This window comes from Gymnogyps californianus, unplaced genomic scaffold (genome assembly GCF_018139145.2).
Source record: "Gymnogyps californianus isolate 813 unplaced genomic scaffold, ASM1813914v2 HiC_scaffold_99, whole genome shotgun sequence".
NCBI classification, from domain to species: Eukaryota; Metazoa; Chordata; class Aves; order Accipitriformes; family Cathartidae; genus Gymnogyps; species Gymnogyps californianus.
The window spans coordinates 69,558-141,646 of NW_026114492.1; the positions used below are offsets into that span (position 1 = coordinate 69,558).

The 72,089-nt window shown below is 43.8% G+C and overlaps 1 protein-coding gene and 1 pseudogene across 1 annotated transcript in view; both read right to left on the reverse strand.

The window, feature by feature from the left end:
- The window catches only part of LOC127029298 (iron-sulfur cluster assembly 1 homolog, mitochondrial-like), a 6,430-nt gene extending 3,136 nt beyond the window's left edge, over positions 1-3,294 (reverse strand). Inside the window, exons 1-2 of the mRNA XM_050914861.1 lie at positions 3,202-3,294; positions 2,169-2,222 (exon numbers count right to left, since the gene is read on the reverse strand). Coding sequence (XP_050770818.1) covers positions 2,169-2,222; positions 3,202-3,288 — 141 coding nt within the window. The 5' untranslated portion in view covers positions 3,289-3,294. The remainder of the gene's footprint in view (positions 1-2,168; positions 2,223-3,201) is intronic.
- Positions 3,295-22,699: 19,405 nt separating this feature from the next.
- LOC127029296 (terminal uridylyltransferase 7-like) lies at positions 22,700-57,987 on the reverse strand (annotated as a pseudogene).
- Positions 57,988-72,089: the final 14,102 nt, after the last annotated feature.

Consider the following 72,089-nt stretch of genomic DNA (forward strand, 5'->3'; position numbering starts at 1 on the left):
CATCAGATGTTTGCTACTGTGGACCAAGCCCTAAAGCATGTTAAAAAAAAATAAAAATCAAAGTAATGAACTGTTGACACTCCTTGGTGCTTGATCTCATAAAAGTCAAACTTCAGAGACAGATGTTTTTGCAACTTCAAATGAAAGTTTATTCAGATGGTAATTCAGGCACTATTTTAAGATTGTTGACAATAACATAATTATGAAGTTGTGAGGCCAAGCCAAGGGCAGTTGCTAGATTTTTACGTAACTCCTATAATGACCATCAGGAATCTACTTCAATCCAAAGTTCTGAAAACACTACTTTAAGATCTTCATTATCCACATTAACATTCACACTTAAAACTTAATCCTCTCCTTTTTGCAAGTAAGTTTATTCATTTACTGTGTTAATCAATGTTAAAGCCCAGCCTAGTCAATACATTTGTGGATAATTTGCAATTATCCAACATGACCCTGTAAGTCGAACAGAGCATCTATGCAAGTAAAGAGCTGAGAAAAGGTTGTAAAGAGGTTGATACAAGTTGCTGAAAATTAACTAGAAAATTATTTGTGCACAAGGATCTTCCAAAAGTATCTGTACCACTTTCCACACACAAATGCTTCAGTACATAATTTGAAAAGTATAATAATCTATGTAACCAATGTTATGATTAAAAAGTATCAAAACGTATTGTTTTATGACAAGTGGAATCTCAGACAAACAGCACTCATTCTTTTCAGACTAAATATCCTCCTCTACAAGAAGGGCTAGAAATAATGGGTTGGAAAACATGAACACCATTTCATGAACACCATTTATAACAAGGGGGATGACTGATCAGCTAAGCTGTAGGCTTTGGGCTTCCTTAGGATGGTTTAAAACATTAGAATGAAGAGTCTAGTTAGTTGCAGATGTGCAGGAAGCAAAAGAAACAATGGATTTTATACAAAAGTTGAGGGAAATAATCTTCTTGAACTAGTACTTGCTGTAAAGAAGAAAATCTAATGCTTGCTTTTATAATGGTTAGAAAGCAAGACTGTGTGCTCTTCCCAAGAAGAAAAGATGACATTCTCAATCAGCTATTTGTTGAAATACTGATTATTTACAAAAAAAGACATTGTCTGGCAAATTTCATAAGAATTATACCTTTTCCAATGGGTATGAATCTAACATTATTATCTATTTCACAACCAGAATGCCTTCAAGAATTTAATAACATCTTAGTATTGTTGCCGTGAAAGGCTGAAATCAAAGACTCAATAGTCTAGGGACTATTAAGCAGGTATTCTTTATTGCAGCGCTGGACACACAGGGGATATCTCCTCCTATTGTGGGGGTGTCCGGTCAGGTTAATTGCATAGTTTATATGCAAGCTTATACATACATATTCATCAGATTTCCAGGAACTCATTATACATATTCACCAGATTTCCGGGAACTCATTATCATATGCAAATGTCTCTTGCGCATGTCTGTTTATGTCTCCGGGTGGTCGTCAGGGGTCTCTGGATGAAGGAGATACTCTTCCTCACTGTGTCTGCTGGCTGACCTCTGCTTTTGCGCATACTCAGTTCTGAGATCATGTATATCATGTCCTTCAAGGGTAGTCTGTTTTGGTTGAGGCGCTTGTTTTAAAATTTCTTTATCGTTATGGTTCTGCGTAACTATTTTCTCTAAGGTTGAACCGTCCTAGTGACATTATTTAGGAGCCTCTTATCTTAGAGCCTTCCTGACTTCCCCAAAACAGTAAAAATCCAATTTGGTCCAGCCACAACAATTCTAGTAAGTGGAAAATTCCACATTTACAGGCATCAGTATCAACAGCTGAAGATCTCTAGCCCTACCAGAAGTCACCACTATGCCATACTAGAATAGTTGATTAAAATACGGCTTAGAAATATTTTTCAAGCTTAAGATTACTTTTTTTTTCCCCCTTCAGTTTTACCCATCTCAAAAGTAACTGTATAGTGAAAGGTCATTACAGTCAATTATTTTCTGCATTTTACTTTATATAGAAATGAAGCTTGATAAACAAACTTATACAGTCCCATCCAAAAAAAGACACCAACATCTCCAAGTTTTTCAGTGTTTATTTCAAGCTGCTAGGTTAGCCAGAAATGCTTTGTAATAATCAGCAGTGCTAATACCTTAGTATAATCTGCAAGATAGCCCTGTTTGCACTTACATGCTCAGGTTTATCTTTAAGAAGCTGTTTTATCTTCTGAACAGCTGATGGGGTCTGAAAGACAAATATATGCATATGCTTGTATATAGTTTAAAAAAAAAAATTCAAGTATGCTACATGCTTTGTAATGCATGCAAGTCACACACTGCAAATAAAAAGTTTTTGTGCAATCAAATTTTGTCTTAGTTTACAGTTAAGTTTTGTCTCCTATCTGCAAAGTCCACCTACAGCACCAACCATCTGACACTGTCAACTAGCCTTTCTTCTACTTGAAACCAGTGCCTCAAGATACATACTGCAAAATTACTACAACTCAATTAAACAGTTCTGTTCTAGTCAAAATGTTGTCATATATGCATTACAGAAAAATCAGCCGGGCACAGAAATGTTTATTCCCTTCTCTTCCCATTAACTTATGAGGGGAACTATGACTTTACAGAAGATAAACTCATAGTTCATATAGATCTATCTAGTTGCTGCAGAAATGCAAGACTACATACACAAAATACACATGAAAGAGTTCCCCTTACATGCTTACAAGTTTCCAAGATATTGAGTAAGGTGAAGTTCTTATTACTAGCAGATTCAAACACACAAAGCAAACTTCTACTAGATTTACATTAGAATACCTTTTCTAATTAGCGCTATTAATGTTCAGTTGCTACAAGATCACTACAATACAGGAATTACCTGCCCAGACAAATGACTGAACTAGACATACTTAGTCTGCCCCCGTCAATGCAGAGGGCTGCACCTCCCTCTGGAGTAAGCCTTCCCAACTGTACGGCCTCTGCAATACTGCCACAACTAGTAAATGCACTTTCTCAATTAACACAGGGATACAGAGTCTCCTTGGGAACAACCTACTCGCCAGTTTCTGTACTGAATTTCCATTCTTCAGAATAAATATACTTCTTAGAGTGACTGTACAAAACCACCCCATGAAAGCGACCGCACCGGTCTTTCCCCCTTTTCCCACTGCCTGCCGGCCGTTAACAGGCAGGGTGAGGCCCACCACGCCTCCAGCACTGACCAGGGTGAGGGCAGCGCGAGCAGCCTGGATCTTCCTCTTACTCACGACCCGCACCGTAGCCCTCACGAGGGACGAAGCCATAACCATCTCAGCCCCTTCCTCTCCCATCTGCCATGGGCACAGCCGACATGACGCCACGACGCATAGCATACTCCCTACGCCCACCCCTATTGGGCAGCAGCCCATGATTGGCAACTAGCAACGGCCCTGCCTCCTTCCCCGGCCATTACCGAGGGGGAGCTGTGCCGTCTACTGTTATAACCCCGCTGCCAAGCGGCGTGTACGTGCTTTTTTATTTTAAACTCTTAGACGTTGTGCACCCAGGAAAGGAAGGGTGTTGCATGCAGGAGGGCTGTTCGCAGAGATAAGCAAACGGGTGGTGCTGAGACTTCACCAGGGGAGCGGGAGCAGGAGTAGGAAGCCCTTCCCTTCAGGCCTCCACTGGCAGTCCCGAGGGGAAGGCAGGGAGAGGGGAAAAAATAAAATCTCCCCTTTGATTTTTTCAGGAACAGCATCAGATACTAGTTTCTAACCCTATTCCACCCCCACCCCCCAGGCTCCCACTAAAATCGAATTAGTATATAATCCACCTCTCCATGTCTACAAAAAACATAGTAAAAAACCATAAAGATTTATTGATGATAACATAGAGAAACATTTTAAAGCAGCTTTGTTGTCCCAAAAATCAGGCTTCTTTCACCCGGTGTGCAAAAAAGCCGATTAACACACAGAGTCGAGATATTTGTTTATTTCATGTCTGCGCAGAGATGGGTGCTAGGTGGTAACTCCACAAAGCTAGCACACCCGGTTAACACACGGTAAAGCATTTTATACCTTTCAAGCAACACTTATCAGTATTTTTACAGTTTCGCTTAGTTACTCTCGTTCCTATTGGTTCTCGCAAGCCTCATCTCCACTTAAAGTCGCAGCGTCCTCCTTTTTTACTGCGCATGTTCTGTGAGGAAGGGGCTTCTGTTGGTAGGGGGCTCTCCCTACCTAAGGGCGGGTTTTCTAGTATGTGAATTAGGATAGTTCACTCGCAGTTCAAGTAGCTCTTTGATTGCCCCTGTGCTTATCTTGGTATTTCTTTACCCACTGACTTATGGTGTCATCTTGTTTCTCTTCTCAAGGTCATGCCTCGTTAACTAAGTAGCATCCTTTGTTTTTGTTTCTCGCCTATCTCCAACAGCTTGGCATAAGGCTATTCAATTTTAAACGTTGGCATCTCAGGCAAAATCTAAGCATAGAATAGTTTAGCTTTGGACAAATTATTTAAAGTATGCAAAACCAGGAAATGGTCACCTGTAGGACAGGGTAAAGTTGATGTATCACAGCTGGATAATGAATGCATACAGTATATGTATACAAGCAAATATTTTTTCCTCTGTATGTCCTTTTCCCCTTGAAACTTCCTCTTTTTTTGCTCCCCTTTCCTTCTGGATTTATGTCCAACAGCGGTTTGGTGACTGCGCTGTGGTTGCAGACTTCAGGCACTCTTCACCACTTACACGGGCCTGAGATGCATGCCTGGTTCACACTCATCATGTTATTTCTTTCAGCCCCAGAAGATGCTGAAAGAACTGTATTCTGCCACTCCCAAACTGCTCGTGGCAGCCCTGTGGAGGTACATTGGGGTAACTTTTGATACTCGGGAGAAACCTTGAGAGCCTTGGCACAGGAAGAATAATCACATTGCTTTAATTTGAATGATGGCTACACCAGAAGGAAAAAAAATGCCTATTTTCCATTTCCTTTGACAGCATCCTTAAACATGCTAGACAATACTTTAAACCTATATTTACCTTTAATTTATGAAGTTCAAACACAAGCAACACTTCTGCATCTCATTACTGGATCTAGTTTGGGTAACGGACTCATTGCATGCTTAGCCAGTTTTAAATAGCTTAATAGTAAACGTGCAGATTTTTTTCTTTTTTTAACATACATAATTATGCCACTCCTCTTTAACACTATGACTGAGGCATAGTACTTCTACCTCAAATATAAAAATCAAGCAAATGTTTAAAAAAAGCTGCATTTTCTTTAGCTACACAAAATATATGCAACTTGTGCACACGTTCTCATCTAAAACACACCTACTTGTGGGGGGGGCTTAAACCTTCTATCAGCCTGAAGTTGGTGTCAGTAATATGTATACTTATAAACTGGAAGCTTCTGTATGAATGCAACTAATACATCATTCACAGTTTACTATGCGGATATGAAGAGCTTTACCTTCTTGTATTTCCTTAGCACGCTTCCAATCATCACTCTTCAGTCACCTTTCTGTTGAATATGTCTTGGCATAAAAAGACTGAGTATGAGCTAGGAAAATAGCCTTTTTTTAAAAAATGCTTTTCATCTTCATTACATTACCAAAAGAAAAAGGCAAAAATCAATATTAAAACCTAAATGGTTCAAGTGAATAATAAGAAAGATTATTGATAACTTCATTACTATAGGAAAAAATATTTTCTTTGCTAGCAGGTACCCATTCTAAGTAAACATTTAACACCCAGAAGATTTACTAGTGAAGATTATTTTTGATGCAGCTTCTCGAGTTCTTATAAAAATTTGATCAGGTTTATAAAACAAATTCTTGTATATTGAAGACATTTAGATAACATCTTAATAGATGACAAACCTGTTTTAAATATATCTATAAAACAAATCTCACCACAACAGTTAAATTGGGAGAGTTGGATTTGTGGTCTTAAGATATGAACATGGTAACTTTTTAAAAGGAAGATGAATTAAGATAATCTAGTAGTTATCTAGCTATCTAACTAAGATTAAATAGCTAGATTAGGTAAATTAAGCTATATAGTTGACCTTGCTTGGTTTCATCTTAAATAGCAGTAGCTATTGCTGAAGCATAGTCAAAATACACCTCAAAGCTTATTTTTTATAACATAATAACAAATTAACTGTTAAATCTTCACAATTATACAAAAAAATTATTTCATGTTACTGCAAATGAGAATGCAGGTAGGTTCATCTCTTTCTTTGTCCTCCTTAGTCTCCAGATTAAAAACCAGGGAGCATAACCAAGGAGAAAGGGTAGGAGAAACTGTTGCACTGAAAACTTCATATTCCAGAATCTCAAGACCTCAGTTTCTTCTTTTCCATCTCTGCTAGTGAAAGACTGGCAAGCTTGAAGCTAGACAGACAGTTAACTGTGCTGCATATATGAAACAGAACTACTTCTTTCTCCTTTTTTCAGCACTGATAACTACTGATAGCATAAGACATATCAACTTTGGAAACAGGGACACCAAGAACACAGGGAATTACTGTGAAACAAGACAATAGTGCGCTTTTTTTTTTTTTTTTTAAGCAGCTGTCATGGTTTAACCCCAGCCAGCAGCCAAGCACCACGCAGCTGCTCCCTCACTCCCCCTACCCCACTCCCAGTGGGATGGGGAGGAGAATCGGGAAAAAAGGTAGAACTCGTGGGTTGGGATAAGAACAGTTTAATAACTAAAGTAAAATATAATACTAACAATAATAATAATGAAATATAATAATAATAATAATAGTTGTAATGAAAAGGAATATAACAAAAAAAAAGAAGAGGGAAAAAAAAAGAAAAAAACCAGTGATGCACAACACAGTTGCTCACCACCCGCTGACTGATGCCAGAGCAGCGATCCACCCCTCCTGGCCAACTCCCCCCAGTTTATATACTGGGCATGAGGTTCCATGGTATGGAATAGCCCTTTGGCTAGTTGGGGTCAGCTGCCCTGGCCATGCTCCCTCCCAGCTTCTTGCACACCTGCTTGCTGGCAGAGCATGGGAAACTGGAAAGTCCTTGGCTTAAGATAAGCGCTCCTTAGCAACAACTAAGACATCAGCGTGTTATCAACATTATTCTCGCACTAAATCCAAAACACAGCACTGTACCAGCTACTAGGAAGAAAATTAACTCTATCCCAGAGTTAAAACCAGGAGTAAGGAAAACTTAGGTAACCAAAATGCTCCTATTGGTACTTCTCAAGAATATTGTTTCATCTTTTTCTAAGGTTAACCAACTATTTAGGAATATCACCCAGGCCCCGAGGCAGTGTGGTTATGGGTGGCAAGGCATGTGGGAGAATATGGGCAGGTACCTAGAAAGGTTGCCACCTCCGATGGTCTGGGACTTCACTCCCAAACAAGTGCAGGATCCTGATGAAGTGATAGAATGTTTGAAAAAAGAATGCCTTGGCTATTTCAAAGAGGCACAAGTTATTGCACTGTGTTGGGGCCTGGCCTATGCCTACTGAGCACCTGTTCTGCAGCAGAGCAGTCACAAGAACAGGAGGGTGAAGAGACTGAAATCATAAACGAGTCAAAAGCCACCCGATCCCTATCCCTGAGTGAGCTGCGAGATATGCGGTGCCTTTGACACCATTTCCCACAGCATTCTCCTGGAGAAACTGGCTGCTCATGGCTTGGACGGGTAAAAAACTGGCTGGATGGCCGGGCCCAAAGAGTTGTGGTGAATGGAGTTAAATCCAGTTGGTGGCCGGTCACAAGTGGTGTTCCCCAGGGCTCAGCATTGGGGCCAGTTCTGTTTAATATCTTTATCAATGATCTGGATGAGGGGATCGAGTGCACCCTCAGGAAGTTTGCAGATGACACCAAGTTGGGCGGGGGTGTTGATCTGCTTGAGGGAAGAAAGGCTCTACAGAGGGATCTGGACAGGCTGGATCGATGGGCCAAGGCCAATTGTATGAGATTCAACAAGGCCAAGTGCCGGGTCCTGCACTTGGGTCACAACAACCCCATGCAACGCTACAGGCTTGGGGAAGAGTGGCTGGAAAGCTTCCTGGTGGAAAAGGACCTGGGGGTGTTGGTCGACAGCTGGCTGAATCTGAGCCAGCAGTGTGCCCAGGTGGCCAAGAAGGCCAAGAGCATCCTGGCTTGTATCAGAAATAACATGGCCAGCAGGACTAGGGAAGTGATTGTCCCTTTGTACTCGGCACTGGTGAGGCCGCACCTCGAATGCTGTGTTCAGGTTTGGGCCCCTCACTACAAGAAAGACATTGAGGTGCTGGAGTGTGTCCAAAGAAGGGCAACGAAGCTGGTGAAGGGTCTGGAGAACAAGTCTTATGAGGAGCAGCTGAGGGAACTGGGCTTGTTTAGCCTGGAGAAAAGGAGGCTGAGGGGAGACCTTATTGCTCTCTACAACTACCTGAAAGGAGGTTGTAGTGAGGTGGGTGTTGGTCTCTTCTTCCAAGTAACAAGCGATAGGACAAGAGGAAATGGCCTCAAGTTGCACCACAGGAGGTTTAGACTGGAAAAATTTCTTCACCAAAAGAGTTATCAAGCATTGGAACAGGCTGCCCAGGGAAGTGGTTGAGTCACCATCCCTGGAGGTATTTAAAAGACATGTAGCCATGGTGCTTAGGGGCATGGTTTAATGGTAGACTTGGTAGTGTTAGGTTAACGGTTGAACTCGATGATCTTAAGGGTCTTTTCCAACCTAAATGATTCTATGATTCTATATGCAAAAAGATTTCAGCCGTCATCCAGGTGAGCAAATTATCAGCTGGTTGCTCCAATGCTGGAGCCAATGTTTTGGCTACTGTTGAGCAGTGCTCACACAGCGTCAAGGCTGTCTCTCCAACATTCCCCCCTCACCCCCAAAGGCCAGTAGGCTGAGGGTGGGCAAGAGCTTGGGAGGGGACACAGCCAGGACAGCTGACCCCAACTGACCAAAGAGATATTCCATACCATATGATGTCGTGCTCAGCAATAAAAGCTGGGGGAAGAAGGAGGAAGGGGGAACGTTTGGAGTTATGGTGTTTGTCTTCCAGAGCAACCGCTATGCATACTGAGGCTCTACTTCCCAGGAAGTGGCTGGACATTGCCTGCTGATGGGAAGTGGAGAATAAATCTTTTGTTTTCCTTTGCTTCCACGCACAGCCTTTGCTTCTCTTTATTAAACTGCCCTTATCTTGACCCACGAGTTCTTTTTCATCTTATTTTCTCCCCTCCCTGTCCTGCTGAGGAGGGGAGTGATAGAGTAGCTTGGTGGGCACCTGGCATCCAGCCAAGGACACAGAATCGCAGTCCTTTTTGGTTTTCAACGTGGGACACAAGACAAGGGCAGTTTTGTTTTAAGTGTGCTATAGTTATAGCAGTTATTAAATGGCAAGCTTCTGTGTGGGTCACGGAGTTTGCTGGCTGCGCTGCTTATCTCTTTATTTTGCTGAGCTTGGGAACATGTTAATAGAAATAATGGCTCTGTGCTTTGCCCTGGCATTGATGGCCTTGCTGTGCTGGGGGAGCTATTTTGTGGAGAGGATGAGGGAATACATCTCCCTCTTCCTAACCGGGACTGATGTGGGCGGTTTTATTATGCAGGCTCCCGAGGTCCTTGTTCACCCTTATGTGAGCTGTTTAATACTACTAATTAATACTGTTGGCATATTGTGGGGTTTTGTGGAATCTGGTCTCGCCCTGGTGTAAGAGAAGACAGCTTTTGGGTGAGGCTGTGGTGGGTTGACCCTGGCTGGATGCCAGGTGCCCACCAAAGCCGCTCTATCACTCCCCTCCTCAACTGGACAGGGGGAGAGAAAATCTAACAAAAGGCTCGTGGGTCGAGATAAGGACAGGGAGATCACTCAGCAATTACCGTCACGGGCAAAACAGACTCGACTTGGGGAAATTAATTTAATTTATTACCAATCAAGTCAGAGTAGGATAATGAGAAATAAAACCAAATCTTAAAAACACCTTCCCCCCACCCCTCCCTTCTTCCCAGGCTTAACTTTACTCCTGATTTTCTCTACCTCCTCCCCCCGAGCGGCGCAGGGGGACGGGGAATGGGGGTTTGGGTCAGTTCATCACATGTTGTTTCTGCCGCTCCTTCCTCCTCAGGGGGAGGACTCCTCACACTCTTCCCCTGCTCCAGTGTGGGGTCCCTCCCACGGGAGACAGTCCTTCATGAACTTCTCCAACGGGAGTCCTTCCCATGGGCTACAGTTCTTCACGAACTGCTCCAGCGTGGGTCCTTCCACAGGGTGCAGTCCTTCAGGAACAGACTGCTCCAGCGTGGGTCCCCCGTGGGGTCACAAGTCCTGCCAGCAAACATGTTCTAGCGTGGGCTCCTTTCTCTCCACGGGTCCACAGGTCCTGCCAGGAGCCTGCTCCAGCACAGGCTTCCCATGGGGTCACAGTCTCCTTCAGGCATCCACCTGCTCCGGCGTGGAGATCCTCCACGGGCTGCAGGTGGATATCTGCTCCACCGTTAACCTGCATGGGTGCAGGGGGACAGCCTGCCTCACCATGGTCTTCACCACGATCTGCAGGGGAATCTCTGCTCTAGCTCCTGGAGCACCTCCTCCCCCTCCTTCTTCACTGACCTTGGTGTCTGCAGGGTTGTTTATCTGACATATTCTCACTCCTCTCTCCAGCTGAAGTTGCCGGGGTTTTTTCCTCCCTTCTTAAATATGTTATCCTAGAGGCGCTACCACCGTCGCTGATTGGCTCGGCCTTGGCCAGTGGTGGATCCATCTTGGAGCCGGCTGGCACTGGTTCTATCAGACATAGGGGAAGCTTCTGGCATCTTCTTTACAGAAGCCACCCCTGTAGCCCCCCTGCTACCAAAACCTTGCCACGCAAACCCAATACAGAGGCAATACTGAAATGTGCCCTGAGGCGGCCGGTCCCTGGGTGGCAGGGTGTGTGGAAGGATTTTGGCAGGTGCCTAGGGCAGTTATCACCTCCCATAGCCTGGGACTTTACAACTGAACATGCAAATAACCCTGGTAAACTGATGCGCCACCTGATAGAAGTGTGCCTTGCCTACCCCAATGAAAACCAAAAGCTTCTAGCACTGTACTGGGGCTTGGTCTGTGCCTATCGAGCCACAGTTCAGTACTCTCAGAGGATTGTGGTTAAGGCAGGGACCAAAACCACCTCTGAGAATGCCTTGACCGAGACCGGGGTGCAAACTACATCTGAGGACATGATAGTAGAGATAGGGACCCAAACAACACCAACAACTACAGTAATTGCCCCAGTAGTGAAAAAGAAACAGTGGACAAGGAGAACAATGGGTCCATACCCTCGATTAGTAAGGGAGGAGAAAGAAGAGGAAAGGTTTGCTCAAGAAGCTGGTCCTTCAGCAAAGAAACGGGAGGAAGGAATGAGAGAACTTAGCCAGGAAGCAGAAACTACCCGGTCTCTGACCTCATCAGAACTCTGAGAAATGCAGAAAGATTGCAACCGCCAGCCAGGCGAGCGGATTGCTGCCTGGCTGCTCCGATGCTGGGATAGCGGGGCCGACAGTCAGCAATTGGAAGGTAAGGAAGCCCAACAGCTGGGATCTCTTGCTAGAAACCGGGGGATTGAGAGAGGAATTGGAAAAGAGGCAGCAATTTGCAGTCTCTGGAGACGGCTCCTCTCAAGTGTGAGGGCAAGATATCCATTCAAGGAAGATCTTGTGAACTCCCCAGGAAAGTGGACTACTGCAGATGAAGGCATCCAGTACCTGAGAGAATTAGCAGTGCTGGAAGTCATCTACAGTGATCTAGACGATGATGAGGTCTCCAAAGATCCAGAGGATGTCCTGTGCACACGGGCCATGTGGAGGAAGGTGATTCAAAGTGCTCCAGCCTCATATTCTAACAGCTTGGCAGCGATGTATTGCCCAGATATGGATACACCAACTGTGGAGAAAGTGTCTTCTTGGCTCCAAAACTTTGAAGAAAATCTCTGTACCTCCTCATCCCTACAGAACAGCGCCTTGGCTGTTAGGGGCGCCCCAAGAAGTCAGTCCCCTCCTGCCCCGGTCAGAAGGAAAGGGAGCCCCAGGAGCATGCCGCGTGGCGCGCTCTGGTTCTTCCTGTGTGACCAGGGGGAGGACATGAGGAAGTGGGATGGTGAACCCACCTTTAAGCTGGAAGCCCGTGTACGTGAACTGAGAGGGAAGACTGCTGTTAAGAAGGGGCCACCCAAGAAGGCTGTCAGCGTAGTTGCTGTAGAGACACAAGAAGGCAATTGGCGATCTCCCAGACACAGAACAAGGACTGAGATCACCTCCCTTGATTCTGGTGAGGGGACTTCTGGTCTGGCACTGCAAGGGTCAGACAGTGAATACTCTGACCAGGAACAAGAATAGAGGGTCCCTGCCTTCGGCCAGGAGGAGGAAAGGGATGACCGGGTATACTGGACTGTGTGGATCCGATGGCCTGGCACATCAGACCCACAGGAGTATAAGGCTTTGGTAGACACGGGTGCACAGTGTACACTGGTGCCATCAGGGTATGGGGCACAGAACCCATCTGGATCTCCGGAGTGACAGGGGGATGCCAAGAATTGTCTGTATTGGAGGCTGAGGTGAGCTTAACAGGGGACAAGTGGGAAAAGCACCCCATTGTGACCGGCCCAGAGGCCCCTTGTATCCTTGGCATAGACTACCTCAGGAGAGGGTACTTCAAGGACCCAAAGGGGTACCGATGGGTTTTTGGTGTAGCTACTGTGAACAGAGAGAAGATCAAACAGCTATCATCTACCCTGCCTGGCCTCTCGGAAGATCCCTTCATTGTGGGATTGCTGCGAGTTGAAGAACAGCAGGTGCCAATTGCTACCAGGATGGTGCACCGGCAGCAATATCACACAAACCGAGACTCCCCGACACCCATCCATGAGCTGATTCATCAACTGGAGAGCCAAGAAGAGTGAACAGCAAGACTCACTCACCTTTCAATAGTCCCATATGGCCAGTGCAAAAGTCTGACGGAGGGTGGAGGTTAACAGTAGACTATCGTGGTCTGAACGAAGTGACACCACCACTGAGTGCTGCTGTACCAGACATGTTAGAGCTCCAATATGAACTGCAGTCGAAGGCAGCCAAGTGGTACGCTACAATTGACATTGCCAATGCATTTTTTTTCAATTCCTTTGGCAGCAGAGTGCAGGCCACAGTTTGCTTTCACGTGGAGGGGTGTCCAATACACCTGGAATCGACTGCCCCAGGGGTGGAAGCACAGCCCTACCATTTGTCATGGACTAATCCAGACTGCACTGGAACAGGGTGATGCCCACTGAAGAACATGGAAACAATGAACAGGTAGACAAGGCTGCCAAAATTGAAGTATATCTCAGGTGGACCTGGACTGGGAGTGTAAGGGTGAGCTATTTGTAGCTCGATGGGCCCACGAAACATCGGGACATCTAGGGAGACATGCAACATACAGATGGGCTCGTGATCAAGGGGTGGACCTGACCATGGAGGCCATCACACAGGTCACCCATGAATGTGAAACATGTGCTGCAATCAAGCGAGCCACATGAGTAAAGTCTCCCTGGAACAGAGGGCGGTGGCTGGGTTTTCGATATGGCGAGGCCTGGCAAATTGACTACATTGGACCACTGCCACGAACACGCCAAGGCAAGCGCTACATACTCACCATGGTGGAAGCAACTACTGGCTGGCTAGAAACATACCCTGTAAACCATGCCACTGCCCGAAACACCATCTTAGGCCTTGAAAGGCAAATTTTGTGGTGACATGGTACTCCAGAAAGAATTGAATCAGACAATGGGACTCATTTCCGGAATAACCTCCTAAACTCCTGGGCAAAGAAACATGGCATTGAGTGGGTGTATCACATCCCCTATCACCCACAAGCCTCTGGAAAGACTGAGAGATATAATGGACTGTTAAAGACTATGTTGAGAGCGCTGGGCAATGGGGCATGGAAGCACTGGGATACAAATTTAGCAGAAGCCACTTGGCTGGTTAACCCCAGAGGATCTGCTAACCGTCCTGGTCCTGCCCAAACAAAACCCCTCCATACTGTGGGAGGAGATAAGGTCCCTGTAGAGCACATAGGGAAGTGGCTGGGGAAGGTGGTGTGGATTGCTCCTCCCATGGGAAAAGGCAAACCCATTCGTGGGATTGTCTTTGCTCAAGGACCTGGGTGTACTTGGTGGGTAATGCAGAAGGATGGGGAGACCCGGTGTGTGCCTCAAGGAGATTTAACCTTGGGGGAAAAATAATCTGTGATGTGAGTTGTATGTTGTAGGAAGTAATGCAGCAGGAATGACCTGAACCGACGAAGAGTGAGTTTCGCAAGGAACAAGACGAGTGCAACCATGACCCAAACCAAGCCGGTGTTGGTGCCCAACAATCAAACATACTGCTTCTCCTGTCCTGAACATCCATCTTGACAGATGGGGCCCAAGTCATAGCCTCTTTGTGAACATCTGGAGGAGTGTGTCTTCCTTTCAGCTGGGATAGAGTTAATTCTCTTCTTAGGAGCTGGTACAGTGCTGTGTTTTGGATTTAGTGTGAGAATAATGTTGATAACACTCTGATGTTTTAGTTGTTGCTAAGGAGCGCTTATCTTAAGCCAAGGACTTTTCAGTTTCCCATGCTCTGCCAGCAAGCAGGTGTGCAAGAAGCTGGGAGGGAGCATGGCCAGGGCAGCTGACCCCAACTAGCCAAAGGGGTATTCCATACCATGGAACCTCATGCCCAGTATATAAACAGGGGGGAGTTGGCCAGGAGGCGCGGATCGCGGCTCGGGAACTAACTGGGCATCGGTCAGCGGGTGGTGAGCAATTGCACTGTGCATCACTGGTTTTTTTGGTTTTTTTTCCCTTCCCCCCCTTCCTTTTTTGTTATATTCCTTTTCATTACTATTATTATTATTACTATATTTCATTATTACTATTGTTAGTATTATATTTTACTTTAGTTATTAAACTGTTCTTATCTCAACCCACGAGTTTTTACTTTTTTTCTCTTTCCTCCTCCTCACCCCACTGGGAGGGGGAAAGGGGAAGCGGCTGCGTGGTGCTGAGTTGCTGACTGGGGTTAAACCACGACAGATGGTTAGAAGAGATATAAATGCATCAAATTATGTGGGACTTCAGCATGACGCAAATGGTATGGAATAAGGGGTGGAGATTGTATTGAGTCTGGCTGAGATGAAGTTAATTTTCCCCATAGCAGCCCTCATAGTGCTGTGCTCTGTATTGGTAGCTAGAAAGGTGTTGATGATAACACACCAGGGTTTTGGCTACTGCTGAGCAGTGCTCCCACAGCATCAAGGCTGTCTCTCCAACATTGCCCCCCCTCACCCCCAAAGGCCAGTAGGCTGAGGGTGGGCAAGATCTTGGGAGGGGACATAGCCAGGACAGCTGACCCAAACTGACCAAAGGAATATTCCATATCACATGACGTCTACTTAGCAATAAAAGGTAAGAGAAAGGAGGAGGAGACATTTGTTATTAAGGTGTTTGTCTTCCGGAGCAATCGCTACGCGTACTGAGGCCCTACTTCCCAGGAAGTGGCTGGACATCACTTGCTGATGGGAAGTAGAGAATAAATCTTTTTGTTTTCCTTTGCTTCCACGCATGGCCTTTGCTTTTGCTTTATTAAACTGCCCTTATCTTGACCCACGAGTTCTTTTTCATCTTATTTTCTCCCCTCCCTGTCCTGCTGAGGAGGGGAGTGATAGAGTGGCTTGGTGGGCACCTGGCGGCCAGCCAACACCAACCCACCACACCATCAGATTACAAAGGGGCAGAATCCATCTCTGTCTCTGGAGTGACAGGGGGATCCCAACAGCTGTCTGTGTTGGAGGCTGAGGTAAGCCTAACTGGGAATGAGTGGAAAAAACATCCTATTTACTGGCCTGGAGGCTCCATGCATTCTTGGCTTAGACTACCTCAGGAGAGGGTATTTCAGGGACCCAAAGGGGTACCGATGGGCTTTTGGTGTAGCCACTGTGAACAGAGAGAAGATCAAACAGCTATCTACCCTGCCTGGCCTCTCGGAAGATCCCTTCGTTGTGGGATTGCTGCGAGTTGAAGAACAACAGGTGCCAATTGCTAACACAACGGTGCACCGGCGACAATATCGCACCAACCGAGACTCCCTGATTCCCATCCATGAGCTGATTCATCGACTGGAGAGCCAAGGAGTGATCAGCAGGACTCGCTCACCCTTTAACAGCCCCATATGGCCAGTGCGAAAGTCTAATGGAGAATGGAGACTAACAGTGGACTATCGTGGCCTGAATGAAGTCACGCCACCGCTGAGTGCTGCCGTGCCAGACATGCTAGAACTTCAATATGAACTGGAGTCAAAGGCAGCCAAGTGGTACGCCACAAGTGATATTGCCAATGCATTTTTCTCAATCCCTTTGGCAGCAGAGTGCCGGCCACAGTTTGCTTTCACTTGGAGGGGCGTCCAGTACACCTGGAATCGACTGCCCCAGGGGTGGAAACACAGCCCCACCATTTGCCATGGCCTGATCCAGAATGCACTGGAACAGGGTGAAGCTCCAGAACACCTGCAGGACATTGATGACATCATCGTGTGGGGCAACACAGCAGCAGAAGTTTTTGAGAAAGGGGAGAAAATAATCCAAATCCTTCTGAAAGCTGGTTTTGCCATAAAACAGAGTAAGGTGAAGGGACCCGCACAGGAGATTCAGTTTTTAGGAATAAAATGGCAAGATGGACGTCATCACATCCCAATGGATGTGATCAACAAAATAGCAGCTATGTCTCCACTGACTAGTAAACAGGAAACGCAAGCTTTCTTAGGGGTTGTGGGTTTTTGGAGAATGCATATTCCAAATTACAGTCTGATTGTAAGCCCTCTCTATCAAGTGACCCGGAAGAGGAACGATTTTAAATGGGGCCCTGAGCAACAACAAGCCTTTGAACACATTAAGTGGGAGATGATAGTTCATGCAGTAGCCCTTGGGCCAGTCTGGGCAGGACCAGATGTTAAAAATGTGCTCTACACCGCAGCCGGGGAGAATGGCCCTACCTGGAGTCTCTGGCAGAAAGCACCTGGAGAGACTCGAGGTCGACCCCTAGGGTTTTGGAACAGGGGATACAGAGGATCTGAAGCTGGTTACACTCCAACTGAAAAGGAGATATTAGCAGCACATGAAGGAGTTTGAGCTGCCTCAGAAGTGGTTGGTACTGAAACACAGCTCCTGTTGGCACCCCGACTGCCGGTGCTGGGCTGGATGTTCAAAGGGAAGGTCCCTTCTACACATCATGCAACTGATGCTACATGGAGTAAGTGGGTTGCACTGATCACACAACGGGCTCAAATGGGACACCCTGGCTGCCCAGGAATCCTGGAAGTGATCATGGACTGGCCAGAGGGCTGAAACTTCAGAGTGTTGCCAGAGGAGGTGACGCGTGCTGAAGAGGCCCCACTGTATAATAAACTGCCAGAAAATGAGAGGCAATATGCCCTGTTCACTGATGGGTCCTGTCGCATTGTGGGAAAGCATCGGAGGTGGAAGGCGGCTGTATGGAGTCCTATAGGACAAGTTGCAGAAACTGCAGAAGGAGAAGGTGAATCGAGTCAGTTTGCAGAGGTGAAAGCCGTCCAGCTGGCTTTAGACATTGCTGAACGAGAAAAATGGCCAATACTTTATCTCTATACTGACTCATGGATGGTGGCAAATGCCCTGTGGGGGTGGTTGCAGCAATGGAAGCAGAGTAACTGGCAACGCGGAGGTAAACCCATCTGGGCTGCCCCATTGTGGCAAGATATTGCTGCCCGGCTAGAGAACCTGGTTGTGAAAGTACATCATGTAGATGCCCATGTACCTAAGAGTCAGGCACTGAAGAACATCAAAACAAGGAGCAGGTGGACCAGGCTGCTAGGATTGAAGGGGCTCAGGTGGATCTGGACTGGGAACATAAGGCTGAGCTATTTATATCTCAGTGGGCCCATGACACATCAGGACATCTAGGAAGGGATGCAACAAACAAATGGGCTCGTGATCGAGGGGTGGACTCGACCATTGACACCATCGCACAGGATATCCATGAATGCAAAACATACACCATAATCAAACAAGTCAAGCAGCTAAAGCCTCTATGGTATAGAGGACGATGGCTGAAATATCAATATGGAGAGGCCTGGCAGATTGATTATATCACACTCCCACAAACCCACCATGGAAAGCACCATGTGCTTCCAATGGTGGAAGCAACCACTGGCTGGCTGGAAACATATCCCGTGCCCCATGCCACCGCCCGGAACACTATCCTGGGCCTCGAGAAGCAAGTCTTATGGCGACATGGCACCCCTGGAAGAATTGAGTCAGACAATGGGACTCATTTCCGAAACCACCTCATAGACACCTGGGCCAAAGAGCATGGCATTGAGTGGGTGTATCACATCCCCTGTCATGCACCAGCCTCCGGGAAAATCGAGCGATACAATGGACTGTTAAAAACTACATTGAGAGCAATGGGTGCTGGGACATTCAAGCATTGGGAGTGGCTGCAGAGCAGCCCTGCAGAAAGGGATCTGGGGGTGCTGGTTGAAAGCAGGTGCAATATGAGTCAGCAGTGTGCCCTGGCAGCCAAGAGGGCAAAACACATCCTGGGGTGCATCAAACACAGCATAATCGGCCAATCAAAAGAGGTGATTATCCCGCTGTGTTCAGCATTGGTGCGGCCTCACCTTGAGTACTGTGTGCAGTTCTGGGCCCCACAACTTAAGAAGGATGTGAAGGTCCTGGAATGCATCCAGAGGAGGGCACCAAAGCTGGTGAAAGGGCTGGGGGGCATGTCCTATGAGGAGCGGCTGAGGACTCTGGGTTTGTCTAGTTTGGAGAGAAGGAGGCTGAGGGGCGACCTCATTGCTCTCTACAGCTTCCTGAGGAGGGGAAGTGGAGAGGGAGGTGCTGATCTCTTCTCCCTGGGATCCAGTGACAGGACACATGGGAATGGTTCAAAGCTGTGCCAGGGGAGGTTCAGACTGGACATTAGGAAGCATTTCTTTACCGAGAGAGTGGTCAAACACTGGAACAGGCTTCCTAGAGAGGTGGTCGATGCCCCAAGCCTGTCAGTGTTTAAGAGGCATTTGGACAATGCCCTTGATAACATGCTTTAACTTTTGGTCAGCCCTGAAGTGGTCAGGCAGTTGGACTAGATGATCCTTGTAGGTCCCTTCCAATTGAAATAGTCTAGTCTGTTCTAAATTTAGCAGAAGCCACTTGCCTAGTTAACACCAGAGGATCTGCCGGTCAACCTGGCCCTGTCCAATTAAAACCCCTGCACACTGTGGAAGGAGATAAGGTCCCCATAGTTTGTATAAGGAACTGGCTGGGAAAAACAGTGTGGGTTACTCCTTCCCCAGGAAAAAGCAAACCTATTCATGGGATTGCTTTTGCTCAAGGACCTAGGTGTACTTGGTGGGTAATGCGGAAGGATGGGGGAGTCCAATGTGTACGTCAAGGTGATTTAATCCTGGGTGAAAATAATCCATGATTTGAGTTGTATGATGCCAGTGTTACATGATGCTGTATGTCACCACTCCTGTGGCTGACATACGTCAAAGGTATTATAGCAGGAACCCCTTGCTGCTAGCCAGGCTAGAGACAAGGGGAGGAGTTCATTGCAATGTTAAACCCAATGGCCTGGTCCAAAGGGACCAGGGGTGGAGATTGTGATGGAAATACCTTTAAATTGTTGGAACCCGGGATTTGAGTTGCATGTTATAGGAAATACTACAGCAGAAACCACCCGAACCAATGGAGGACGAGACTCACAAGAAGCAGTGCAAGTGCAGCAGTGACCTGACCTGAGCTGGCTTTGGTGCCCAATATCTCCACGCAACACACCACCTCTCCTGTCCTGAGTGACCACCATTAACAGATGGAGCCCAAAGTCATGGACTAAATGAACTCAATGGACATTTTGTGGACATTTTACAGACATTTCACAGGGGTGGCCCATAGACTAAGGGAATGATATCTGTGTATTATATCAAAGGATGGGAAGGGGGGGATGGTTAATGAGGATGTATTGGATAGTGTGGGACCTGAGCATGAGGTAAATGGTATGGAATAAGGGGTGGAGAATGTGCTGGTTTTGGCTGGGATAGAGTTAATTTTCTTCATAGTAGCTAGTATGGGGCTGTGTTTTGGATTTGTGCTGAAAACAGTGTTGATAACACAGGGGTGTTTTCGTTACTGCTGAGCAGTGCTTACACAGAGTCAAGGCCTTTTCTGCTTCTCACCCCACCCCACCAGCGAGTAGGCTGGGGGTGCCCAAGAAGTTGGGAGGGGACACAGCCGGGACAGCTGACCCCATCTGACCAAAGGGATATTCCAGACCATATGATGTCATGCTCAGCAATTAAAGATGGGGGAAGAAGAAGGAAGAGGGGGACGTTCGGAGTTATGGCATTTGTCTTCCCAAGTAACCGTTTTGCGTGATGGAGCCCTGCTTTCCTGGAGATGGCTGAACACCTGCCTGCCCATGGGAAGTGGTGAATGAATTCCTTGTTTTGCTTTGCTTGCATGCACAGCTTTTGCTTTCCCTATTAAACTGTCTTTATGTCAGCCCACGAGTTTTCTCACTTGTACCCTTCTGATTCTCTCCCCCATCCCACTGTGGGGGGAGTGAGTGAGCGACTGTGTGGTGCTTAGTTGCTGGCTGGGGTTAAACCACGACAGAGGGTACTCTGTACAGCAGTCTTATCTCATTTTTCTCTTAGCCAATTTGGAACTTTGGCTTAAACATCGAAAAACTGGAAAAAATGCCCCAAAACCCAGGTCCCGACTGACAGACTTATAAGAAATAATGAACTAATAAGCAGTAGCTAAGTCATCCTTCAGATAAGGTGTCTCATCATCTGCTTTGTAAATGAAAATTAGTATGATAGAAATGAAAATTTATAAAATTAAATTTTAGTTAGTTTCCAAAGGAACACAGTATTATAGTTTCCTTTTAGGTAACCCTACAAACACTTAAATTCATGCTAGAAAAGTTTGCTCTATAGATTAGTCATTATTTGACCTCTTAAAATAACAAATAGGAATCCTTTGCATAAACATAATCTGAAAACAGCTCTCCTCTACTAGCAAAAACGTTCTGTCCTGCTTAAATAAGGAGACTCTTCTTAAGTATCAGGTGTATTTGGTGTAAGAGGGTGTAAGATTATGCTACCAAGATACTGGAAGTGGGCAGAAAATGATGCAAATGTATTTAGAACCTTCAAAATATTTAAAAGTATTCTTATTTTGATAAACCAGTCCAGAAGTATTGGATGGGCAAAAAAGATGTTTAAAAATTCAAGCCCCACACTGCATTCAGCTTCTGTCCTTTTGAAGGTATATGTCAAGTCTAAATTTAAACTTTGGAGTTTCTGTATCTTTGACTTAGCAAGAAATGCTCAAAGAGACTACCATTCCATTTGCCATGATAACAGTTGGCTAAGATGTCCAGTACAGCAGCACAGAAACAGCAGTGATGCCAGGGCCATCTACCAGCCCAGGCGCACGGCCATTGCTGTTATCAAAATGTTCCCAGGCACAGCAGAGTAAGATGAGCAGCAGTACAGCAGTACAGCAAGCAGCGAAAGCAAAAAGCAGCCACTAACGAGCACTAGGCTCTAATATACAGTAAGGCAAGCAAGCCCCATGGCAAGCACAGGAGCCTGCCAATTAATAGCTAAACAGCAATAACAGCTATAAATTTGATCTAGCACATTCCAATCAAACCTGTCGTTATCTCGAACCCTTGGAGCCCCACGTTGGGTGCCAAAAAGGACTGTCATGGTTTAACCCCAGCTGGCAACTAAGCCCCACACAGCTGCTCACTCACTCCCCTCACAGTGGGATGGGGGAGAGAATCGGAAGAGTAAAAGTGAGAAAACTCGTGGGTTGAGATAAAGACAGTTTAATAGGGAAAGCAAAAGCTGCGCATGCAAGCAAAGCAAAACAAGGAATTCATTCACTGCTTCCCATCGGCAGGCAGGTGTTCAGCCATCTCCAGGAAAGCAGGGCTCCATCACGCATAACGGTTATTTGGGAAGACAAAACACCATCACTCCAAACGTCCCCCCTTCCTTCTTCTTCCCCCAGCTTTTATTGCTGAGCCTGATGTCATATGGTCTGTAATATCCCTTCGGTCAGTTGGGGTCAGCAGTCCCAGCTGTGTCCCCTCCCAACTTCTTGTGCACCCCCAGCCTACTCGCTGGTGGGGTGGTGTGAGAAGCAGAAAATTCCTCTAACTGCTGAGTTGGGAGGAATGTTTTTTATTTCATTCACAATATTTTATCTGAGCAATTTATACACTGTCATAGTGACTTTAGATTATTTATGAAGTCCGTTTCACGTGATGTGAAGAGCTATAGGCTAGCTTTTATTGCTACTGTGATTCACTGAAATAGAATCTGTAATTTGAAATGTTAGCAAACTATGATATAATGATGACAATGGAAGCATTTTCAACATATTAGGAAGTTTCTTTCTTTACAAGCTTTACTTTCTTTCCTTTCTATACAAGTATCTTACCTGCTACAAGAAACCATGCCAAATCTCCCAGGATACAGCAGTGTTCTGAAAGGTAGGTGAAGATGGAGGGAAAACTGACCATATGTGACTACATTTTAAAAAATAAATTAGCATTTACGTCATGCCATTCAAAGCAAAAACCTTATCCTTAAATCAACCCTGTTAAAAATAGCAAAAAAGATAAGCTCTGTTTAAACTACTCAACTATATCAGAGTTTCATACCTACAGCTCCTTTATACTGTGGGCATTTTTTTTTCATGTGACCTTCTCTTCCACAGATAAAGCAATATTTTTCTCTTAAGCCCCTGTCTTCCAGGAGTTTCCACTTTGCTGATTGCCTGGGATTCTTTTCTCTTCCAGTTTCCACTATTCCCCTTGCTGCTAGTTTGCTCTTCTGAGGTATACATAGTTGCAACTTTCCCTCCTTGATTGAGCTCTCTTTTTCTGTTGTTTTATTCCAAGTTTCGTTGTCCTCTTTGCTTCTTTTCTCTTTTTTTTCTGTGTACCTTTGGTTTTTGATACCTTCAAAATCACATCGCCACCTCAGTCTACAGGAGAAAAATGATGCAGAGTTCATAGGCTTTACATCTATACACGGAGAGGAAAAAAAAGTGCTGTGTATTGACAATATAATCCTAGTGTATTTCTTCAGTGGTTTAAATAAAGTGAATTAATGTATCTATTCCTTTGACTCTCCTAACAGTGTTACAGTAATGTAACATACATTTAATAATGTAACTTAACAATTAGATTACAATACAGCACTAAAATCTAATAATTACATCTAAACAAATATAATCATAATGTAGATCTAGATGCTGGAGCTGCAAAAGACAAGTGGAAAAGAAACACCAAACAACATGCTAACAAACCATAAAAGCTGAGGCTATATTTCTATTTCTCTTACTTGTACACTACCATCAGAAATCTAGCTTCTTTCCACTAGTCTGAAACTGTGTTATACTCACAGTATTTCTAAAAAACTTTTTTAATGGGAAATGCTTCTAACATTTTAAGTCACTTACTTAAAGATCTAGCAGTGGAGACCCAGGTATCACTGCTGAACTGGTTTTATTTAACTTCATCCATGACTTGGAGGAGAGATCAGTGAAACCTCCACATCTGAAGATGATAAGAAGCTATTTTGGTCAGTCAGATGCAGCACTTAATGGCAAGCAACTTGAAAATACATCACAAAACTGATGGAACGGGCAAAAAGGTGGTGGATGAGCTTCAATGGAGATGAACGTAAGGTAATGTATCCAGTGAAAAAAAATCTAAACCATGTCCATATGATGTTGAACTGGGAGCTAGCAATTAAATCTAAGGAAAGAGAAGAGACCAGGGGCTGCCCTATGCCGGACAGAGCCAGTTCCAGACAGCTCCAAAACAGACCCACCACTGGCCAAAGCTGAGCCAATCAGCAACATTGGTAGCGGCTCTCTGATAACATATTTAAAAAAGGGTAAAATACACTGCACAGCAGCAGCTGGGAGAGAGAAGTGAGAAAATGTGAGAGAAAACTCTGCAGACACCAAGGTCGGTGAAGGAGGGGAAGGAGGTGCTCCAGGCGCTGGAGCAGAGATTTCCCTCCAGTCTGTGGTGAAGACAATGGTGATGCAGGTTGTCCCCCTGCAGCCCATGAAGGACCATGCTGGTGCACATATCCACGCTGCAGTCCATGGAGGACCCCACACAGGAGCAGGTGGATGTGCCCTGAAGGAAGCTGCAGCCCATGGAGAGCCCAGGCAGGAGCAGGCTCCTGGCAGGAACTGCGGCCCATGGGGGACCCTCACTGGAGCAGTCTGTTCCTGAAGGACTGTATCCCGTGGAAAGGACCCATGCTGGAGCAGTTTGTGAAAGACTGTATGCCGTGGGAGAAATCCCATGCTGGAGCAAGGGAAAAGTGTGAGGAGGAAGGAGTGGCAGAGAGGAACTGTTATGAACTGACCACAATCCCCATTCCCCATCCTCCCTGCACTGCTTGGAGGAGATAGAAGAGTCAGGAATGAAGGAGTGAAGTTGAATCTGGAAAGATGGGGGCTTGGAGGAAGGTATTTTTAGTTTTGTCTTTGTTTCTCACCACCTGTTCTGGATCTGGTTGGGATAGAGTTAATTTTCTTCATAGCAGCTCATATGGTGCTGCGTTTTAGATTTGTGACCAAAACAATGTTGATAACAGACCAATGTTTTAGCTATTGCTGAGCAGTGTTTGCACTGCATCAAGGCCTTCTCTGTTTCTCACTCTCCCCCCCCAGTGAATAGATTGGGGGGTGGGTGGGGGGTGCACACATGGTTGGGAGGGGACACAACCAGGCAGATGACCAAAACTAACCAAAGAGATATTTCATGCCATATAATGTCATGCTCAGCAATAAAATGGAGAGGAGGAGGATGGTTTAGGTAGGTAAGCCATCTTTTTCCTTGGGAACTCACTGGGCATCAGTCTACCCATGGGAGGTGATGAGTGACTGCCTTTGCATCACTTGTTTTGTTTTCTCTTTCTTCTTCCACTTCTCCTTTGCTTATTAAACTGTCTTTATCTCAACCCATGAGTTTTCTTGCTTTTACTCTTCATTTTCTCTTCCCTCATCCCACTGGAAGTGGAGGGGAGTGAGTGAGTAGCTGTGTGGTGCTGAGCTGCCTACTGGGGTTAACCCACAACACCATCCTACTCTATTTTTAATTGGCAATAAATTAAATTAATCTTCCCTAAGTCGAGTCTTTTTTGCCCGTGATGGTAGCTGGTAAGCAATCTTTCTGTCTTTATCTTGACCCATGAGCTTTTCCATCTTATTTTCTCCCCCTGTCCTTCTGAGGAGGTGGAGTGAGAGCGTGGCTTGGTGGGCAGTTGGCAGCCAGCCAAGGTTAACCCACCACAAGAAGGTACAGAGAATCATAGAACGGTTTGGGTTGGAAGGGTCCTTTAAAGTTCATCTAGTCCAACCCCCCTGCCATGGGCAGGGACACCTTCCACTAGATCGGGTTGCTCAAAGCCCCATCCAACCTGGCCTTGAACACTTCCAGGGAGGGGGCATCCACAACTTCTCTGGGCAACCTGTGCCAGTGCCTCACCACCCTCACAGTAAAGAACTTCTTCCCAATATCTAATCTAAATCTACCCTCTTTCAGTTTAACACCATTACCCCTTGTCCTATCACTACACTCCCTTGTAAAAAGTTCCTCTCCAGCTTTCCTGTAGGCCCCCTTTAGGTACTGGAAGGCCGCAATAAGGTCTCCCCAAACCCTTCGCTTCTCCAGGCTGAACAACCCCAACTCTCTCAGCCTGTCTTCATAGGAGAGGTGCTCCAGCCCTCTGATCATCTTTGTGGCCCTCTTCTGGACTCACTCCAACAGGTCCATGTCTTTCTTATGTTGGGGGCCCCAGAGCTGAACACAGTACTCCAGGTGGGGTCTCATGAGAGCAGAGTAGAGGGGGAGAATCACCTCCCTCGACCTGCTGGTCACGCTTCTTTTTATGCAGCCCAGGATACGGTTGGCTTTCTGGGCTGCAAGCGCACATTGCCAGGTCGTGTTGAGCTTCTCATCAACCAACATCCCCAAGTCCTTCTCCTCAGGGCTGCTCTCAATCCATTCTCTGCCCAGCCTGTATTTGTGCTTGGGATTGCCCCGACCCAGCAGCTAAAATGTCTTAGGCAGCAACTGTCTTAGGAGGAGATAATAAAAAGGTTTGAGACTCTTCAACTCGGAGAGGAGCCAGAGGGTAAACACAATCATGACTTAAAAACCTCAAAGCAGTATCATTACTAACTAAATCCCACAGTACTATGCCTGTGGAATGTTTAATGAAACTAAAATGAGTTTGGTTTAAAACAGATTTAAAAAAATACTATTTTACACAGCAGTTAGCATACTTCTGGAACTGGTTGCCACAGAAGATTAAGGAAAACAGGAAAAACAGGTTCAGGAAAAAATAAAATTAAAAAAAAAATGCACAACTGCAGTCCACAAACAAATATTACAAGAACCAAGGCAGGTATGTGTTCTAACATCTCTTATACAGCAACTGAAGATGTTGGGGGAATACAAGAGAAGAGACTGCAGAAAACAGCCAAATAGCATGCCCTCCATAAACAGCATCTCCTATTACCACTGCTGGACAAAGGATTCAGCTAGATGGGCGAGTGGTCTGACCTCATAAGGCATTTACATTCTTAGAATCAAAATCCCATTGACTTTTGCTCTAATGTTGTATACAGCATAGCTGCATATGTGAAATGAACTGGGGTTTCACTCCAGAATGCAGGATTAAAGTGCATCTGAAACAGCAGTTTAGACATTGAGTGGATTTTCACAGCACCATCAGCATTCTTGATTTTCAACCTATCATCAGCTAGTACACTTACATTTGGTGAAGTTGAATAGATTCCTAAACTAACAATCTTAGCAATATTAGCTCACAGTTCTCTACAGTTTATCAAAAAGGCTACTTTATCTAGTCTTTGTACACCAGCTTTTTAGCTACTTATATAAAAGTGTAGGAGATTTTTAATTACAATTAAGATATATAGATTCCAAACAAAGGTCAGATTTCCCATTCACCTTACAAACGAGCACAAAGGCTTTCATAATTTTGTTCTTTTGAAGTTTTATTTGCTGATTTTCACTATTTTAGAAACATGAAGTCTTTAAAGTGCTTTAGTGTCTTTACTTGGAAAAAATATCAATCAATCAGTTTTAAGTTTAGACAGTTTATCATATAAAGAGCAGAAAATCAGTTTAGCATTCATTTGCTACAGGAAGGTATTTACTGAATTTTGGACATCTGGTTACTGAGAATCAGGAAGCCTTCTCTTGGATGTAAACAGGACACTGTTCTGATCTATGTGTGCTTGAAAAAAAGTCATGCTGTGATGCCCTTGTCTTGCTTTTTGACATGAATGGCATGATTCTGTGAACATGACAAAAATGTATCTTGCTGGGAGCACCAAGATTCTAGAAATAGAAACTATTAAATGAAAATATGCAAAATACTTTCATGAGTGCTCTTCACAGCACACAGCCATTCAACTTTGCATTTAGAGTCTCTTCAACTACTGCTTTCCTATATAAAGCGCAGAATCAGCATTATCTCCTTAAGCTAAATGGAGAGGATACTGGGTGAAATGTGTTTTGTAGTCTTCTATGAAAAGATTCTGTTAAAAAAAACACTAGAGCTGATGCTGGCAAAAGTTTAGTGGTGACTCAACACAGACCAAAAATTTAAAAACACCACCGCCTGCCCCTCCACTGTCAAAACTGATATTGATACATTTTCATTTTAACAGTAAAGAAATAATCTGTAGCATGTGCAATTTTTGCTTTAGCATTATCATCCTAATCTTCCTTTCAAACAAAGCTAAGGAAATGTTCCACATAGATCCCAAAACTATACTCACTTTCTTCTCATGGGACAATCTTTCATGAAATGGCCAATTTTACCACAAGTTCTGCAGCATCTATCATTCGGTGCCAATTCTCCTTCTGTAAGTACCTCTGGATCAAAGAAGTACTCCTCAAAAAGAAATCATGCATTTAAAAAAGCAAATCAACACACTTTGGAATCAAGACAGATAAACAAGAAAAGAACAAATCTTGTGTGTGTAGCTGAACTCCTGAAAGACCTGATGAGATAACTGGCCACTGCTACCTCTTCTTTAAGGGCAGCCTGCTAACCACAAGTTCTGCAAGCTATTTTTTTAAACTGCAGTTTTAAAAAAAAAGGTTAGCTATTTTGATAGGGACTAAAATACATTATAAGCCTGTACAATGAAGCCCTGACTTGATTAGTATTCTGCATGTCACATTTTACATGCAAACAACATGAATACAGTACTCAGTAATAACTCTCATACTAAAGATTTGTTAGAGTATGATTGAAACTTAAAAGAGAAGAGCATAAAGAGAGCACAACCATATTCCCACAAGTGATACCTTATACATTGTAAGAGCATGTGCACGTACATACTGCTCTTAGAACTCCCACATCCCTTAAAGCAACTTAACATTTTTGATGAATATTCTTTAGGAAATATTTTTATAGGGGTACCAAATAACCTTCTCCCATTGATAAAAGCTTTCATTATAAAATTTGTCACTGGGGAACAAAAAAGAAAACATCATCCAAACATCAAACTATCAAAATAACATCTAAGACAAGATCATCACTTTAGGCCCAAATTTGTGAACAGAAAACTTACTTTTTCTTGACAATCCAGCTCCAAGACTGTGGTTCAAATCAAAGGGGTCTGTATAAAAAGCATTATAGACATTACTCAAGTCCAGGGCAAGATCATCAATGTATATATAAATGAACAATCAAAGGCAGCTATTCCTGATGCAGAATTAATATACTGAAATTAAATTCTTCGCAAATTTATTGAAAATATTTCACTCCAAGGACAAAGGATAACAGCGGTTCATCTCTGAATTGACTGAAATATTATAAAAGAATAAGTTGTGTGTGAGGGCAGGAGAGTAAAAATCTTTTCCATGAAAATCAGATAGGCCAAAAAAATCATGGCTTAGGGAACATTTCTAAAATATGTCAGTGCATTTTCTTGATACACTATTAAGTAATACCATGGTCTGTAATACATACACATGGTATAATAGTCATATAAATATGGTCTCAACTGAAGTTAATATTAGTGAGAAAACCTCAATTGCATTATAGCTAGTTTCTTCTCCAAAGCATTTGGTTAAATCTATTTCTATGTCAGTTACTGTTATTACACAAAGTATGAAGTTTGCTTTGCAACTTCTTTTCAGATAAAAAAAAAAACCCAACCCCAAAAAAACCAACTAAGAGAAGAATTTCTAACACTACTGAAACACAATGGGAATTTTGCAAAGATTTCAAAATGTGCAAATAACAATTTCTAAACTAGTAATAGAAAAATGAAATTAAACCATGTAGAAAAACCAAATTTTTCATGTGGGTACTAAAGTAATTCCACATATCCATGTGCGTTATGTGATTTTACCTTCAATTACAATGTATTTGGAAGTCCACTGCTTCTTGAAAGTTGTAAGCAGATTTTTTCTCCTAATGCAGATGACATGTTCTTTAAAATCAAATTCTGCATAGAAACGGAGAAGTCCCAGCCACAGCTGCCCAACAGATTCAGTGTTTTTGCCACAATCTGGCCAAACAACTGACTTAAAATGATAGAAATATTTATTTTTCCAATACTTATATAAAGCATAATAATTTTCATAACTTGAAAATTCAAACTACATAAAATTTATAAAGAAGCATGATTGAGTTACTCCAGAATACCTCCCTTCCCTTCATAATTAGCATTAATAATTCAATATTGACTTGAAAATGGTCAGTATTTTTTTAAATATTGAGATTAACAACAAACATAGGGAATTAATAATACTTCTAACATTAGGTTTTGCCTGTTATCAAAAAGAATTTATTAATTCACTTTTACTGTATGTGCCCATTTAATACAATATTATTCAACTGGATTAAACAAACTATGACTACATATGCAACTGATATTTGTAGGAGGTATCTCCACTCAGTAATGTGACATACATAACAATTAATCATCATTAACACCTTAAAATAACTTCTAGCAAATCTATTTTTTTTCAGATTTTGCAGATTTTTTTCATAGATGCTTGCATTACTTAGTTGAACACAACCAATTATATTCTGAAAGCTTCACGGCATGGGATTGGGATTTTCAAAGCAATAGCTACTCCACTTCCATTTCTTTGTCTAGTACTTACGTGTATTGCTACTATGTTTTTCTTCTTTATCACCCATACAGAGCTTAAAATCAAAGATAATTTTTAGAATCTGGTTTCTATATTCAACCACCATATCTGAGGACAATATTCCTTAAAATTAATTCTTTTTCATTTGCAAAGCTACAGGTAACACCATTTCAAATTCACTTCTCTGATATACTCACCAACTCTTCTGTCCTATCAAAGAAACAAACGTTCCAGCCATCAACTAAAATTTCAGGCTTCTTGGGTTCTTTGTAGATCTAAAAACATAATATCAACTCATTAAAACAGCCCTTCAGATTGAGCACTCTGAAATTCTTCTAGTCAATACTGTATACCGATACTCATTTCTTTCTTGATATACTGTACCTCTTGAAGAACAGAGATGACAGGAGGATTTCTCTGTTGAAGAAAATAAAGCACCATAAGAGTATATGCATAAGAAGAAAGGCTACCTTGAGATGCATCTCCAATGTCACACATCTAGAAAAAGAAACATCTTTTATGGCTATCATCCTTTGCTGTAGGTGCTACTGCTTCTAGAACGTCTGAAGTATACTCACCTTCGTAAAGACTTTCATTGTGTAACACAGATATTTTACTCTAGGATAAATGGCTGCATATGATGACAGGAGTCTTGTGTTATGCAAGGCCTATAAAAATAAAAAAAGTCATATACAAAATATAGGAGTCCTGCAGAAAAGAGGCAATAAGCTGAAAACATGAAAAACATCTTTAGTCAAGATAAGGAAAGTCAAGGAATGATTCAGAATACTGTAGTTGGAGAGTTCGCATGTATACATGCATACTTCTTCCATTCTAATTTATTTAAAAGTCATAATGAATTTGTGGACAGAAACACTTGAGTTGTGTGCTCAACAAAAGCAAATGTGAAGCCTTGCATAACAGAATGCATGTTATTGAGAAAGGAAGCATTGAACAATGCTTCCTGCTCACCTCCTCTGTTAAAAAGCTGGTAAACATCTTTAAACTGCTCACAAGTGGTACAAATCAGCATTCACAGAATAGTATCTCAGAAAGGAAAGCATTAATCTATTACTGCATTTTCAAAATATTTGGTAGAAGGTAAGTACTTGAAATAAGATTTCAGCCCAGGGACGTGAGAGCTATCAATTCACCCATATGGATGCAGAACTTCAACCACTAATTCTGAAAGTCTGTTCTTGAAGTATCCTCCTCAAGACAACCTTCTCCTATTTAAAGGTAGCCTTTGTAAGTGCCTGCTAAAGGAGGTTTTCAGACTGCTGCTTGTTTACCAAATAGCTCATTATAGGCCTGCTGCAGAAATGTGCACGGGGACACCCCCAAAACTCACCCAATCACAAAACTTGTTTTTAAAATATTTGGCCAAGGATTTGTTCTCTTCTGTAGACTGTAACATGTGTCCCAGTTCAGGCAAGCTGGATTCAAAATCACTATCCCAGGTCTCAAAGTCTAAGCAAGAGTCATGACTGGGGGCAGGAAGGGCTGAAGTTATGTTATTTTGTCTTTTTAAGTTACAGAAAGAAACCTAAACCACTAATGCTTACTCTTATTGAAGAACTAATATATTCTCTTAGACAAGTGACAACTCTAAAGTCTCAATTGTGTAACTGACTCCACTCATTTTGGATATGAGCCGGCAATGTGTATTTGCAGCCCAGAAAGCCAACCATATCCTGGGCTGCATAAAAAGAAGCACGCTCAGCAGGTCGAGGGAGGTGATTCTCCCCCTCTACTCTGCTCTCATGAGACCCCACCTGGAGTCCTGTGTTCAGCTCTGGGGTCCCCAACATAAGAAAGACATGGACCTGTTGGAGTGAGTCCAGAGGAGGGCCACAAAGATGATCAGAGGGCTGGAACACCTCTCCTATGAAGAAAGACTGAGAGAGTTGGGGTTGTTCAGCCTGGAGAAGAGAAGGCTCCAGGGAGACCTGATTGCAGCTTTTCAGTACTTAAAGGGGGCTTATAAGAAAGATGGAGAGAGACTTTTTACCAGGGCCTGTAGTGACAGGACATGGGGCAATGGTTTTAAACTGAAAGAGGGTAGATTTAGATTGGACATAAGAAAGAAATTTTTTACGATGAGGGTGGTGAGACACTGGAACAGGTTGCCCAGAGAGGTTGTGGATGCCCCATCATTGGCAGCGTTCAAGGTCAGGTTGGACGAGGCTTTGAGCAATCAGATCTAGTGAAAGATGTCCCTGCCCATGGCAGGGGTGTTGGAGCTAGATGAACTTTAAAGGTCCCTTCCAACCCAAACCATTCTATGATTCTATGATAGTCAAATAAAAAACTTGTACTCAGAAATCTAAAATTGAAATAGGTAATTGGTTGATTATTGAATCTCAACAAAACAAGCATTTTATCCTCATGAGGTCACTCCACATTTTCCTGTTAACAAAAAAGGAGATAACCTTACCAGAGTGTTATATAAACTGATGTCTACTTCAAGACCACTTCTGACATGGAAGAATTTGACAATTGGGACTTTAGCAGTTGTTATAGACAAGACATTTCTTAGACCTAGAATGAAATGTTACTGAATGACTGCAATACAGTCATAACACAATCAAGTGCACTACAAACCATCCAAAATTGCAGTAAAAATGTTACAAAATATAATTTTAGTATCAGCTAAGATCTTATTTCAGTTATATTTTAATATTGATTTTTGGCATTTGTCAGACACTATGAATCCACTAAATATAATACATACAAATATACATATACCCTCCAATAAACTGAAGATTAATCTAAACTTTACAGCAAAATAAACTGAAGAGATCATTGATAGTTCACTCCAATTATATTAAATTTAATGTGAGATACACTAAAACAAACACTCTAAAATCATACTTTCTTGTAGATAAAACAGAATACTTAGTGCAAACTTCTGTCAGCCTGCCTTTTAACTTATTGGATGCTGAACATACAAATACAACATAATAATTAAATTGAAGCTCCAAGCTTTAACTTAAGGCTTTTTCTCATGTATATAGGTTATGAATATACTATCTGTCCAATGTTAGGCTATAACATTATAGCCTCAAAGACCTACATATACAAAAAAAAAAAAATCTGAGTGTTCACAACATACACCCTCATTCTTAATAATATTATGGTCTTTAATACAGTTTTATCTTAATTATTTTCCATGTACAATGCCCCAGAACTTCCTCACTGCATCAGTCACATAAACAGAACCACTTATTTTAATTTTCAAGAAAGTTACCTGAATGTTTCTTGAGAACCTTTGCTAAATCTTCAATGATTCTGATGCAATCTAGCCCCTAAGACATGAAGAAAAAGTCAGCACTGAAATTATGTTAGAAGAGTTCTAGACAAAGTATTTCAGACATACCTTTTTTAACTTGCTGTTAAGCTTAAAGCTGTATGATTCAGTTTCATATTATACAGAATTATGTGAATACCAGAAATTGTTTCAAAATGGCACTTCTTGTAAAATCAACACTAGACAGTATCTTAACATAGGCTTTTTTAAACTTTATATTAGTCGTGAAATATGATTTATGTCCTTTTCCACCGTCTTCCATTTCTAGTTGTTTATGCTAAAAAGCATATCTTATTTATTTGCACAGTTTATGCTAGAATGTTAGTGCAGAATTCAGAAAACCAAGTACTGAGTAAAAATTCTTAAATGCATACCTAGAACAACAGCAAAAAAACCCAGATAATCTGCTTTTGAGGCACCTGTTTGCATTTTCCTCTAATCTGAACAGCTTTTATAAAAAGTAAATTTGTTACAATATATACACAATAAAACTATAAAGTTGTGTACTTATTAATACCCATCCCCCCAAACGCCTTGTCTAACTACCTCAGCAGTTTCCAGTCCATCAATTGTCATATACATATCAAGGTCATTTTGTTTGAAGCCAAAGCCATTTTTTGAGGAGCCAAACAAATTCAGCTTGGTTCCTATAAGAGATGTGACAGATTATAACCCCATATCAACACAGAATCTCAAATTGTACGCAGCTTCAAACCACAGCATGTCTTTTAACGCAAGCATGAATATATTACTATTTTTCTGTAGTATTTAAAAACATTTTCTCATCAGTTTTGCTGATGAGGAAAGAATCCCTACTTTTATTGGTTCTGTCATGGTTTAACCCCAGTCAGCAACTCAGCACCACGCAGCCGCTTCCCCTTTCCCCCTCCCAGTGGGGTGAGGAGGAGGAAAGAGAAAAAAAGTAAAACTCATGGGTTGAGATAAGAACAGTTTAATAACTAAAGTAAAATATAATACTAACAATAGTAATAATGAAATATAGTAATAATAGTAATGAAAAGGAATGCAACAAAAAAAAAAGGGGGGGGAAGGAAAAAAAACCAGTGATGCACAATGCAATTGCTCACCACCCGCTGACCGATGCCCAGTTAGTTCCCGAACCGCGATCCGCACTGCCCGGCCAACTCCCCCCTGTTTATATACTGGGCATGAGGTTCCATGGTATGGAATACCCCTTTGGCTAGTTCAGGTCAGCTGCCCTGGCCATGCTCCCTCCCAGCTCCTTGCACACCTGCTTGCTGGCAGAGCATGGGAAACTGAAAAGTCCTTGGCTTAAGATAAGCGCTCCTTAGCAACAACTAAACCATCAGCGTGTTATCAACATCATTCTCACACCAAATCCAAAACCCAGCACTGTACCAGCTACTAAGAAGAAAGTTAACTCTGTCCCAGCCGAAACCAGGACACTGACTCAATTCTTTGTTTTATAACCCCAGAAGGGTTATAAAACAGCATTCTGACTCTGATTTTTCTAGAACATTGATGTCTGTACTTATTAAAAAAAACATAGCTTGAGGAACAGTAATGAAATTCGAAGTAGAGACAAATGTAAAAGCATCAGTCAAAAAAACCCTACCCAAAATTAAATTATTAGATTAATATTAAGATGCCTAAATGAGTAATCAGATAGCCAGTATGCAGAAGATAGACTTTTTGTATTTTTCTAGATTCAAACTATTTAGTAGTTTTATTATAGCCCTTATGAATCTAAAAGTATATCTAATAGAGTTGGATGTATGGTGGCAGATAAATTGGTCCCCTTTATAACAGCATTAGCCTGTGGTCATTTCATTATTTTTTGCAATTCTTTTCTTTCCCACAACAATATTCAAAGGGGGGAAAAAAAAAACCACTTACAGTAACACTGGACACAAATTTGATCTAAAATAAATTAAAATTTGGGTGTCAGCGCTGGCAATGGGTCTAGCTCAATTTTCTTGAAGTCTTCTGGACAATCACTCTTTAAGTGACCTTCCCATCTGCACAAGCTACATACTACTGTAGGAGACTGCATGAACAGAAAGCAAGATTAGTTTCTTTAAAAAAATAAATAATCTTTTAATGAATTTGAGCAATATTTTCATAGAACTGATAATAAAACATAAACATATTGCTTATTTTCTGATAGTTTGCTTACCTTGCCCTTAGTAAAAGCTGGTTTACTGAATTCATAAAAGTGTTCTAAACACTGTTCTATTGCTGTGTTCTCTTCAAAAAGGCTTCTTTTCTCAGTAAGATCCTCTTGACTCAAATTGATTCTCAGAGGTCCATCCACATTTTCTTTGATATGTTTGTCTTCATATTTAGTGGGGATGGACAAAACTTTCTCAGACAGTGCATCCTCATCTCCAGATCCAGTGCATGCGTTATCTAGCTCACCTTCAGCTCTTATGATAACACCACATTCTGTCTGATTTAGAAGACTTGGTTCTTCAATTTCATCATTCAAGCTAATCATTTCAGATATCCGATTCTGTACTGATGGTATGAATTTGTTTGGGGATTCATCCAGTTCATCAGTACCTTCAGTGCTCTCCTCAATGCTAATCTTATGATCCATTATATCACTGTACTCTAAGTCAAACTCATCACTCTTTGTAAGTGCAGGGTTTTGAAAACCTTTTAAGTTTGAAGTACTACATGTCTCTATATCGTGCTCATTCACTGTAACAGGGAGATCTCCACTTTCACCATCTTCATCTATTCCCTGATCAGCAGTCATCAAGATATTATTCCATCCTATTTCTTGTTCATGTTCTTCCTCTTCATTTTCCTTCTCTTCATGACTTGGTTTAAAAACCTCATTATCTCCAGAAATAACTTCTTCAATTACACAGTCTGAATCTTCATGGGCAATTCCCAAATGACTTGTATCATCAGGCAGTTCTTCTGTCAAGCTTTCTGAGACAACATACAGTTTGAAAGATCAATTCTATAAGCTCGAGGGATATTTGTACTCTCGATTATGCAATCTACTGCTCTGTTTGTTTTACCATCCAAATTTTGCATCTCAGAATTTTCATGCTTTACAGCATCTTTTCCACAGTCCAACATTTGGGATTTCTCCTCATTGATATTTGGAGGGGTTTTTTTGCTCAATTTTGCAGTTTTTTTGTACAGCAAGGCAAAATACTTATAAGTTACTCTCAGACAATGAAGAATATATTCATATGCTAGCTGGCTGTTCAGAGTTCTTGCCACATTCCTTTTGACTGCATATGGGTAGAGTAGAAAGAAGTGAGCCAGCAGTGTAGGAGTTAACTTTTTTAAAAAAATATATACTTATATCCTTACAAAATTTAAATATACTACCATCAATTACTATGTGTAGGGACATAACATCTACGAATTGTGCTGAAAACAATTTTTAAAAATTTACTTAATTATATCTGATAACACTAATAAAAATACCCAAGAGAACTATTAAATTGATTTTTTCAAAACATATTCTACTCTACTGTTGTGAATCACAGTCCAATATTAAAAAAATAAGTGATTACACATGATGTCAGTAGCCAAGACAATACCCTAGGAAGTTAAAGGTAATAGCTTCTTAAATTTTTATGATAAACATACCTTCCACAGCAATGCACTTTTTAGGCCAGTCCTTTGATTCATGAGACACTGTTTCTTTGAGTCGTATGCTAATAACCAAATCAACCAAATCACGCTCCAAGGCATAGAAACGAAGAAGTTCTACCCAGAGCTGCCCAACAGGTGCTGAACATTGGTGTTCTGAATCAAATACTAAGGGAGCCTGTCAATTACAAAATAAAAGCTTAAATAACGTTTAATGAATATATAGGTATTTAGCTATAAAAATAAATAAAACTGCTAATGTAGAATATGCGCTTGTTAATAATGTCATATAATTTGATTTCATTGTAGTCCATCTGTAATGTAATATTACAAAATTTATAGTTGCCTCCATATTCCAATGCTCATGTCTCAACATGGAAGATTAATACTTTACCCAAATAAGAAAAACTGTAATAAACAAAATTTAAAGAAATGGTATGAGCAAGGATTATAAAAGTTAAAAATGTCAGACTGTAGTAATGGTTAAAGAATAATATCAATGATTAATAACAATGCCTATTAAGTGTTTTTTGTCATAATTAATATATTTCCAAGAAAATATCACAGAATATCTAGATTGAGAGAATGGATATAGCTTATTTATTAGCAAAGCCTAAATTTGAGATATAGTGAGTGCAAAAAAAAAAAATACTGAATATTCATTCAAGTTTACAGAAGAAAAACACATATTCAAGCAAGGCATGAAAAAACAGAAGTTGTATCACTTAGACTTATTCTGCCAGCTCTGAAATGTTTAACCTCCATTAAATAATTGGTTTCTCGTGGCATATATGTGCTTGGTACACAGCAACAGACAATAGATGCTATGAATATTATCTCAATATTGACTTTAGTATATAGTCTTTTAAAATAGTTGGGGTTTTTTTTTGGAAGAAGGAAATAGTTTTCATATACTTAAATCTAACCTTAAAATAAAATGGCTTCAAGTCTGGAAACTATATTTTCTCCTCTGGTTCACAGATTAAAACCCAGGGTCTTATCAAAGAGTTAGTTTGAAGTAGCACCCAGTTTTCTGCTAGGTTCTTAGCACCAAAAGATAATCATAGTAAGCGTCATATCAAACTGTCATGTAATCTCTTAAATTCAGTTTATGGTTTTGCAATACAAAATACAATACAAAAATAGAAGGTGGGTCTTTTTCCAAGAACAGCAATGACTGCTAGACTACTATTGAAATAAATGAAATGGTTCAGACCTTGCCCCTTTTAGAAGTTTCTTTTGGCCAATCATCAATGGGGTTACGCTCCCAAACCACAGTATCATTCTCAGCTTCTTTAAGATGAAAATTAGTTAATTTGTTTAATGAGAATCCTCCAATCTGAAGGTAATAGAAAAAGTAGCATACAGCTTAATATCATGTGAACATTAAATTATTTCCCCCTGTGTTAATAAGCCAAAGAAAAACAGAACAAAGTTTGAAGATAGCTGTACCAGGCCTAGAATACTCCCTGCCCTGCTTCTCTCTCCCTCTACTTCCTTATGTTTATACTAGCACTCAAGAGTTCAGCACTTTTGTAAGGGTATACATATTACATAAAACTTTGTCTTAGCACATTACCAATGCATTAAAATACAGTTTTTAATTATATAATCATATACTACAGAACTTTTGCCTCAGCGCAGAGAGTGGAGAGGCTCTGGGGATGAGTCAATCACAAAGTGAAGAAAGCAGTTAACTGAAACGTCCATGTAATTGGTTATGGAAACAAGAACGTGCACGCTTCATCTAACAGGCAAGTGTAAGAACCCATTTTTAAAAAGGGTAAAAAGGAGGACCCTGGGAACTACCAACCAGTCAGCCTCACCTCCATGCATGGTAAGATCATGGAGCAGATCCTCCTGGGAGACATGTTGAAGCATATGGAACACTGGGAGGTGATTAGAGACAGCCAACATGGCTTCGCCAAGGGCAAATCCTGCCTGACTAATCTAGTGGCCTTCTACAATGGAGTGACTTCATCAGTGGACAAGGGAAGAGCTACAGATGTCATCTATCTTGACTTCTGTAAGGCCTTTGATACGGTCCCCCACAACATTCTTGCCGCTAAGATGGAGAGATATGGGTTTGATGGATGGACAAGGAATTGGCTGGATGGCCGCGTCCAAAGAGTTACAGTCAACAGCTCAGTGTCCAAGTGGAAACCAGTAACGAGTGGTGTCCCTCAAGGGTCCGTACTGGGACCAATACTATTTAATATCTTCATCAATGACAGAGACAGTGGGACTGAGTGCACCCTCAGCAAGTTTGTGGATGACACCAAGCTGAGTGGTGCAGTTGATTCACTGGAGGGAAGGGATGCCCTCCAGAGGGACCTTGACAGGCTTGAGGAGTGGCCCATGTGAACCTCATGAAGTTCAACAAGGCCAAGTGCAAGGTCCTGCACCTGGGTCAGGGCAATCCCCAGTATCAATACAGGCTGGGGGATGAATGGATTGAGAACAGCCCTGCAGAGAAGGACTTGGGGATAGTGGTGGACGAAAAATCAGACATGAGCCAGCAATGTGCACTCGCAGCCCAGAAAGCCAACCGTATCCTGGGCTGCATAAAAAGAAGCACGCTCAGCAGGTCGAGGGAGGTGATTCTGCCCCTCTACTCTGCTCTGGTGAGACCCCACCTGGAGCACTGTGTCCAGCTCTGGGGTCTCTGGTACAAGAAAGACACGGACCTGTTAGAGAAGGTCTAGAGGAGGGCTACAAAAATGATCAGAGGGCTGGAACACCTCTCCTATGAAGAAAGGCTGAGAGAGTTGGGGTTGTTCAGCCTGGAGAAGAGAAGGCTCCAGGGAGACCTGATTGCAGCCTTTCAATAGTTAAATGGGGCTTAAAAGAAAGACGGAGAGAGGCCTGTAGTGACAGGACAAGGGGCAATGGTTTTAAACTGAAAGAGGATAGATGTAGATTGGACATAAGGAAGAAATTTTTTACAATGAGGGTGGTGAAACACTGGCACAGGTTGCCCAGAGAGGTGGTAGATGCCCCATCCCTGGAAACATTCAAGGTCAGGTTGGACAGGCTTTGAGCAATCTGATCTATTTGAAGATGTCCCTGCTCACTGCAGGGGGGTTGGACTAGATGACCTTTAAAAGGTCCCTTCCAACCAAAACCATTCTATGATTCCAAGAACAAAAATGGGCGCCATAAATAGAACAGCTGAATGGTGTCCTGAAGAATTAGATTCTGGATCTGTGTCCATAATAGAACTCCTGATATATAAAGTAGTAAAATGCAATTCAGGCTTTAAATCCAAAAAAACCATCCTCGAAAGCCCTAGTCTGATCCCTCAAGGCAGATATCGCACCAATGTCCTCCCTAACTGTGGTCTATATGTAGTGACAACTAACCTCACCTTTGCCAAGTCAAGCCATGTACCCACAATGGTCCTCAGACTAAGTGTTCCCTTGCTTAAGTTCTCAGTTAACTAGATCCGATAGGTGTACTTTTTGTAAGGCTTTAACAAATTTAAAAGGTCAAGCTCTACACAAGACTATGACCCCTACTTCTTTCATTAAAATTGATAGGGGAATGAAATGGCAGTAGCAGCCATGCTTTATTTCCAAAAAAACCAGTTATAGTTCTCACCCTGAAGGTACTTTTCTTGGAAAAGGAGATTCCTGACTTTTGGTCTCTGTTCTAGGAACTCCTTAGACATTTCGCATTAGTCTTTGAATAAAATACATAAGCAGCATCGGGAACAAAAAGAGCTCAGGGGCTCAAGAGAGCTCCTGTAATCATCCTTCCACTAGGTATCTTTACCTGGCCTGAGGAGTGTTGCATTCTTGCCTACACAGTGGCATAATTTCACCTAGAAGGGTTGATAGTACCCTCAGAGCTGAGTGCTTAGGCTACTCTCTTGGAAAGCATTAAGAGATGGGTCTGAATCCCTTCACACTGAGTAGGGCATAAAAGACATTTCCTACTTACTAGGCACATGCTTTGACCATTAGGCTTATACATAAGAAGCTGAGTACCATCACTACTATTTCTAAACAATGAGCCCATCTTCTTCACTAGAAATGAAGAATTAGATGTCAAAGTCCAAGACACTGTTTTGGGAGGTAGCTACATGAATTCAGAGTTTTCAAGAGCTTGGAAGAAAGGCTGAAGAAATGAGGAAGTAGGTGGTGTTATGAATCGCATTCTTCAATGCCCAGCTCTCCCTATTCACTAAAGTTCAACAGAAGCACTTAATCCAATGATTATGATTGTGAATTGAATCCTTAGAGCCAAGCATACAAAGGTTAGGTGCAGCCTGTCTGTATTCACATTCTTTCTGAATTTGAGCAGAAGTGACTGGCTTATGGTTTGTGCTCAGTAGAGCAAGAAGCTGACACATTACAACACCACAAGTGAAGAAAACGATCATCCTCTCATTCATAATATTCAGTGTATTAACACACATACCCATGATCCCAAATAAACAGGTAGAAATGGCTCTTTCCTCTGTTGCAGAAAGAAAATAACCATTAACGCAAATACATAAGGTGACAAGCCTCCTTCTTCAGGATGATCAACACAACTGTAAAAATAAATTGTGCAGTCATTAAAGTTTCAAGTGACAAAAAGATATTCTTATAATTTCTATTCATAAGTGTGTCACACTAAACTCAGACATCTTTGACCTCCTCTTATGAGATGGACTTGGTTCTGAAGACCTTCATATTTACTGGAGTCATATTACTACTATAATCTTTTCAGTGTGAGTCCCACTATACAAATATACTGCAGAATCATAGTGTGCAGAATGGCAAAACAGAGAGCATACTGTACATTTGCAAAAAAATGATACATAGATATAACAGAAGTTCAAACTCATGTTTTTCTTATGTCGTACTTTAATTGCATGCACACAAAGTTTTGGAACAAGTTATTTTAATTTACAAGAAAATGTTTTTATCTACATATAGAAACAAACAGTTTTTTCTTTCAATTTTTTCATGATGGATTAAGTTTATGGTAAACCGGTTGTCCTGGTTTCAGCTGGGATAGAGTTAATTTTCTTCCTAGTAGCTGGTACAGTGCTGTGTTTTGGATTTAGTGTGAGAATGATGTTGATAACACACTGATGTTTTAGTTGTTGCTAAGGAGCGCTTATCTTAAGCCAAGGACTTTTCAGTTTCCCATGCTCTGCCAGCAAGCAGGTGTGCAAGAAGCTGGGAGGGAGCATGGCCAGGGCAGCTGACCCCAACTAGCCAAAGGGGTATTCCATACCATGGAACCTCATGCCCAGTATATAAACAGGGGGGAGTTGGCCGGGAGGGGCAGATCGCTGCTCTGGCATCGGTCAGCGGGTGGTGAGCAATTGCATTGTGCTTCATTTGTCTTTTCTTGGGTTTTATTTCTCTTTTTTTTGTTATATTCCTTTTCATTACTATTATATTTTTATTATTATTAGTTAGTATTATATTTTATTTTACTTTAGATATTAAACTGCTCTTAACTCAACCCACGAGTTTTACTTTTTTTTTTTCCCTGATCCTCCTCCCCACCCCACTGGGAGGGGGGAGGGGGGAGCAGCTGCATAGTGCTTACTTGCTGGCTGGGGTTAAACCATGACACTGGTGATTCCATCTTATATACATTCTTCTGACTTGCTTGGTAATGTAGAACAGGACACTTACAGTCTGTGTCATTGGCTGAAGCTGAAAATTCCACTTTTGAAATTTTACACAACACTATAATGTACAAATGCTAATTATAACATTTATAAAATTTACAATTTACAGATATTTTAAATATCCCTTTTCCAACTATTTCCCTAAAAAGAGTTTCAACAGCTATTTTCTAAACCATACATACAGTCTCACTAGCATAACATTAATGTTCACAGATGAGGGAATACAAAGAACTCTTACCTTTGCCCAGTACCTGAAGGCAAACACTAAAGGTTCTAGTTTTCCAAGTGTAGCCAAATGGTATGTTGTCAGACAAGCATTCTCATTCCCTGCACTTTACAAATAAGGCCACTAAAAAACGAAAAGAAACAAAGTAAAAGATCTTGGAGGTGGTGTAAGAAAAGTGATAGGTCAGATGACATCTCACAAAACATTATAGCTGGAGGCTGTAAAGAAAGATTTAACAGCCTCTCAAAGACACCAAATACACTTAAAATTTAAGTGCTTGTTTCTAATTACTAATTCTAATGACATTATTTCACTGAACTAAATCTTACAGTATTAATTTCCTTCATGAATCAAGAACATCTTCCCATACTACACCATCATAAAACAGTTTCTATGCGGTTTCTAGAGCACAAGAAAAATTTTCAAACAGTGAAAGATCAAGGTAGCAGCAAATACTGGTAAAATTTCTGCATCAGTAGCCATTTATAGAACATTTCATGAACCTTAAGTGATATCAATTAAATGGGCAAAATAAAATGCCTTTCTCCCATTCTCAACATATTACTGAAGCTAAGCAAGCTGCTCTTGCCCTTAAAGAAATTCTTAATTTAATATGGTATCGATATTATCTAGAAGAAAGAAAGGAAATTTCTGATTAAGCAATCATCCCAAGCGGAGTGGTAAGGGTACATGCTGGAAGCCATAACTGTTTAGAGGATTGGGAAATAGGTAGTTGAGGACAGAACAAACTTTACCCTCTTATTCTAGGCTAGAAATGACTTGCCCATGAGTGTTACTTTGCTTTTCAAGATCCATGGAACTGTAATAATTTAGTACAGAAATATAATTTTTCAGATATTGGTATATGTAATTGTCGTGGTTTAACCCCAGCCAGCAACTAAGCACCACGCAGCCATTTCCCCCTCCCCCCTCCCAGTGGGGTGAGGAGGAGGAAAGGGGAAAAAAAGTAAAACTCATGGGTTGAGATAAGAACAGTTTAATAACTAAAGTAAAATATAATACTAACAGTAGTAATAATGAAATATAATAATAATAATAGTAATGAAAAGGAACATAACAAAAAAAGGGGGGGGGGAAGAAAAAAAAACCAGTGATGCACAATGCAATTGCTCACCACCTGCTGACCGATGCCCAGTTAGTTCCCGAACCGCGATCCGCCCCTCCCGGTCAACTCCCCCCTGTTTATATACTGGGCATGATGTTCCACGGTATGGAATAGCCCTTTGGCTAGTTGGGGTCAGCTGCCCTGGCCATGCTCCCTCCCAGCTTCTTGCACACCTGCTTGCTGGCAGAGCATGGGAAACTGAAAAGTCCTTGGCTTAAGATAAGTGCTCCTTAGCAACAACTAAACCATCAGAGTGTTATCAACATCATTCTCACACTAAATCCAAAACACAGCACTGTACCAGCTACTAAAAAGAAAGTTAACTCTGTCCCAGCCGAAACCAGGACAATATCCACCCCTTATTCTATACCATTTACATCATGCTCAGATCCCACACTTTCTGATACATTTCCAATTAATCACCATCACTTTTCCTGTCTTCTAATATATACACACAGATATCATTCCCGTGGTCTATGGGCCATCTCTATCCAATGTCTGTTGAGTTCATTCAGTCCATGACTTTGAGCTCCATCTATCGTAACAGTCTGTCTGGGCAGGAGGGATGGTGTGAAGTCCGCTCAGTCGGCAGAACAGGATTGGGCTTTGGTGCGATGTGGCAGGCAGGTGACATTGGGCGCAGCAGGAGGATGGTGTGTGGTGTCGGATTGTTGCATGCTGAAGTCAGTCCTGGTTCCATCACTACTGCACTTCACTCAGTTTTGTCAAAGTTCATTCTTCATTAATCTAAGGGATTCTTACTGTAATACCATTAATATAGCACATAACAGTTATAATAATGATGACATACAATGGCAGGATTATATAGCAATTAATAGCATACAATTTAATCTATTGGCTGTTCTCACCTAAAATCAAATCCCCTTGAGGCACACATCGGACTTCCCCATCCTTCTGCATCACCCACCAAGTGCACCCAGGTCCTTGAGCAAAAGCAATCCCACGAATGGGTTTGCCTTTGCCTGAGGCAGGAGTAACCCAGACTGTCTTCCCTAGCATATTTTTTATGTGCACTACAGGGACTTTATCCCCTTCTACAGTATGTAAAAGTTCTGATTGGGCAGGGCCAGCCCGATTGGCAGATCCTCTAGTGTTGACTAACCAGGTGGCCTTTGCTAGATGTGTATCCCAATGGTTGAAGGTCCCACCACCCATTGCTCTCAATGTGGTCTTTAACAACCCATTGTATCGCTCGATTTTCCCGGAGGCTGGTGCATGGCAGGGGATGTGATACACCCACTCAGTGCCGTGCTCTTTGGCCCAGGTGTCTATGAGGTTGTTCCGGAAATGAGTCCCCTTGTCTGACTCAATTCTTTCTGGGGTGCCATGTCGCCATAAGACTTGCTTCTCAAGGCCCAGGATAGTGTTCCGGGCGGTGGCATGGGGCACGGGATATGTTTCCAGCCAGCCGGTGGTTGCTTCCACCATTGGAAGCCCATGGCGCTTGCCTTGGCGGGTTTGTGGGAGTGTGATATAGTCAATCTGCCAGGCCTCCCCATATTTCTATTTCAGCCATCGTCCCCCATACCAAAGAGGCATTAACCGCTTGGCTTGCTTAATTGCAGCGCATGTTTCACATTCATGGATGACCTGTGCGATAGTGTCCATGGTCAGGTCCACCCCTCGATCATGAGCCCATCTATATGTTGCATCTCTTCCCTGGTGGCCTGAGGTGTCATGGGCCCACCGAGCCATGAATAATTCACCCTTATGCTGCCAATCCAGATCCACCTGAGCCCCTTCAATCCTAGCAGCCTTGTCTGCCTGTTGATTGTTTTGATGTTCCTCAGTGGCCCGGCTCTTAGGTACATGAGCATCTACATGACGTACTTTCACAACCAGATTCTCTAGCCGGGCAGCAATATCTTGCCACAATGCAGCAGCCCAGATGGGTTTACCTCTGCGTTGCCAGTTACTCTGCTTCCATTGCTGCAACCACCCCCACAGGGCATTTGCCACCATCCATGAGTCAGTATAGAGATAAAGTATTGGCCATTTTTCTCGTTCAGCAATGTCTAAAGCCAGCTGGACGGCTTTCACCTCTGCAAACTGACTCGATTCACCTTCTCCTTCTGCAGTTTCTGCAACTTCTCGTATAGGACTCCATACGGCCGCCTTCCACCTCCGATGCTTTCCCACAATGCGACAGGACCCATCAGTGAACAGGGCATATTGCCTCTCATTTTCTGGCAGTTTATTATACAGTGGGGCCTCTTCAGCACGCATCACCTCCTCCTCTGGCGATATTCCAAAATCTTTGCCTTCTGGCCAGTCCGTGATCACTTCCAGAATACCTGGGCGCCTGGGGTTTCCTATTCGACTTTGTTGTGTGATCAGTGCAACCCACTTACTCCATGTAGCATCAGTTGCATGATGTGTAGAAGGGACCTTCCCTTTGAACACCCAGCCCAGCACCGGCAGTCGGGGTGCTAAGAGGAGCTGTGTTTCAGTACCAACCACTTCTGAGGCAGCTCGAACTCCTTCATATGCTGCTAATATCTCCTTTTCAGTTGGAGTATAGCGGGCCTCAGATCCTCGATATCCCCGACTCCAAAACCCTAGGGGTCGACCTCGGGTCTCCCCGGGTGCTTTCTGCCAGAGACTCCAGGTAGGGCCATTCTCCCCGGCTGCGGTGTAGAGCACATTTTTCACATCTGGTCCTCCCTGGACTGGCCCAAGGGCTACTGCATGAACTATCTATCTCCCGTTTAATCTGTTCAAAGGCTTGTTGTTGCTCAGGGCCCCATTTGAAATCATTCTTCTTCTGGGTCACTTGATAGAGAGGGCTTACAATCAGACTGTAATTTGGAATATGCATTCTCCAAAAACCCACAACACCTAAGAAAGCTTGCGTTTCCTGTTTACTAGTCAGTGGAGACATAGCTGCTATTTTGTTGATCACATCCATTGGGATATGACGATGTCCATCTTGCCATTTTATTCCTAAAAACTGAATCTCCTGTGCGGGTCCCTTCACCTTACTCTGTTTTATGCCAAAACCAGCTTTCAGAAGGATTTGGATTGTTTTCTCCCCTTTCTCAAAAACAACTTCTGCTGCTGTGTTGCCCCATACGATGATGTCATCAATGTCTTGCAGGTGTTCTGGATCTTCACCTTTTTCCAGTGCATTCTGGATCAGGCCATGGCAAATGGTGGGGCTGTGTTTCCACCCCTGGGGCGGTCGATTCCAGGTGTACTGGACGCCCCTCCAAGCGAAAGCAAACTGTGGCCGGCACTCTGCTGCCAAAGGGATTGACAAAAATGCATTAGCGATATCCCTTGTGGCGTACCACTTGGCTGCCTTTGACTCCAGTTCATATTGAAGTTCTAGCATGTCTGGCACAGCAGCACTCAGCGGTGGCGTGACTTCATTCAGGCCACGATAGTCTACTGTTAGTCTCCGCTCTCCATTAGACTTTCGCACTGGCCATATGGGGCTGTTAAAGGGTGAGCGAGTCCTGCTGATCACCCCTTGGCTCTCCAGTCGACGAATCAGCGTATGGATGGGAATCAGGGAGTCTCGGTTGGTGCGATATTGCCGCCGGTGCACTGTTGTGGTAGCGATCGGTACCTGTTGTTCTTCGACCCTCAGCAACCCCACAACCGAAGGGTCCTCCGAGAGACCAGGTAAGGTGGACAACTGTTCAATTGCCTCTGTCTCCAAGGCAGCTATACCAAAGGCCCACCGATACCCCTTTGGGTCCTTGAAATACCCTCTCCTGAGATAATCTATGCCAAGGATGCATGGGGCCTCTGGGCCAGTCACAATGGGGTGTTTCTGCCACTCATTCCCAGTTAGGCTCACTTCAGCCTCCAATACAGTGAGCTGCTGGGATCCCCCTGTCACCCCAGAGATACAGATGGGTTCTGCCCCTTTATAGCTTGATGGCATTAAAGTACACTGTGCACCGGTGTCCACTAGAGCCTTATACTCCTGTGGGTGTGATGTGCCAGGCCATCGGATCCACACAGTCCAGTAAACCCGGTTGTCCCTTTCCTCCGCCTGGCTGGAGGCAGGGCCCCTCTAGTCCTGGTCATAGGTTTCTCCACTCACTTTTTGTAAGAATGGATTAGAATTCCTTCTCATAGAATCAGGAGTAAGATCAGCCCTTCCACTCTGTCGGCCACACCGCTCACAGTGCTCACTGGAGGCTGAAGCAGCAATTTTCCTGGAAGAGCCCTGTTACGACCCGGACCGGACAGACCAGAGGGCCGTAGAGGTTCTGGGATTCCCCGGGCTAAATTAAGGTGAAACGACACCAAACGATCACTTTGAACGCTTTATTCGAACAATCCAAACTGCGGAAGGCATAACGGTGGGCAGCGTGGGTTGCAGCAAAACGTTCACAAGAAGAGAGAAAAGAGAGGAATAAGGAAAAAAAAAGAAAAGAAAGAGGGGGGGGGAAGAAAAGAGATAGTCACCACCCTTGGATCCCGCGATGTCGGCGACGAGCGTGGCAATCTTCCCGCGATGTCGGCGACGAGCGTGGCAATCCTCCGGTGATGGGCGCGCACCAAAGTGGAGAAGGGTTCCCTTTTTTATACAGTCTCTAGTCCCTGCCTCCATGTCGGCTGGTCCGGTGCTGGCAGTTGCTAGGTGGTTGTAATCTGCTTCCTGGGGGTTGCTGGGATGAAGGCCGAAGTCCTGGCTACTCCTACCCCCACATGTCTTTAGATACTTAACATCTGCAAGCGGGCCTCCACATTCTTTAGATAACCAAAGAATGTCTCAACACTTGCAAGCGATTTACTTATCTTCCCGACACTGTTTGAAACTCAGGGTTTTACTTATCTACAATGTTTGAGACATTGACAGCTTCCAGTCCTTCACAAGCCCACATGTGTCATTGTTTTTCCTCACAATTCATGTACCCGTGCATCTAGAACCGAGGTAGGTTTTCCATCCCACTTCTTCATGTCCTCTCCGTGGTCAAGCAGGTAAAACCACAGGGTACCCCGTGGTGTGTACCTTCTCTCTCCTCTCTCTTGCCCAGAGGAATACCTACTCCTAAAAGCTGAGATATTGGTCCGTGCAGGTGGGAGGCAGAACTTATCCTCAAATCGCTGGAACTCTTGGGACCATTTCTCGGCTAGTATGTCTGGCAGTCTCTCCACAGCCGCGACGAGGGAGGAGGTGAGACTTTCTTCGTATTGCCGAAGTCGGCGAGCCAATTCATCCACTGTTGGTCCCTCCTCGCCTTTCCAGTCCATTACTGCCAATGCATTGGCATACGATGATGGTGCACTTCATACAAACTTCTGCCACATGGGTCGTGTGCATTGGACTTCGTCTGGATCTCTGGGTAACTGCCCATCATCTGGGTCATAATAAATCATCTCCCACAAAGCTAATTCCCTCAGGTACTGGATACCTCTCTCCATGGTGGTCCACTTGCCTGGATGACATACAACATCTTCCTTGAAGGGATACCTTTCCTCACACCTGACAGAAGTCGCCTCCAGAGGCTGAGGGCTTGTGTCTTTTTTCCAATTGCCTTGTCAGTGCCCCCTTCCCTAGAAAGGGATCCCAGCTGCTTGGCTTCCTTACCCTCTAATTCCAAGCTACTGGCCCCATTATCCCAGCATCGGAGCAGCCAGGTGATAATGTGCTCGCCTGGATGACGGCTGAAGTCTTTTCGCGTATCTCGCAGCTCACTCGGGGATAGGGATCGGGTGATTACCTCTGGTTCTGCCTCTTCCTCCTGTTCTCGTGATGACCCTGGTTCACCTTCACCCTTCGCTAAGCGAACTGATTTTTTTGTATATTTCTTCTTCTGTATAGGGGCGATTGATATTGGCACCGGTTGATTCTCTAGTTCAGCTGCATCATCCATCGCCAAGGTTTGAGTTGCCACAGTGCCTGTTGCTGGGGTTTGAGTAGCCACAGTGCTTGTCGCTGGGGTTTGAGTAGCTGCAGTAGCTGTCACCAGAGTTTGAGTAGCCACAGTGCTTGTCGCTGGGGTTTGAGTAGCCACAGTGCCTGTCGCCAGAGTTGGAGTAGCTGCAGTCGTGGGAGCTGATCTCTGGGTGGTATTTTGAAATAGTTGTTTAACCCTAGACAAGACCTGAACCACATTCAGGAACAGGCTGATTCCTAGCAATAGGACCATGCTGAGTTCAACATCCCAAGGAGATTCAAAATTTACAAACTCCTCCAATGCTATTGTAATTAACCTGGCGGAGAAAGGGAAGACGTGGGAAGATGTCTCCCCAAGAGGTCGGCTCCCCGAGGAGAAAAGGTAGAAAGTGCAATTATTAATATTCTCTAGGAGGTGGCACCCGAAGTACGGAGAGGTCTCCTCCATAGATTGGCTCCCAGAGGAGAAAAGGTAAAAGGTACAATTATTAATAGTCTCCCAGAGGTGGCTCCCGAAGTACAGAGGTGACAACAATGCCGAGTACAAACACCCGATTAGTTTCACGGCCTGCACTTCTATCATATCATAAGCCAGCGTTACAAACAACACCACCATGATAACTCTAGCCCGGTTCCCACAGGTGATAAACAGCACAACAGGGAGCATATACTGCAAGTAGGGCATTACATAACGCAACTTCAAGAACCGTGACACCAACTTTGAGAGCAAAAGAGTCCACATTATAACCAGTGACTATCAAACCAATACAATGAATACTTATAACAAGTTTGTGTTAACACAGTCTGATCAGATCTGTTGTTATCTCAACCCTTTGAGCCCCACGTTGGGCGCCAAAAAAGGCTGTCGTGGTTTAACCCCAGCCAGCAGCTAAGCACCACGTAGCCGTTTCCCCCTCCCCCCTCCCAGTGGGGTGAGGAGGAGGAAAGCAAAGAAAAAAAAAAGTAAAACTCGTGGGTTGAGATAAGAACAGTTTAATAACTAAAGTAAAATATAATACTAACAATAGTAATAATGAAATATAATAATAATAGTAATGAAAAGGAATATAACAAAAAAAGGAGGGGGGGGTGGGGGGGAAGAAAAAAGCCCAGTGATGCACAATGCAATTGCTCACCACCCGCTGACCGATGCTCAGTTAGTTCCCGAGCCGCGATCTGCCCCTCCCGGCCAGCTCCCCCCTGTTTATGTACTGGGCATGAGGTTCCATGGTATGGAATACCCCTTTGGCTAGGTCGGGTCAGCTGCCCCGGCTCTGCTCCCTCCCAGCTTCTTGCACACCTGCTTGCTGGCAGAGCATGGGAAACTGAAAAGTCCTTGGCTTAAGATAAGCGCTCCTTAGCAACAACTGAAACATCAGAGTGTTATCAACATCATTCTCACACTAAATCCAAAACCCAGCACTGTACCAGCTACTAAGAAGAGAGTTAACTCTGTCCCAGCCAAAACCAGGACAGTAATTTACATTGTGTGTTCTAATAGCATATAACAAAGTGACAACTGAGACCTTTGCTTTTCTCTGCACACCACCACTGGTATTCTAGCATGGAAATCTGCATCAACTTCAATAAAAGATCCTAGGGGAGGGGAAAGAAAAAGCCACGTTAAGCATGGTAGTGATAAAATAAATGTTGAACTGGAAGTTTATGCAACTAGAGGAGTACAGCTAGATTCTGCATCTCAATTTCTTAATTATCTCAAAATTAATCATTTAATTAACTCAGCCAAGAATGCAGTACTTCAGATCTGACCGATCAATCCTGTCACTCTTATAAAGCAATTTTTAAAAATGTGATGGGAAGAATGTGATCTATACTCTGTTAGGCAGTGTTTAAAAAATACTTAAGAAAAAACCCAAACTTTTCCAAACTCATATAGACAGTAGGTTTAATACAATTAAGCAGATATATTTTTTTCAAGTGTTGGTTTTTACTGTAGACAGATTAAACTCTAAAACAACTTCAGTATTTCAGGCATACAGACAGACCAATGACATTTGTAAAACAACACTAGAGTGAAAGATAAAAAAAAAAGCAGAGCATTACATCTGAATAGTACTGAACAGAAATAAAGTATCTAAGTTTATTTTCCCTGGTAATCTAGAAATGCTTAATGTATTAGAGCAGGCTTACTGACATGATATAATGCCTTCTTTCTATACTTCATTTTTTTATTTTTTCCTCTCATGCTTTATATAGGCTTCCAAATTCAATTCAGCTTCATTTTTATCTTAACACTAAAAAAGTTCAAATGCCACTGCATTCCTTTTTCCAAATGAAGTGTATTGTGATCCATACTGGACTTACTATTTGATGTTTCACTGGGCCAGATCCAGATGGCACTGTGACACAATTTTAGACACCCAACTAAAAAACGTTGAAACCAAGCTTTTCTTGGTGCCACTTAGCCACTGAGAGACCCGACCTCTTTGAAAAGATCTTGGGTTTGCCACTAGGGTTCCTCAAATGCATAACACTGCCCCTGTATCTCCTTATCGCTCTCTACAACTACCTGAAAGGAGGTTGTAGGGAGGTGGGTGTCAGTCTCTTCTCCCAAGTAACAAGCGATAGGACAAGAGGAAAAGGCCTCAAGTTGCACCACAGGAGGTTTAGACTGGATATTAGGAAAAATTTCTTCACCAAAAGAGTTGTCAAGCATTGGAACAGGCTGCCCAGGGAAGTGGTTGAGTCACCATCTGTATAGATGTGGTGCTTAGGGACATGGTTTAGTGGTGGACTTGACAGTGCTAGGTTAACGGTTGGACCCGATGATCTTAAGGGTCCTTTCCAACTGAAACGATTCTATGATTCTATGACTCTGTCCTGGTTTTGGCTGGGACAGAGTTAATTTTCTTCCTAGTAGCTGGTACACTGCTGTGTTTTGGATTTAGTGTGAGAATGATGTTGATAACACACTGATGGTTTAGTTGTTGCTAAGTAGCGCTTATCTTAAGCCAAGGACTTTCCAGTTTCCCATGCTCTGCCAGCAAGCAGGTGGGCAAGAAGCTGGGAGGGAGCATGGCCGGGGCAGCTGACCTGAACTAGCCAAAGGGGTATTCCATACCATGGAACGTCATGCCCAGTATATAAACAGGGGGGAGCTGGCCGGGAGGGGCGGATCGCTGCTCCGGCATCGGTCAGCGGGTGGTGAGCAATTGCATTGTGCATCACTAGTTATTTTTCTTCCCCCCCCTTCTTTTTTTTTGCTATATTCCTTTTCATTACAATTATTATATTTCATTATTATTATTGTTGTTAGTGTTATATTTTACTTTAGTAAACAGACAGACAGACTAATAGGAAAAAACTCTGCACAAGATGTTAAAGAAACCGTTGCTTGCTTTTAAAAAACATTAGGGATCCTAAGTTCTTTTGGGATCTGGGCCTTCATTTCTCCACTCTGGTTTAGCAATAAACCCCATTCTCAAAGACTGTACTGGTCATTTTGACCAGACAAGAAGATGCACATACATCTTGTGTGGGGATGTGGGGACGACAAAAAAAAGGCAGAAAACCTTGTTCAGTAAATATATACGTGCTTAATATATATGTTTAGAACTATATTTCAATAGCAGGGGAAGTAGACTGTAAAGCAAAGCAAAGCAAAAAAACCAGGTAAAAAATTACTTTTTGAAATTCACATTTAAAAGGACAGAGCATCTTCCCCCCCTTTTTTTTTTATATTACTTTTATTTTGCCTGCATATGCTGTTTGGTTTGAGTACAATTTTTAAGATCTTAAACTTTACTTGTCTTTACTAGTACACAGAGTTGCATTCATTACCTGAAAATACATGTGTCTGCATGCAATCATTTGTGCATGGCATCAGTGCACTAACAGGCACGTGCACATGTTAGTGATCCTGACCAGAAGATATCAAGGAGTTAGTGATCCATGTAACAGTTAACCTGAGTAGGCCCAAGCCTGTGCTGTGCTGCACGTACAGCTTGGCCTTCAGGCCTGTGTTGTGCTGCACAAATCCCTTGGCCACAGTATAAACTTAGCCTGTTGATTGTAAGAGAGGAGCCTGCAGGCAGCTCCCACTCGATACTAGCAATTACACCACCTGTGTGGCCTTGCCTTCATCTAGAAGTGCAGCAAGAAGTTCTCATGTGAACATCCTTTTTGTTTGACAGTAGAAATGATAAAAAGAGTTGTTTTCTTGTAAGAAAACCCTATAATAGCTCGAATGACCAAAATGGGGTAACCCTTCCACGGGTGGGATCTGCATGGTGTGCTGCACTCTCGTCAGAAACCTGTTCGATGCTGTAACAGCGTCTGAAGGGACATAAGATTATCTATACTGTTCTCTCCTCCTTTATAGCGTTAGCCCTAATAAATAGCATTTTAAATGATACCTTACAGAGTCTGAATGCCTTCCTTACTGGGATCATAACGAAATAGCACCGCCTGGTGCAAAACAACATAATTATAAGAAAAGAGACCACAATGTAAAAAAAGTCCCTAAGTTTTTGCTCACAAGTTAGAAGAGCCTGGGCTACTTTCTATACTATATAATAAGGTTTAATAGAGCAGTCTGGGGAAAGAAGGGCAGCACAGTCTACTTCAATTTTAATTGCATCTTTGCTTATAACGTAGAAGAAAACACCCCACTAGAAATTTCTCATGGCAACAGAAATAATGGGACTTCAGTAGTGTGAGGGACTGAAAGAGTTAATGTCTGTCAATGTCTCAAACATTGTAGCAACCAAGGTACAGTCTGCATAACAAAGAGGGAGGGCCATTGTCGTGGTTTAACCCCAGCCGGCAGCTAAGCACCACGCAGCGGCTCGCTCACTGCCCCCCCACCCCTGGGATGGGGGAGAGAATCAGGAAAAAAAACTCGTGAGTTGAGATAAAGACAGTTTAATAGGACAGAAAGGAATGAAAAACAATGATAATGATAATAATAATAATATGACAATAGCAATACTAAAAGAATTAAACTATACAAAGCAAGTGGTGCACAAGGCAATTGCTCACCACTCGTTGACCGATGCCCAGTTAGTTCCCGAGCAGCGATCCCCCTCCCAGTTAACTCCCCCAGTTTATATACTGGGCATGATGTCATATGGTATGGAATAGCTCTTTGGCCAGTTTGGGTCAGCTGTCCTGGCTGTGTCCCCTCCCAGCTTCTTGTGCCCCTCCAGCCTTCTTGCTGGCTGGGCAGGAGAAGCTGAAAAATCCTTGACTTAGTATAAACACTACTTAGCAACAACTAAAAACATCAGTGTGTTATCAACATTATTTTCCTACTAAATCCAAAACACAGCACTATACCAGCTACTAGGAAGAAAATTAACTCTGTCCTAGCCGAAACCAGGACAGCCATTAACAAGAAGTTGGCTGGCGTGGACACAGGGGGCGTGCCGGAGGGTGTGCAGCCCTGTGTTCTGGCAGAACCAGCCTGGGAACCCACCACATATGGCCAGAGGCCACACAAAGCTTATCTGAGGAGGGGGCTTGTAGCTCCTTGGAAAGTCCCTAAGACCACCACCCCAATAAGCCGCACATGCTCAGTAGGTGAAGAACCATCTGGAATACCACCATATATGTTGAGAACTGTCTGGAATGAACCCATATAAGTCTTCAGGAGGCGTGACTGTGGACGGAGATGTAGACTATAAAAGACACAACTGCAAAGAGCCAGATTATGCGCGCGCCCATCACTGGAGGATTGCCGCGCTCGTCGCCGACGCCGCGGGATCCAAGGGTGGTGACTATCTCTTTTCTTTCCCCCTCTTTCTTTTTTTTTCCTTCTTCCTCTCTTTTCTCTCTTCTTGTGAACGTTTTGCTGCAACCCACGCTGCCCACCGTTACGCCTTCCACAGTTTGGATTGTTCAAATAAAGCATTCAAAGTGATCGTTTGGTGTCGTTTCACCTTAATTTAGCCCGGGGGGATCCCAGAACCTCTACGACCCTCTGGGCTGTCCGGTCCGGGTCGTAACAAATGTGGCGTAGTCGGCAGGATCCCCTCATTGGTGCTAAAGCAATCATTGGGACAGGCTTTTACCAAAGCCCCTCTCTGAGAGGAGTCGTACACCAGGGGAGACAGTCCTCTGAGGACTAGTACGGGATCTGGTCCCTATAATTGTATACTCATGATGGCCTCCCTGGGAGGACCGATTGTAGATTGCACCCCTCTCCTGGAGAGGTTAGAGGGCTATAGCGCCCGACCTTCTCCCTCTGGTATGACTTGGGCCCACAATAATTGGCACGATCCACAAGCGGTAGCCGACAGAATTTCCACCTTGGCTAACGAACGAAAACTGAAACAAGGGAAGGGGAAGGCAGTAGTTTGTGCGGTTTTAGGAGCAGCTCTGGTGGCAGCACAATGGAATAAACACATGGCCCAACATGTAGAAGGGGAGACAATAAAATCCCTTCAAGATCTGGTGGGGGCTCTGCAGGAGCAATTAGGAAATGAGACAAGACATCTCTCTGATCAGCTTACTGCTGAGCGGGTGACTAATCAACAGATACACACCGCTTTGACGGAAGCTTTGGAGCGGGAGCGAATATTGCAGGAACAATTAATGAAATCCGCTCCCCAATTGGTGTAGAAAATCGGATGCCGATTCTGACGAGGGAAAAAATCCAAAATCGTTGTACCCCTGTAAAGACTTGGACCACTAAGAGAAATATTTCCCTCGGGGGAGGGAGCTGTAATGCGACCTTTGATTAAACCGAGACTGTGGATGGTGGTCAAGGAGGGCCCAACAAGTTACCACTCGTATCATTCCCTATTCTCCCACTGATTTGGGTGAAATTCAGGAGAAATATTCCCGGGGCCCCCGAGAAACTGAAACTGAGTATGTGTGGAGAGTGTCTCTTACCGGGGTGACCGTATCTTGCTGAGTGAGGACGAGGCGAGAGGATATTGGGTCCGGGAGTTTTTCTAACCACAAATGACAATAGAGAACCCTGGTCCCTGACCCAAAGAGTGGCATACTGGGCGGGTGGATTGGATCCCATGGAAAGGGGAGACCCCTTCTCGATTGAAACGTCTACGGCGGGGCACATTTTAGAGAGTGTACAGAAAACTGCGTGTCTCCAGTTGATGCATGACCGGTTATTGGTTCCGCAACAGCCCTCTCCCATGCAATATGTGGCAGACCCCGACAGGTTGCATCCCCTTATAAGAGGATTACCTGATGCTTTGAAATTATATGCGGTGCAACTACAAGATCGGTTGAGGGCGCCCCGACCCCGGAGGAGGGGAGGTCCCCCGGAGACGACATGGGGAGAGGTGGCACAAGAATTGATTAATTACGGGAGACGGATGGGATTTACCGGCCAGGGAGAGACAAAATCCAAGGCGGACCTTAGGAGGGTGGAAGGCAATGGGGGAATAAAAGCTGCACCCCCGAGGCCGACGCGGCCCCCTGATAGTAAAAGATATGCGTTATGGACAGAAGGCATCTCAAAGGGGATTCCCAGGGAGGTGATGGATGGGTTACCCACCCCCAATCTGGAAAGTTTGGTGAAAGGCTGGGACAAAATAAAGGAAACCCCATCTCCCTCGAACCCCAAGGATTTTGTCCTCCCATCCCGGGAACCTGAAACAATAATCCCGTCCGCCCCCCCAGGAGACTGCATTGATCGATCTGAGCGTCCCGGAGTCGGGAAACCCCCTCCGCCGTCCCCAATCGGTGAGGCGGGGGATGGCCGGTGGATCTATTTAAGGAGGCTCACAGAAAACGCCAAAGGGGACTTGTTAATTACCTTTCCCCTGGGTCCCTTTAAAACTCCAGTCACCTTTTTAGTAGATACCGGAGCCCAGATGTCGGCTCTCCGGGAGGATGTGGCTAACCACTACGGGATAGTGGCGGATAAAAAGCGAATTTGGGTTACTGATGTGTTTGGAAATTCCAGACCCCAACCGACTGCTCGAGTAAAATGCTGGTTGCCTGGGGACGAATCCCCGATAGAGGTTTTGATGATATTGGGGAGGTTGCCGACGAACATCGCGGGACTTAGGGTTTCAGTTGTTCAGCGGGTCATTCTTTGCATTCTTTGCCTGATCCTGTTAGGCCCGTTGCTGTTCTTTATTAGGGAAAAGATGGTGTGGGGAAAGTTTATATTCTTACTTTGTGAATGTATAATCTTGTCTCAATCAACGGGGAATCTGAATAACCGACCCAACCTGGCATGGGAATTGATTACTGGTTTTGTCTGAATCTGGAATCGAACAGACCAAGGGTTTTGCGTGGACTTCCCTACGTCCGCATCAGAGGGTCTCAAATTTGCCGTTATTTGGTTAAATCTCTCACGAGTGTTAAATTCAAAATTAGAAATGTTAAACCAAAAGTGTATTCAGAATACTCTCTGGAAAGGACAATGTTTGTGGGAAGCTGACTACATACCCTCTCCAGCAGCCTATAGGTTTCCAGTTAACACGACCTGGAGGGATATGTGGAAGGCTACATGCTGGAAGCAACAGCTCTGTATGGGAACTACGAGCGCTGCCCTTGCAGCCCGAGAGGGTTGGACAGCATGTCCCCAGGAAGTGCACCTCCTTTGCATGTCTGTACTGAATTCGAAGTGGTGTCCCCGGGAGGAGGAGATCCCTTGTAATCTGGTACGTTGGTGGGACCCTCCCCCTCACGGTGAACCCCTACAACATGAATATAATGTTCCGTTGTCGTGGTTTAACCCCAGCCGGCAGCTAAGCACCACACAGCCGCTCGCTCACTGCCCCCCACCCCTGGGATGGGGGAGAGAATCAGGAAAAAAAAAAACCTCGTGAGTTGAGATAAAGACAGTTTAATAGGACAGAAAGGAATGAAAAACAATGATAATGATAATAATAATATGACAATAGTAATACTAAAAGAATTAAACTATACAAAGCAAGTGGTGCACAATGCAATTGCTCACCACTCGTTGACCGATGCCCAGTTAGTTCCCAAGCCGCGATCCCCCTCCCAGCCAGCTCCCCCAGTTTATATACTGGGCATGATGTCATATGGTATGGAATAGCTCTTTGGCCAGTTTGGGTCAGCTGTCCTGGCGGTGTCCCCTCCCAGCTTCTTGTGCCCCTCCAGCCTTCTTGCTGGCTGGGCATGAGAAGCTGAAAAATCCTTGACTTAGGATAAACACTACTTAGCAACAACTAAAAACATCAGTGTGTTATCAACATTATTTTCCTACTAAATCCAAAACACAGCACTATACCAGCTACTAGGAAGAAAATTAACTCTGTCCTAGCCGAAACCAGGACATCCGTTATCCCTGGGTTGATGTATTCAAATTCCTCGCAGATGGGGTGGCTATGCCCACCAGAATCGTTCTCATTATGAATACGCTTGGTCCCTTAAGCATGCTTTACCTGATCCAGACAATATAATTGATGCACGGGAAATAGATCCCCTACCCTATAAGAACACCCCTTAATGACCTGTTCACGGACCATTGGTTGTGAATCGTTAACATGGGACCCTATAGAAACATGGTATGTCTCAGAATTGCGAACTTTCATTCGGGATATGTGTACTTGTTGGGGTTTTCCGGTACCAGGATTTAAACCTAGAGACCCCAGGTGTAAAGGGCCATTACCAGTCGAAAAACTGCGTTAAAATGTGGAGTCACACTTACCCACGAAACCAAGTGGAACCTTGTGTGGAAAGGAGAAATCGGAATAACTAAATCTTATGACCCATTAACGTGCTCCACTACGAGATATCCATCCCCTCAGGGCACCTTTTGGGCATGTTCGAATGGGAAAATGTACTCACACCTGCATGTACACGAAATGGCAGGTTTACGCTGTACCATCGGCGTTCCAACAATGTGCCCTTCTAGAGTGTTCAATTTCTCAGTGCCCATCATAACAGAAGGCGCTGGGAAAGTGATGGACCCGAGGCGCGACCTGAGTGGACAGTGCGTGGAGTTCAAGTGCCTGATTATTATACCTGGGGCATGACAACATCTCTGATGTTGGAGAATATATTTACCCCATATGTGACCCTTAAAAGGCACCAATTCGTTTTAGAAAATCTGACCTGGCAAGTACACATCCTAAGCAATTGGACCCATTATGCCTTTGGGGAAACGAATTTACAGGTTCAACAAGTGTCTAAAATGGCTTTGCAAAACAGATTAGCTTTAGATATGTTATTGTTAAAGGAGCAAGGTGTATGTGGAATGTTAAATGTCACCGATGGAGAATGTTGTCTCACCATACACAATGCAACCACCACCATAGAAGAAGCGCGAGAGAAGATGAGAGAGGTGACAGAGAAAACTGGAGAACTTTTTCAAGCGATGCAGCCCAAGGATCGGTTTAACAGCTGGGATCCGAAAACTTGGCTCACCTCTCTTGTAGGCTCACTGGGACTTACAGGTTGGGGAAAATGGCTTGTAAACATTGGCCTCATGATACTGTGTGGATTTTTATTTTTGATGATGGGCCTTGCAATAGGCAGATGTATGATCTCTCGCTTGCTATCCTCCATTACATCCATTCGTCATGTACGGATCACAACGGTCGAGGAAGACCTCAGGGAAAGTGACTTTTGAATATGTTGTAATGTTAGGGCTGTGGGTTCCTGTTTTGCCTATTCTTGTTACTCTTACTTTGTGTTTCCTCTTTCTGCTGTCTGCCACCCTGGACGAGGATTATATGGACAATGTTTGAGCCACGGGGTGGTGTGAGGGACTGGAAGAGTTAATGTCTGTCAATGTCTCAAACATTGTAGCAACCAAGGTGCGGTCTGCATAACAAAGGGGGAGGGACATTAGCAAGAAGTTGGCTGGCATGGACACAGGGGGTGTGCCGGAGGGTGTGCAGTCCTGTGTTCTGGCAGACCCAGCCTGGTAACCCACCACATATGGCCAGAGGCCACACAAAGCTTATTGGAGGAGGGGGCTTGTAGCTCCTTGGAAAGTCCCTAAGACCACCACCCCAATAAATCGCACATACTCAGTAGATAAAGAACCCTCTGGAACACTACTATATATGTTGAGAACTGTCTAGAATGGACCCATATAACTCTTCAAGAGGCGTGACTGTGGACGGAGATTTAGACTATAAAAGACACAACTGCAAAGAGCCACATTGCGTGCGCCCATCACCGGAGGATTACCACGCTCGTTGTCGACACTGCGGGATCCAAGGGTGGTGACTCTCTCTTTTCTTTTCCCCCTCTTTCTTTTTTTCATCTCTTTTCTCTCTTCTTGTGAATGTTTTGCTGCAACCCACGCTGCCCACCATTACGCCTTCCACAGTTTGGATTGTCCAAATAAAGCATTCAAAGTGATCGTTTGGTGTCGTTTCACCTTAATTTAGCCCGGGGGGATCCCAGAACCTCTACGACCCTCTGGTCTGTGACCCTCTGGTCTGTCCGGTCTGGGTCGTAACAGGTGGTTCTTGAAGTTGTGTTATGTAATACCTTACTTGCAGTATATGCTCCCTGTTGTGCTGTTTATCACCTGTGGGAACCGGGCTAGAGTTATCACATTGTTGTTGTTTGTAACACTGGCTTATGATATGATAGAAGTGGAGGCCGTGAAACTAATGGGGTGTTTGTACTCGGCATTGTTGTCACCTCTGTACTTCGGGAGCTGCCTATGGGAGACTATTAATAATTGTACCTTTTACCTTTTCTCCTCTGGGAACCAATCTGTGGAGGAGAGATCTCCGTACTTCGGGTGCCATCTCCTAGAGAATATTAATAATTGCACTTTCTACCTTTTCTCCTCGGGGAGCCAACCTATTGGGGAGACATCTTCCCACATCTTCCCTTTCTCTGCCAGGTTAATTACAATAGCATTGGAGGAGTTTGTAAATTTTGAGTATCCTTGGGATGTTGAATTCAGCATGGTCCTATTGCTAGGAATCAGCCTGTTCCTGAATGTGATTCAGATCTTGTCTAGGGTTAAACAACTATTTAAAAATACCACCCAGAGATCACCTCCCACAACAGGCACTGCAACTACTCAAACCCTGGTGACAGGCACTGTGGTTACTCAAACCCCGACAACAGACACTGCGACTACTCTAACCCCTATGACAGGCACTGTGGCTACTCAAACCATGACGACATGCGCTGTGGCTACTCCAACCCCCACGACTATGGCTACTCAGACCCTGACGATAAGCACTGTAGCTATTTCGACCCCGGTGACAGGCACTGTGGCTACTCAAACCTTGGCGATGGGTGATGCAGCTGAACTAGGGAATCAACCTGTGCCAATACCAATATCGCCCCTATGCAGAAGAAGAAATATACAAAAAAATCAGTTCACTTAGCGAAGGATGAAGGTGAAGCAGGGTCATCACGAGAACAGGTGGAAGAGGCAGAGCCGGAGATAATCTCCCGATCCCTATCCCGAGTGAGCTGCGAGATATGTGAAAAGACTTCAGCCATCATCCAGGTGAGCACATTATCACCTGGCTGCTCCGATGCTGGGATAACGGAGCCAGTAGCTTGGAATTAGAGGGTAAGGAAGCCAAGCAATTGGGATCCCTTTCTAGGGAAGGGGACATTGACAAGGCAATTGGAAAAAAGCCACAAGCCCTCAGCCTCTGGAGGCGACTTCTGTCAGGCGTGAGGAAAGGTACCCCTTCAAGGAAGATGTTATATGTCACCCAGGCAAGTGGACCACCATGGAGAGAGGTATCCAGTACCTGAGGGAATTAGCCGTGCGGGAGATGGTTTATTATGACCCAGATGATGGGCAGTTACCCACAGATCCAGATGAAGTCCAATGCGCACGACCCATGTGGCGGAAGTTTGTATGAAGCGCACCATCGTCATATGCCAATGCATTGGCAGTAATGGACTGGAAAGACGAGGAGGGACCAACAGTAGATGGATTGGCTTGCCAACTTCGGCAATACGAAGAAAGTCTCACTTCCTCCCTCGTCGTGGCTGTGGAGAGACTGCCAGACATACTAGCCGAGAAATGGTCCCAAGAGTTCCAGCGATTTGAGGATAAGTTTGGCCGCCCACCTGTATGGACCAATACCTCAGCTATTAGGAGAAGGTATTCTTCTGGGCAAGAGAGAGGAGAGAGAAGGTATATACCACGGGGTACCCTGTGGTTTTACCTGCGTGAGCACGGAGAGGATATGATGAAGTGGGATGGAAAACCTACCTCGGTCCTAGATGCACGGGTACGTGAATTGTGAGGGAAAAACAACCACAAATGAGGGTTCTTCCAGGAAAATTGCTGCTTCAGCCTCCAGTGAGCACTGCGAGCGGTGTGGCCGACAGAGTGGAAGGGCTGATCTTACTCCTGATCCTATGAAAAGGAATTCTAATCCATTTTTACAGAAAGTGAGTGGAGAATCCTATGACCAGGACTAGAGGGGCCCTGCCTCCAGCCAGGCGGAGGAGAGGGACAACCGGGTTTACTGGACTGTGTGGATTCGATGGCCTGGCACATCAGACCCACAGGAGTATAAAGCCCTAGTAGACACGAGTACACAGTGTACTCTAATGCCATCAAGCTATAAAGGGGTAGAACCTATTTGTATTTCTGGGGTGACAGGGGGATCCCAACAGCTAACTGTATTGGAGGCTGAAATAAGCCTAACTGGGAATGAGTGGCAGAAACACCCCATTGTGACTGGCCCAGAGTCCCAGTGCATCCTTGGCATAGACTATCTCAGGAGAGGGTATTTCAAGGACCCAAGGGGGTCCTTTGGTATAGCTGCCTTGGAGACGGAGGGAATCGAACAGTTGTCCACCTTGCCTGGTCTCTCTGAGGACCCTTCGGTTGTGGGGTTGCTGAGGGTCGAAGAGCAACAGGTGCCAATCGCTACCACAAGGGTGCACCGGCGGCAATATCGCACCAACCGAGACTCCCTGATTCCCATCCATACGCTGATTCGTCAACTGGAGAGCCAAGGAGTGATCAGCAGGACTCGCTCACCCTTTAACAGCCCCATATGGCCAGTGCGAAAATCCAATGGAGAGTGGAGACTAACAGTGGACTATCGTGGCCTGAATGAAGTCACACCACCGCTGAGTGCTGCCGTGCCAGACATGCTAGAACTTCAATATGAACTGGAGTCAAAGGCAGCCAAGTGGTACGCCACAAGTGATATCGCTAATGCATTTTTCTCAATCCCTTTGGCAGCAGAGTGCCGGCCACAGTTTGCTTTCACTTGGAGGGGCGTCCAGTACACCTGGAATCGACTGCCCCAGGGGTGGAAACACAGCCCCACCATTTGCCATGGACTGATCCAGACTGCACTGGAACAGGATGAAGCTCCAGAACACCTGCAATACATTGATGACATCATCGTATGGGGCAACACAGCAGAAGAAGTTTTTGAGAAAGGGGAGAAAATAATCCAAATCCTTCTGAAGGCTGGTTTTGCCATAAAACAGAGTAAGGTGAAGGGACCCGCACAGGAGATCCAGCTTTTAGGAATAAAATGGCAAGATGGATGTCGTCATATCCCAATGGATGTGATCAACAAAATAGCAGCTATGTCTCCACCGACTAGTAAACAGGAAACACAAGCTTTCTTAGGGGTTGTGGGTTTTTGGAGAATGCATATTCCAAATTAGAGTCTGATTGTAAGCCCTCTCTATCAAGTGACCTGGAAGAAGAACGATTTTAAATGGGGCCCTGAGCAACAACAAGCCTTTGAACAGATTAAACGGGAGATAGTTCATGCAGTAGCCCTTGGGCCAGTCCGGGCAGGACCAGATGTTAAAAATGTGCTCTACACCGCAGCCGGGGAGAATGGCCCTACTTGGAGTCTCTGGCAGAAAGCACCTGGGGAGACCCGAGGTCGACCCCTAGGGTTTTGGAGTCGGGGATATCGAGGATCCGAGGCCCGCTATACTCCAACTGAAAAGGAGATATTAGCAGCATATGAAGGAGTTCGAGCTGCCTCAGAAGTGGTTGGTACTGAAACACAGCTCCTATTAGCACCCCGACTGCCGGTGCTGGGCTGGATGTTCAAAGGGAAGGTCCCTTCTACACATCATGCAACTGATGCTACATGGAATAAGTGGGTTGCACTGATCACACAATGAAGTCGAATAGGAAACCCCAGTCGCCCAGGAATTTTGGAAGTGATCACGGACTGGCCAGAAGGCAAAGATTTTGGAATATCGCCAGAGGAGGAGGTGATGCGTGCTGAAGAGGCCCCACTGTATAATAAACTGCCAGAAAATGAGAGGCAATATGCCCTGTTCACTGATGGGTCCTGTTGCATTGTGGGAAAGCATCGGAGGTGGAAGGCGGCTGTATGGAGTCCTATAGGACAAGTTGCAGAAACTGCAGAAGGAGAAGGTGAATCGAGTCAGTTTGCAGAGGTGAAAGCCATCCAGCTGGCTTTAGACATTGCTGAACAAGAAAAATGGCCAATACTTTATCTCTCTACTGACTCATGGATGGTGGCAAATGCTCTGTGGGGGTGGTTGCAGCAATGGAAGCAGAGTAACTGGCAACGCAGAGGTAAACCCATCTGGGCTGCTGCATTGTGGCAAGATATTGCTGTCTGGCTAGAGAACCTGGTTGTGAAAGTATGTCATGTAGATGCCCATGTACCCAAGAGCCGGGCCACTGAAGAACATCAAAACAATCAACAGGTAGACAAGGCTGCTAGGATTGAAGTGGCTCAGGTAGATCTGGATTGGCAGCATAAGGGTGAATTATTCATGGCTCGGTGGGCCCATGACACCTCAGGCCATCAGGGAAGAGATGCAACATATAGATGGGCTCATGATCGAGGGGTGGACCTGACCATGGACACTATCGCACAGGTCATCCATGAATGTGAAACATGCACTGCAATTAAGCAAGCCAAGCGGTTAAAGCCTCTTTGGTATGGAGGACGATGGCTGAAATATAAATATGGGGAGGCCTGGCAGATTGACTATATCACACTCCCACAAACCCGTCAAGGCAAGCGCCATGTGCTTACAATGGTGGAAGCAACCACCAGCTGGCTGGAAACACATCCCGTGCCCCATGCCACCGCCCGGAACACTATCCTGGGCCTTGAAAAGCAAATCTTATGGCGACATGGAACCCCAGAAAGAATTGAGTCAGACAAGGGGACTCATTTCCGGAACAATCTCATAGACACCTGGGCCAAAGAGCATGGCATTGAGTGGGTGTATCACATCCCCTATCATGCACCAGCCTCTGGGAAAATCGAGCGATACAATGGACTGTTAAAGACTACATTGAGAGCAATGGGTGGTGGGACCTTCAAACATTGGGATACACATCTAGCAAAGGCCACCTGGTTAGTCAACACTAGAGGATCTGTCAATCGAGCTGGCCCTGCCCAATCAGAACTTTTACGTACTGTAGAAGGGGATAAAGTCCCTGTAGTGCAGATAAAAAATATGCTAGGAAAAACAGTTTGGGTTACTCCTGCCTCAGGCAAAGGCAAACCCATTCGTGGGATTGCTTTTGCTCAAGGGCCTGGGTGCACTTGGTGGGTGATGCGGAAGGATGGGGAAGTCCGATGTGTGCCTCAAGGGGATTTGATTTTAGGTGAGAACAGCCAATAGATTAATTTGTATGCTAATAATTGCTATATCATCCTGCCACTGTGTGTCATCATTATTATAACTGTTATATGCTATATTAATGGTATTATAGTAAGAATTACTTAGATTAATGAAGAATGAACTTTGACAAAACTGAGTGAAGTGCAGTAGTGATGGAACCAGGACTGACTTCAGCATGCAACAATCCGACACCACACACCATCTGCCTGCTGCGCCCAATGTCACCTGCCTGCCACATCACACCAAAGCCCAATCCTGTTCTGCCGACTGAGCAGACTTTGCATCATCCCTCCTGCCCAGACAGACTGTTACGATAGATGGAGCTCAAAGTCATGGACTGAATGAACTCAACAGACATTTGATAGAGATGGCCCATAGACCGCGGGAATGATGTGTATATGTATATATTAAAAGACAGGAAAAGTGATGGTGATTAATTGGAAATGTATTGGAAAGTGTGGGATCTGGGCATAACGTAAATGGTATAGAATAAGGGGTGGATATTGTCCTGGTTTCGGCTGGGACAGAGTTAATTTTCTTCTTAGTAGCTGGTACAGTGCTGTGTTTTGGATTTAGTGTGAGAATACTGTTGATAACACTCTGATGTTTTAGTTGTTGCTAAGTAGCGCTTCTCTTAAGCCAAGGACTTTTCAGTCTCCCATGCTCTGCCAGCAAGCAGGTGTGCAAGGAGCTGGGAGGGAGCACAGCCAGGACAGCTGACCCGAACTAGCCAAAGGGGTATTCCATACCATGGAACGTCATGCCCAGTATATAAACAGGGGGGAGTTGGCCGGGCGGCGGGGATCGTGGCTCGGGAACTAACTGGGCATCGGTCAGCGGGTGGTGAGCAATTGCATTGTGCATCACTGGTGGTTTTTTTGTTTGTTTGTTTGTTTTTTTTTTTCCCTTCCTCCCCCTCCTTTTTGTTATATTCCTTTTCATTACTATTATTATTATTATATTTCATTATTACTATTGTTAGTATTATATTTTATTTTAGTTATTAAACTGTTCTTATCTCAACCCATGAGTTTTACTTTTTTTTTTCCCCTCTTTCCTCCTCCTCACCCCACTGGGAGGGGGAAGGGGGAAGCGGCTGCGTGGTGCTTAGTTGCTGGCTGGGGTTAAACCACGACAAGAAACGGCCCACCTAGAGACAATGAAGGGACCCAATGAAGAACAGGAAGACCCCAGACCCTAATATTACTACTGGCCAGAACTGTCACGTGAGGGGTGGGGAATTTAGATTGTAAGGGTATAATTGCCCAGGGATTTCTTTGTTCGGGGTCCCTCTTCGGAGGCACCCAGCTCGAGCTCCTCTGCATGTCAGATAAATAAACCACTTATTTACTCGGTGGATTGGCTACTCATCTTCTACAAGCAGGAACCTAGGGCCGAGCCCTAGGGCGTAATTCCCTCAACACGGACCAAGGGTGTTGACGGTGTGTGAGGGACTGGAAGAGTTAATGTCTGTCAATGTCTCAAACATTGTAGCAACCAAGGTGCGGTCTGCGTAACAAAGAGGGCCATTAGCAAGAAGTTGGCTGGCATGGACACAGGGGGTGTGCCGGAGGGTATGCAGTCCTGTGTTCTGGCAGACCCAGCCTGGTAACCCACCACATGTGGCCAGAGGCCACACAAAGCTTATTGGAGGAGGGGGCTTGTAGCTCCTTGGAAAGTCCCTGAGACCACCACCCCAATAAATCGCACATACTCAGTAGATAAAGAACCCTCTGGAACACTACTATATATGTTGAGAACTGTCTGGAATGAACCTATATAAGTCTTCAAGAGGCGTGACTGTGGACGGAGATTTAGACTATAAAAGACACAACTGCAAAGAGCCACATTGCGTGCGCCCATCACTGGAGGATTACCACGCTCGTCGCCGACACCGCGGGATCCAAGGGTGGTGACTATCTCTTTTCTTTTCCCCCTCTTTCTTTTTTTTTCCTTATTCCTCTCTTCTCTCTCTTCCTGTGAACGTTTTGCTGCAACCCACGCTGCCCACCGTTAGGCCTTCCACAGTTTGGATTGTCCAAATAAAGCATTCAAAGTGATCGTTTGGTGTCGTTTCACCTTAATTTAGCCCGGGGGGATCCCAGAACCTCTACGACCCTCTGGTCTGTCCGGTCTGGGTCGTAACACGGTGGCATAATTCCTAGCAGGTGGCGTAATTTCCTCAACATGTAGGCAAATGCTTTGGTCCTAAAAGTTGAATAATATTTTGATATCATGATAGTCATCCACTGTAAGATTGTAAGAGATGTTTAAGGCTTCTTTGAATTGCATACAATATTAGCACAGACTGCATGTCTCAAATACTCATTAAACATACCTCGATCACTCCAGATAGTATATTAGTATATACTAATATATTAGTATATTAGGTGAGCCAAAAGGATTCACATCTGCATATCTCAAGCACTTCAGAATACCCCAGACTGACTTTGTTATAGAAAAACTACTCATCTTTAACCAGTTCCAAATTATTATTTCCCCCTCCTCCCCTCTATGCATTTAGTGATGAACTTAAAGCACTCGGAATACTTGAAGGAAACTCACTATATAGCTTACATGCACCTTTCGCTCTTTTGGAATAGAATTAATAATGCCTGAAGGGGTTTTAAAAAGAATGAAAAAGTTTATCAAGTTTCAAAACTTTGGGGGCTTGAAGGAGAAAGCACAGTCCCTTTTTACTTCCAGAATAGCATACTACAGACATTGGCCGATGCAGTGAGCATTTTGAGATTCCACCTTTAAATTGTAAGCTCCTTAGAGCAAGGAAAGCATCTGACAAAGCCAAACAGTGTTCAAGATCAAGTATAAGCTTACATTAAGTCCTTATTAATGTTGGGAAAAAAGTGGTTCAGAAACTATCCTCGGTACTAATTGGCAAAGTACAGTGGAAGCTCTCCACTGAGGAGGTCTTTACTATAAGAGCACTCAGCAAAAACCACCAATAAATTTAATTAGGTTATCAGTAAGTGTTCTCTTCTAGGGTAGATGATACAAAGATTTATTAAGTTGGGGAAGATGGACTGGTCTCTCAAAACAAGAGAAACTTAAAAGTTTAGTTTCTTATGTAAATTTCATTGTGCTATATGCTAGAGACAACACTGGAATAAAAATCAAATAAAAACCCCAATGAAGTTTAGAGTATCTTCTGTCCATAAGCCCTGATTATGTCCCCTACATATAGCTTTTTGAAAAAGAAGCAACTACATTGTTTGGAACATATAACTACACATTCGCTGTGGAAAGAAGAACATTTCACAGTACAACCAAATATAGTAGTTTTGTCACAGACCACAGTTTCAGGAGAGGGAGAAAGAAGAAAAAAAGGGATTGTAAATAGTATACATACTGTGGGATAATCCAGCTCAAAGAAGGTTTCCAAATTGTTGATCAGATTAGAATCCACATCTTTTAATGGCTTTAGAAGTGAAGCACCAGGAGGCTTGCTATATAGTTGATTGTTGCATTCTTATTGAGGTGGAGGTGTCTGCAAGGAGAAACAGCATATACCACATATTATGAAAAATAAGATGAAAAAATAATTTAACTGAAGAAGTAATAGTCAAACTGACAGCAAAGTCTGAAAGATTTTAAGTTACTGCAAGTATGTTTTGTTTGCAGAAGCGTTAGCTGTTTTTATACCTGCTAGTTGATGCATCAGAAACCTTGCCTAAAACCCTTAGAATTTTACAAAAGTTACCTGATTTCATATCCTCCCTCAAAACTGAATAGTTAGCTAGTAAAAAGGCATGAGTTTCCTCAAAGCTCATAAAAATATCTTGATAGACAAATGTGTGTGTTTGACAGTCCGTTCCTATTTTCATGAGTCTTTCATACATTGAGGAAAGTGTTAAGAGAATAAAAGGAGTTCAAGTACAACAAAAAAACATTTGAAGTTACTTTTAACCTTTTAAAACTGAGTCAGAGTCCAAATTAAAAGTGATGATCAAAACATATCAGAATGAATGATCATAACACTTCAGCCTCTATTACTTGTAATTTTGTATTAATTGTATAGAGCAGCTAGGGAGCTTCTAAGACTGAATCATCATCATCGATTAGACATATTTCTTGGGGAAAAGTACTACAGTATTTTTCCATTAAGTAGTGGCAATGTGTTTGTTGCACAGTGCCCGAGGTGCCTTAGCATCAGCAATGCTAAGGCTCTGCTGTTTGAAGCTCTGTAACCTTTTATCTAAGCTGGTGTGTCAGTATTTTTCCAGAGCCTCTGTGGCAGTTTTCCCTTCTGTTCCCATACTGTTATTCAGGTGTTGTTGGTCTCATGGCCTTACACCTGCAAAATCCTGATACTAATGTTATGGCAAGTTCTCATGAGAAGCAACTACCAGTGGTATAAGAAACACCTCTGTCCTTCACTTTGTTTTGCAAATTTTTAGTTTATACTAGAGAAAAACAAGCACAGTGCACAGCAAAGTAGATAATAGCTATTTAAATACCTGATAAATACTATCCAATAATACATATGCACAGAGTCTTAACAGCCAATTAATATGCAACACTGATGCCTAATTAGCATGCTCCAACCACTAAGTGTCACAAGCAGGAACAACCAATAGGGAGTTTAAGCAGGTCGTGATGAAAAGTATATAGTACCAGGAGAAAAGCATGGTGAGAGCTATCATCATCATCTTCGCTGCAAGCACATGCTGCAGTGGAGAGGCATTACCCCTCCCCACCTGCAAGAGGACAGTCATCTGGGACCCATCCCAACACTACTCTTCCCAGCTGGCTGGGGAAGGGGATGTTGTTTTCCCTTTCCCTTTTCTCTCTCTCCTTTATTTTCCCCCCAAAATAACTTCCACCATCAGAGTCGATGTATACTGCTGTCAGCTATAGCCCCACTAATGAATCTTCATGTGTGTGAATCTGTCTCACCCTCCTTTGTGCAACAGTCTTAGCTTAACATTGGATATTTCTCAGGATAACTTACAAATTAGTTACCATTTTAACTAACACAGTAGGCACTTTAATAAAAGGTGGGGGAGGGGTTATTATTCTGTCCTGGTTTTGACTGGGATAGAGTTAATTTTCTTCCTAGAAGCTGGTATAGTGTTATGTTTTGGATTTAGTAGGAAAATAATGTTGATAACACACTGATGTTTTCAGTTGTTGCTAAGTAGTGTTTATAATAAGTCAAGGATTTTTCAGTTTCTCATGCCCAGCCAGCAAGAAGGCTGGAGGGGCACAAGAAGCTGGGAGGGGACACAGCTGGGACAGCTGACCCAAACTGGCCAAAGGGATATTCCATACCATATGACCTCATGCCCAGTATATAAACTGGGGGAGTTGGCCAGGAGGGGCGGATTGCTGCTCAGGAACTAACTGGGCATTGGTCAGCGAGTGGTGAGCAATTGCATTGTGCATCACTTGTTTTGTATATTCTAATTCTGTTAGTGTTTTTATTGTCATGTTATTATTATTATTATCATTTTCATTATTATTATTTCCTTCCTTTCTGTCCTATTAAACTTTCTTTATCTCAAGTCACAAGTTTTACTTTTTTTCGATTGTCTCCCCCACCCCACTGGGTGGGGGGAGTGA